A 72,089-nucleotide genomic window follows, 5' to 3' on the forward strand; every position below is an offset into this window, starting at 1 on the left:
AAGCAAATGCTTCCTTTAGAATCCTCGAGGAATTCAACCAGTTGGAAAATAAAACATTTGTTTGCAAAAAATATACTTTATTTGGCTAGCCGTTTTTTATTATAATTCATATTTTAATTTTATTTATTGTTGCAGTTCACATGGTCCTGGTGACTTCTGCTAACTTCCCGCAGGCTGGTAGATAGATGTTTTCCTCATTTCTGAAATCTCCTTTCCTCTGTTTAACTGGTTGTGAATCCACTGGGCTGTGTTGAAGTTCTGTCTTGCCCACATGAACTGCTGCAGGGAATGTGGTCTGGAAAGGAAAAAGACTGCTGGATTTTGGAGGACTATTTAACGTCCTTGATGCTGGAAACAGGTAATGTCCTAGAGAATGGGGTTGAATGCCGATTGCAGGCAGAGGCATGTTTTAAAGTGAGTAAATTTAGTTTTCTCCAGCACTGACATGCATAACAGGAGGTCTGGCTCAAATGCTTAACCAGCTGACTTATTTGGGGCCAGCCTCTCACCTTCTTTAGCTTTTGGTTTCTCATTATAAAGTGAGGGATTTACTGGTTGTCTGTAAGTTCCCTTCCTTCTCCCCCATGCTGGGATTCTATTTTTTTTTTTTTTTTCAGCTGGCCAGTAAAGTGATCTGAACCCTTGACCTTGGTGTCATCAACACTGCGCTCTAACCAACTGAGCTGACCAACCATCATGCTGCCATTCTCCTAAGTTATGTCTGCTCTTAAAAGTTTCTCCACTATTTGGTGAAGGTCATTGGGGGACTTTTGGGTCATTACTGAGGCCCTTATCTAGGTAGTTTCCTTACTGAGATCTCCAGAGTAACAGTAATAACACTTAGTGCAAAGCAAACAAGAAGGACCAGAAAACAAAGAAAGAAGAGAACTGGAAAGCTACAGAGAGTCTCGTTTATTTGCTCCTTGGCCTATGTGATGAAAGGGGCAGGTCATATGGTATGAAAGAAGTTTGTCCTTCCCAGTCGCCCGGCCAAGTCCTGTAAACCACATAGCCCTCCCCACTGGCCAAACACTGAACCATCTTCTACTTGCCATGTGTCACAATGTGTGTGTAGATGATATGAGCAGGGCTTGCTTTGCTCCTGAGGCTCTCACTCAAACAATCTGCTAAGTGGGGTTCTGCTAGGTCTACCGTCTTTCTTCCCCAAGGTTCCTGACAGTGTCAGGGACACAGGCTGGGGTGCATTCACGTGGTCCCCTTCCCTTTCCCCTGTGCTCTCATCATTTCCAAGTTTCCATTGCCTTTTAATGGAAAGCAGTTTAGCATTGTTTTCTGTGGCCCTGTCCTTGTTCATGGTGTGTTGACCCATTGATCATGGCATTTTGCTTACAAAAACAGTTTCCTCTCTGAGAGTATTTCTGGCACCAGGTGTTAAAGTAATGACATATTTATTCTCTGCACACTACTGTCCTATCATACTGAAAGGATGGGAGAGGGGTGCTGCTACAGGAAGAAGATCTTGGGCTTGAATATGAATGTGATTTTGTTTTGAAAGCATAGCTTTTCCGTGAACCAGGTTGTGCATGTCAACAGTGCACATGGTAATAACTGAAGAGTTGATTTTCAGTAACTGAGAGCTATTAGCTCCACTTTCTTCTCTGGCCGTCTTCTTGTGATTGTGAATGCCTTTCCTTTGAAAGTCATGATGAATAACTTTATCCTTTTTCCATATTCTAACATTTTACCCTTTTAATCCAAAGTCAAATAAGCAAAAAGGAGTCTGAGGGTAGATGAGAGCTGAAAGACCATCAAATCCAGCATTAGAAGCCCTTGAATGGAGTCCTGGTTCTCCACGCACTAGACAACTTACCCTGGAGAAGTCACTCAGCAGATCTGGTGCCCCATTTCATGATCTGAAACATGCGTGGTTGTGTAAGACAACCTCTAAAGCTTCTATTAAAATATCACTGAACTCTAAGTAGGTCACTTTTCATAGCCAGTTTTTCCATGTTTCAATTGACCTCAAAAAGACTGCCTTTAAATCTGTGTAAGTCAGTTTTAAAAGAGAGAAAAAGAATATAGGAGAGGAGATGACAAGGCTACTGTTTCCCATTTGTTAGCTTTGAAAATCAGAATTCTTATTAAGCACGAAAAGGGCATTGGGCCTTTCTTCTGTGTATCTCATTGCTTTAATTTTTCATTTCTATTCCATCTGGAATTACAGGAATTTTCTATGTTGTAAATCTTTTTCATGGTTGGGTAAATGTGTGTGAACATTGTGAACACTAATTTACAGGAAATATTGATATTAAAATTGTGTCCTTACTGTTGTGATGTTTTGTCTGCCCTGATAGAAACTGGACAAGTTCTCTCCCATACCTTGAAAACCAGTGAGAAAAGTGATGCTAACAGGAAAGTTCTTTCTTGCAAGAGAAATGCTGACATTCGCAGGTTTTGGTTCAACTTTGTCGTCCTGCTTCTGTGCTGACAGGTACAGTCTCCGTCCATGTGTTTCTTTTCTACTTGCTGTTCTTTAGACTGCATCACTTCAAACTAGCCATTTTTTTAAAAGGAAAAAAGTGCAAACATATGCCCCTATAAGCTCATGGTCTCTGCCCTAAGGTTTTAGGTTGTTAGGGGGAAGTTTGACCTTTAAGAAGATTCTGGTAAAAAACAGATGGGATTACACAATGTTTGCAGCAGTATATAATTCTCCCTAAAAGGTGTTTCTCTCTCTGTGTGTGTGTAGGAGTAAGTGGTGGAGTTAGACATGAATAGAAGGCACCCTGGTAACTAGATCCTGACTCAAAGAAAAACTCAAGCCCGCAGTCCCACAGTGTCTCAATTTTCTCTGGGTTCTTCTTTGGGTGATCATTCTGCAAGGAAAAGGAAAAGAAATGAAATCTTCTTTGATGAGATAGAGAGAAAAAGAGCAGGATGTCACTGCAGAGTGGCTCAGGCAGGGCGTCAGGAACCAGAGGAGGAAGAACTTGTCCTTGCATCTGACAGTGCAGACAGACTTATGCAAACTAGATTATTCGCTGGAAAACAGGAGAAATGACCAGATTAAGCTAAAAAGATAATACCAGTCTGCTTTGACTGGGCTCACATTTGTACATAGACATTTTATTTATTTTAAATTTTGTTCTTTTATGTTGGAATAACTTTAGGCTTACAGAGAAGTTACAGAGACAGCCGGGACAGTCCCTGTGTCCCCTTTGCCCAGCTTTCTCTCATAGGGACAGCTTACATGACCATGGTGCATTTGGCAAACTTGAGAGGGTCATACTGGCGTATTACCATTAACCAAACTCCTGGCTTTGCTTGGATGTCACTTGTTTTCCACTAATGTCCTTTTTCTGTTTGAGGATCCTTCCAGGAGACCACAGTGCATTTGGTCATCAGGTGTCCTTCCTCCCCTCTGGTCTGTGACAGTGTCTCAGTCTTTTCTGTGAGCTTGATAGTTTTAAGGAGTCAAAGCTTTTTAAATTGCTTATCTTTTATTATTTAATTACTCTATTTTCTTTTATAAAAATATTTTTAAAAAGGTGATTATGTTTTTGTTTTTTATTTTTAAAGGGTGGCCCAGTGAGTACTTGGCAAATGACAGTGTCCATCATCACTTGCTGTGATGCAACCCATCTGGCCACTGTCCCAAGATAAACGTGATGGGATGTGCTTCAGATAGGGAGAATGTGTGGCAAGTCACTTTATTTTATCAAGGGTAGGGGCTGCAGGAGCAGAACAGGAGGGGGATGTTTTCCCCCAATGCAGAGTTTTGGCAATCTAACCAAAAAGGGGGTGTCAATTTCTTCAAACCCTGGGTTAAAGGACTTGGGGGAATCCGTGAATCACATTATGAGAAAGTTATTTCCTTTTCAGCACTATCTCGGGTGCTGTGCATGTGGTAGGGGGAAGTCAGTGACAGGAAAAGGTCTGCTTTCAACAGGAAATTTGAGCCACCATGAGGAAGAGAGACAGTGAAGCGCAGGAAGGACAGGAAGGGACGAGGCAGGATGCCCTCTCCCTTGGGTGAGCCGGGCATGTGGGAGCTTCCTAGGAATCCTTTTAAAAAAACAGCATAATTAAGATTTAATTCACGTACCATTTTAAGTGTACAATTTGATGTTTTTTAGTATATTCACCGGACATTGCACATTTAGTATTTATGTGTAAACATCATAACAACCTAATTTTAGAATATTTTCATGTCTCCTGCAGGAAACCCCATGTGTATTAGCAGTCATTGCCCATTTGCCCCCATCTCCAGCCCCTGCAACCACCGATCTAACTTCTGTGTCCACTGATTTGCCTGTCCTGGGCATTCCAAATATGTGGGAATCATATAACGTGAGCTTTTGAGCTTGGCTTCTTTCACTTAGCATGAAGTTTTTGAGATTCACCTGTGTTGTAGCAGGCATCAGTAATTTTTTTTTCTGATCAATGTTCCATTCTATGAATATACCACATTTATTTTTAATGATTGATTCCATGAAAAGGGGAGGAGAAATCTAGCAGAGCTGTCACACAGATGATGGCTGTGGCCTGGGTGAAATGGAAGAGAAGATATAGCTGCCTCTTTGAAAAGACTGGGTTGCCATCAATTGTCAACTTCTTGAAAGCAGAAATCACATCTCTACATATGATTCTCCTGGTGTCTCTCCAGCCCTGGCTGGTCCTCAGCCCCACTGCCTTCCCTGGATTCCCACCTTCTGGCACAGCATTGCTCCATTTTAAGGATCTATTTTCAATTTTGGGGGTGGAGAATGGATTTAAGGAACCCTATCTCACTGTTTCCTAAATAGTATTTTGATGTTCCAGAAGCTAACAGTAGACGATCGGTTCAAGAATAAGAAAGGAATTTTTTTTGTGTGTGATCAAATATGTTTGGGAAATGATTTCTGTTCCCCTTTTAGAGATGTTAAAATGAATCTGAAAATACAAATGCCTCCACAAAAACATCAGCAAAGTATTTGGTGGACTTTGCTTAGGCCGGGGCCATGCAAGATCACCTCTCACTGTCTGTAGCGGCCATGGTGGTCCACCGAAGAGTGGGGAAATCCTTCTTTTGGGAATGCTCTAGGACTTTGCCCCTTACCACTGGCCCAGCCTGACCTTGTTCTCTAGCTGTGATTTCTGGGCTTTTACCCTGATCTCTGGGGCCACGGCCAAATCTCAGCGCTGGAGACTACCTTGTCTTATTCTCAAAGTCATTTTGCTCTTATCAGTGAAGCCCAGAAACCCCAGCCTGCCCTAAATCTCAGCCCAGGGACTGGGGGCTCTGTTACCTCCTGTTCAATTTCTCTGTTGTTCTCTGCATCCTTATCCACTTTGTTGAAAAGGTCTCATCATAGATTGCTTGTCATCCCTTGGGACACTCCAGTTTCTTTCATGTTAGGTGTCCTGACATCATGTTCTGCCTGGATGACCCACAGTGAACTGCCACAACCCCCAGCTTCTGTAGTTGCTGTCCCCTCCATTCTTGTCCTGCCTTAGGTCCTGATCTCAGTCTCCCCGTCTTTCTTGTGCCATGATAGTTTACTGAGCCCAAGGTGTCGTGTCCAAGATATAGCATTGCCTCTCCAGAGTATGTTGCATAGGGTAGATGATCAAGACTCTTTGCTCTTTGCTGAAGTTGTGTCAGGGAAGCATCTGTGTGTCCCCCCTCTCTCAGTGTTTAATTCTCAACCATGTTGTTGCTGAAGGAGCATGAGTTTTAGAGTCAAGCAGACTCAGGTTTTCATCCTGGCCCTGGGTCTTAATGGCTGTGTCACCTGTGGCAGGATATAAATTTCTCTGACCTGCAGTTTCCTCATCTGTAAAATAAAATGAGGTCAATACATTTACTTCTCTCAGCTGTTGTAAGGATCAATTTAGAATTATTTTAGACACCTTCACTGTTAACAAAAATCCTGTGATTCTGTTATGAATAGTATCCAAATATCATTTTGAGAGACATGGGAGTAAATAATAGATACAAAAGCCCTAGCATGGAATTTTTGTATGTTGTGAGTTACTATTTGAAAATCACTTAGAACAAGGCCTGGTATGTAAGGCATGTAAGTGTTTGATTAAAAAAAAAATCCTTTCTTCTTCCTTCTAGATAATAAGGATCTATGAGCCATTGGCTGAGGTTTCAAAGAAAATAAATTGGAAAAACAAATATGAGGTTGCTAGTCTCACCGGGAGTTGGGGGCAATGTCCTACTTTGGTTGGGTTTACCATGGTAACAACAGACCACAAAAGATAGCCAGAACTTCCAAACAGCATGGAAGATTTGATTACCGTGCTAGCTGGGAGGTGAAATTTTATTGTATTTTTAAAGAAATTCTCTCACCAAAGAAAAGAAAAACTAAGTGGATATCCAGCACAGCTCTGATTCTCAAACCAGATAGTTATGCCCGCCCCGCACTTAGAGGAACCACGATCTCAAGTGCTATTGTGAAGATTCCTTGGCAGAGTTGATAGGACCTTTTCGTGTAATGCTTCCTGTTGGAAAGAAAATGGGGGTAGTGAGCTGCTGAAGAAAGAGCCTCTGCCCTGCCTTTGAGGCTGCTGAACCTCATAACCAGCAGAAGCTGCTGTCAGCCTTCTGCAATAGAGCTGTCTTTGCAGATTTAATGTTTAGTGAGGGGCTAGGATCCTACTGCTGAGCTCAGGAAATGGTTACTTACCATATCTTGCACCAGGAGGCCAGTTGGCAGATCTTCAGTTCTGAACTGGTTAAATGCAACCACACCTTTGGTTATTATTTATTTATTTTTCTTTTGTATAAGCATAAATGTTTCAGACTTGGTGCTACACAGTTAAGTCTGCATTTCTGATCTGTATTATCCAGTCTAGCTTATAGCCAGGAAAATTGCTCCCATGCCTATCGGTGCACATGTTCCTGTTTTCCTGGCTAAGAAGCTTTGGGATATAGAATTAGGAAAAAACTGATTCAAGTAAGGAAAAGCATGTGTGTGTCTTGGAGTTGGTGGTGCAGAATGGTTTGGATAAAAAAAAAATCTCTTGACTCAGCAACTAACTAGTTTTAAGACTGATAAAATTCTTGTGTGTTTGATTGACTTGTGTGTTGAGTTGGGTGTGTGGATTCTAAAGTCACTCACAACAGTGAAATCTTACCATGGATTCAAACATTTAGTTCCCCTCCCTCCAAGCCAATTTTACATTTCTAACTTGGAGATCTGAATTGATAAACACAGACAATAGGAGTAAAATGGGCTCACATTCTTCACGTTTCTCAATAGGTTTGGGTTTGCCTTTTGGGAAATTTTTTAAAAAAGAGTACTGATTGGCTCAGGTCCCAGCATCAGGAAACTACCTGCTCTGCCAGGCACAGTGAGGAAAGCTTGAGATAAAGGCCCTGGGAACAGTTTATCAGTTAGATTTTCCAAGGAGGAGTAGTCAAGTAGCACAGGAACAACACAGCATGATTATCTGCATGAGGAAAAAGGAAAGAAAGAAGGAAGTGAAGACTGGGAAAATACCATCCCAAATAATAGGAATCCTGTAATTCTGACCATAGGAAACAACGGAGAGCAATTTGGAGCCCAGTTTGTTACAGAAAAGATTCTGGGAATTTGAGAGTCCTTTGCGTGGTGAGCTCAAGGAAATGAATTGAGAGGAATAAGCACATTTTTTTTTTTTTTTTTCTGTTTTCCAGAGCAAACACATGGATTTGCAGAAGTATTCCAAGGCACTACTGATTCTTCAACTTTTTGCAGGTATGGATTCCATGAAGGCTCTGATGAAAACTGTGGCCTGCCTCCCAAGAACAATACATCTATACACATAGACTCAATATTTTACATACAATTTCTGGGGTTTGGTAAACATCTTGAAGCCCATCCATGGGGTTCCTAGGGATCCAAAATAATTGGTGTTAACAGTCTCTCAGTTCAAAAGTACTGTAGCAAACTGCGGTAAGTGATTAATAATGATGAAGCAAGAATAAAAAGTATTGTAGCAAACTGCAGTAAGTGATTAATTATTACGAAGCAAGAATAGCGAGGAAAGGCGTCATGGAAGACAGTTACCTCTAGCAATGCCATGGAAGACTGGGAAAAGTTAGAAGGCAATGGACAGAAGCAAGGTCACAAGGCTGGAAACCAAAGCAGAACAGATGAAGAAGCTTGCGTTTTGGAAGAAGGTAGGTCTGTACTGAATTTCCAATTCTGCTACAGTCTAGACATGTGAACTTGGGCAAGAGTGCTTACTTACCGTGGCGTTTGGAATCCAGTGATTCTAGTGGAAGCCCCGCCCTTCCCCTTTTATGGCCCATATGGAAGAAGCAGATGATGGAGCAGAAACAGAGTCAACTGTAAAACTGGACTAATCTGGGTTCGAATCCCAGCTTTGATATTACTAGTTGGGTAACCTTGGACAGGTTACTCAATTTTCTAAGTCTCTTATTTCTAAGAGAGGTATAGAAATATGTACCCAAAGAATGATGGCTGTATAAATAAAATGTTACGTAGAGAACTCTCAATAATTAATAGCCTTTATCATGACAAAAGAGAATTTTTTGTTGTTTTTGAAACATAATTGATTATACATATTTGTCGGGTACAGAGTTGAATATCAGTACTTGTGTACAATGTGCAGTGGTCAAATCAGGATAATTAGCATGGTCATCATTCCAAAACATAATCATTCTTTGTGACCGTTAACTAATTTCTTGGAAACACCCCCCACACCCCTTCCTATCTCTAGTAACCATGGTTTAGTTCTGTCCTTCTGAAAGTTCAATGTATTATTGTGATTGTTCATCCTTTTTTCCTTCTTTCCTTATTTATTTTTTAGCTCCCACTTATAAGTGAGGATATGTGGTATTTCTCTTTCTGAGCCTCACTTATTTCACTTAACATAATTTTCTCCAAGCGTATCCATGCTGCTGTAAATGGCAGAATTTCATTCTTTTTTATGGCCGAGTAGTATTCCATTATTGTGTATATATACCACGTTTTCTTATCCAGTCATCTGTCAATGGACATTTAGGTTGGTTCCATATCTTGGCACCAAGATATGGTAGGCACCAAGAACATACACTGGAGAAAGGACAGCCCCTTCAATAAATGGTGTTGGGAAAACTGGATATCCATATGTAAAAGGATGAAACTAGATCCTTATCTCTTACCATATACCAAAATCAAATCAAAATGGACTAAAGACTTGAATTTAAGACCGGAAACTATAAAACTCCTAGAAGGAAACATAGGGGAGACACTTCAGGATGTAGGACTGGCAAAGACTTTATGAATAACACTCCAAAAGCGCAGGCAACAAGGAAAAAATAAACAAATGGGGTTATTTCAAACTAGAAATCTTCTGCACAGCAAAGGAAACAATCAACAGAATGAAAAGACAACCTAAAGAATGGGGGAAAATATTTGCAAACTATGCATCCAACAAGGGATTAATGTCCAGAATATACAAGGAACTCAAACAACTTGACAGTAAAAAGATAAAAATAAAAATAATAATTAAACAATGAGCAAAGGAGCTGAATAGACATTTCTGAAAGGAAGACATACAAATAGCCAACAGGTACCTGAAAAAATGCTCAACATCACTAGTAATCAGGGAAATGCAAATCAAAACCACATTGAGATATTACCTCACCCCAGTTAGACTGTCTATTATCAAAAAGACAGAGAATAATAAATGCTGGTGAGGATGTGGAGACAGACGAAACTCCCACACTGTTGGTGGGACTGTAAATTAGTACAATCACTATGGAAAACAGTATGGAGTTTCCTCAGGCAACTACAGATAGAACTGCCATACGATCCAGCAATCCCACTACAGGGTATGTAACCAAAGAGATGGAAATCATCATGTCAAAAGGATACCTGCACTCTCATGTTCACTGCAGTTCTATTTGCAAAGGAGGTCAATTTAACTTCAGTGGAAGGTACATCTTGAGAGGACGTGGCAGGTTTATGGAGGACCTATGCCCTATTGTAAATATTATAGAGCTCTTAAGCTCTGTCCATTTTTTGGTAAACTTTGCTCGCTTAATATCTTTGCACGTCTTGCTATGTGACTTCCTATTTAAGATGTTCAAATTTCTTTTGGTAGGTAATCAATTAAGAATGGGAGTAATAGGCAAAGGCTGCATTTTAGGGGATTCTTCAGATATTAGAGCAGCAAGACTAATTGGCAGGGCAGGGTATTTGTGGGCTGCTAGGCTCTGCCAATGATTGGTGACAGAACTTTGCATAGGTCACTTAAGCTTTGTGGACTTCAGTTTTCTTATTTATATTTGAGGGGATATAGGAGATAATTAGTTTTTGTATTTTAAGATTTCATGACCCTGAAGTTCTATTATTGCCAGTATAAAGGCCAAGATATTTTGTGGTCTTGGCTTATGTAGTCTTTGTTCAACATGACATTGAAAAAATCGTTTAGACCAAATACAAAAGTCTCAAGAATAAACTTCATTTTACTGTAGAATTTCTTGCAGAGACAGTGCAAGTTTTTTCCATAGTGCATCATTTCGTAGAAGCTTTCAAGCCATTCCCTTTGAACATTTTTTCCTTTCTCTGAAATTTGAAACTTATGGTTACTGGAGGAAAAAAAAAGGAATCCTCTTTACTTCACTCTCCTCAGTAATCCCCCCACCGTCACTCTTTTTCTCATTTACGTTTCCTCAGACCCAGCTCCTGCAAAATGATATCACCTCGGTCAGAAACAGCCCCCAGGGGAAGACAGGCTGGTCTGCCAAACTCTTTTTCTTCCCTGAGGACCAACTGACTAAAACAATGGAGAACATGTTTCTTAAGGTTTTTATCCTATTATTCTTTGATTCTGTAACTGGGGTGAGGAGGACAGTTCACAAAACTACTGTGTTATGCAGACATCGAGTTCTGAGTTCTGAGACCAGGACAGCTGAGGTGGGAGAGGAGGAAATGAGTTGTAGGCAGAAAGTGTAGAAGAATTGGTGACTAATAGACATGGAAAATGTGAGTGGGAGTAATCGAAGGTGACCTGGCCTGGTTCATTCATTTGACCTGCTTTCTTGAACCCCTAAGTACCCCCTGAAAGCTGCTAAACAGGCATGGGTGGGATGGTACAGTTGATTATGTGGGGGTGAAAAACAGAGCCCCAGGGGAGTTCAAAGTAAAGAATTGTTTTATCAAATTATGGGAATTGCCCTGGAAAAGTAGCCTTTGAATTAGACCTTAAATGATAAATAGAGGATGAACATCTAACAACAGTGATGGGCTGGGGTTACTCCAGGAGCAAGGGAAGACACCTGGGGAAAGACCCTTGGATCAATATGAAGATAATGCTGGGTGAGAGAGAAGACCAGGAGGGTTTGTAGGTTTCCCAAATGTTTCTTGGGATGATGGAATTGCACATGGAGGGGCATGGGCAGAGCTCCAGCAAGTGAGGACCCTCCCACCTTTTAGGGTCTTCCCCAAGCCTGTAGATAGGTATGGTGAATGTTGTCCACTCTAGTCGCCTTCACAGAGGTGGGGGTCTTAAGGCCTGACTCCAAGAAGGGTGGGCAATGTCTTCCCACGCTCCTCATGTACAAATCCTCCTTGTGAGTTACAGCACCTTTTCCTCCTGCATCTCGATCACGCCCCTGCTGGACTGTTGGCTCTGAGATGCTCATCTCAAATCCCCATTTGAGCTTCTCTGTGAGCATCGTTCTCATGGCCGTGGATCAGATGGCTCGTGTGTGATCATGTCAAGCCACTGTTAGTCACTCCTGGGAACTGGATTCGGTTCAATTTCCAAAGCACTTACAGGGACACGATGCTGACAGATGACTTTCTGCTCCAAAGTCAAATCTCTTCCGGACATACAGGAAATGGTAAATAGGTCACAAGAAAGGCAAGATTGAAAAGATCAGCAATCACCAGACTGTAAGAGTTGAAGCTGAGGAGGCAGCTGGTGGAGTCCTTGTCAGATCTCTAGGCTAAATGGCACATGTGCTGGGGAAAATTTTGTTGGATGGTGTCATGCACACTGTGGGTGGATTGCAGATTTTTTTGGAATGATCAGAGTGAGGCGTGACTTTTTCTTTTTTTTTTTTCTGAGGCACTGCACACAAGAAATGTCTATAGGCCCCTGGAGGTAATCTTACCACATCTAGGAACTTTCAAAGTTTTGCATCAATATTGAGTGAGAACATTTAACTAATTCACTAACTAATTAATATATTAATTTATGGCATTCTTCCCCCTCCCATTTCTAGACTATATTTTCCCTATGTAGTCAAATAATCCCTAACTCTTGTTTATGCCTTAGACCAATTTTGAGATAATAGTGAGGGAAAAAGTGAACAACTTCATTTCTTCTTTTGTGTAAAATTGTCATGTGTCAGAGTTCCATCCTCCACCACCTTATTTTTTAATAAAATTCACTGAATTCTCTAAGGACAGAGAGTAGTTCTTAAATGTCTCTGTTTCCCTGAGAGGATTCATTAAAACGGGTTTTCAATAGGTTATTGGTTCCCTGAATAATATGTTGTCTTTAAAGCAAAGAGGAAAAAAAAAAAAAGAGGAAGTAGAAAGAAAAGACAAGATATATCTTATATTTTATATGTACAAACCAATGGCTTATTTAAAAGGAATAAGAAAGAGAAAGTGGGAAGGAGAAGGTAGAAAAAAAGAGAAAAAGGAGAGGAAGAAGCTGAGAAAAAATAAACTTCAATCCCCAGAGAAAGTGATATTGAAATAAAATGAGTTGAGAGTAAGAGAAATGAACAAAAAGGGACCTCTGTGAAGGTAACCCATGTGCTACCCAAGCTCAGTGGTGTTTTGAGTTATCTATTCTCCGTATTAATTGTCTTTCTGAAAGTGATTATGAATCTATAAATTAGTAACAAATAGTTGTAGGGTGGGAAAGTCTCCAGTAACTCCCATGGTGACATGCACAGTTTCTTAAAACCGTGTTATAGTTTTTTTTTTTTCTCTCTCACTCTCTTTTATTTTGGCAGGTGGCTGGCACAGAGATTGAACCCTGCATGTTGGTGTTATCAGCACCACACTCTAACCACTTGGCTAACTGGCCAGCCCATATATTATAGCTTTTCTTAACTTTGTGTTCCTCCAATGGTCTTGCTCACCCTTCAGCTTGGGAAAAATCATTGGTTGCACTTGACTCATCTGTGGGAGCAGGTTCTTTCCTGGAAAACTTAGTCTTCTGTATGACACAGATGTTTGAAAGGATTTGACAGTTTTCACGCATGAGTCTTTACCGAGGGAAATCAGTAGTCCTGAGAAAGGGAGAAAACATTTTAGAAGATGCTTACACTCAGTCATCATGTATGGTATATCCTGTTGGTTGATCCTCACAAAATTTTTTGGGTTTGTTCTGGAGATGCTGTGCTGTTTTATACCAGTAGAGATCATGTTTTGTTCTGATCCATCTACCAATACTCGTATAAACCCCTTCACATATGGCAAGGTTGGATTAAGGTCTACTGGACAGAGGCAAGTCAGTGAGTCCATTCAGTAATGTGTTCCAAAGCTTTGACCTTACTAGTGTCATTCCTAAGTTTAGCTCCTTTATTATCCTACCTGGTTCTAATAGGAATTGAAACATCTTTTGAACTGAGCCAATGATTCATTCACTCTTTCTGAACTGGCATATAGACTCTGTGCATATTGGTGACCCTTGGCTTGAGCCGGAGGGCACAGTGGAACATTCCAGCTGCTTATCTGATCCTATCATTAGGTTCACTCCCAATGGGCACCTGTGAGCATTAAACAAGTGTGCCTTAGATGGTAATGTGGAGAGTCAGAAGTGACAAGGTGACTTAGGATTTGCCTAACTTACTCTGAGAGGAAAGACTGACTAAGATGGTGTGATGTCACACAGTCACAAAAAGTAACATGGTTCAGAATGGATGCTTGCTTAGGGTCAGACCATGCTGAAAGACAAGAAAGTGTTTATGAACCCACTAGTTAAACTGGTTTACTACAAGCTAGTTAAAATCATGCGGCTATAATACTGCAAGAGTTTATACTAATTTCTTTGTATTGTGTGGAAATGAAGTTGCTAATTAATAAAATCTATAAAAGAATTATTTTATATAATTAATCATATGCTATTAGTTCCCAAAAAGAATTAAGGGAGCAAGTATTTCTACACTGTTCATTTTCTGATGGAGATGCTAAGACCCAGGGAACACGATAACTTGCCCAATCACACAGTGATTTATTGGTATGGTTAATTAGTCATTCTTTAGCCCTGACTAGACAAAGTAATCTGTGTTTCTAAAACTGTTTTATGAACATCCTAACCTAATATAGCAACTTCTCAATAAAATTCACAAAAAGCTTACTAGCCACATAAACTGTTTCCAATTAGCTTTCACCTATTTTATCCTGTAAATCTCAGTACAAGATGTAATATATTATTGATGTTTTTCTGACAGAGTTATGTCTGTTCTAGGGCCATCCACAAAATTAGGAAGGCAGTGAAAATTTTGCAAGAAAATACTGTAGTATCTTCATGAAAGCCTGGTACGAGGTATTTTTAAGAAATAAGATCCTTCTTTTTCTTTCAGTGGAAATTTTTCCTAGAAAATATTAAAACTATGAATAAAAGTAGCTCTTTGAAATCATTATATCTTTTAAAAATTTTTAATTATACATATTTGTGAGGTACAGTGTGTTGTTTCAATACTTGCATATATTGAACAATGATTCACTGAGGGTAAATAGCATATCTATCTATTACAAATTTATAATTAGCACATTAATAGATATGCTAAGTAAATTAGCATATCAATTACTTAAACATTTTTCTTTGTGGTCATTATAGTCAAGATCCTCTTTTATAGCTATTTGGAAATATATAATATAATATTATTAGCTCTAGTCAGCCTAGAATACCAGAATTTATTCTTTCCAGCTGTCTGTAACTTTGTACCTCTTAATACAGCTTTTTCCCTCTCCCACATTCCTTCCTGGCCTCTGGTAACTAGCATAAAATTATGTTTCTAAGTTCATTTTACTTTATATACTAGGAACTGGGTTCTCTTTATATGTAGTTTTAAAAATAGTTTGTCATTTTATGATTATAAAAGCAATATGTGTTTATTGTAAAAAATGATAAATATAGAAAAAATATAAAAATAAGGGAGGAGAACCTCACACTACCAGAGATAATTTCTGTGTTTATTTTGGTGAATTTCTATCTAGTCTTTTTTTTTCATGCATGACTATAAATATACATAATTTCCCATAATGAGTTAACACACCATTTATGACTTTGTGTCCTACTAGTGTCACTATCATTATGTTATTAGCATTTTGCCCTTGCATAAAATGCTTCAAAATTATTAAATGGCCACATAGGATTCAACCTTATGTATATCCTAAAGTTATTTTAATCACTACTTTATTATTACATTTTTTGGGTATTTTTCATTTTCTTTCCTATTCTGCGTGTGGTTCAATAAAGTTTTGTATGTGATTTTTGCACACATTTCTGATTACAATCTTAGAAGATACAGATTGCCTTAAATAAGTAATTAAGCTTAGACTTCCCTAGAATAACTCTGGAAACATAAAAAATGGATTGCTGAACACTTTTCTACAGAAGCATAGTAAACTTAAACCTACATAAAATTGGAGCACTTCAACATTACACATTAGAACTTGGAGCATGCCAACATGCTAGCCCTTTAGCTAATGCCGCTCGTATGGACCAAATGGGAATTCTTGGCTCTGATTTGAAGCTATGTGATCTAAAGGAACACAGAGCCTCAGTCCCAATCTGTGCCTTGACTGAACTGCATTCCTTAGAAAATTATTCTCCACCTAGCCAGATGATTATTATAGCTGGCACCTTTATGTCAACTTTGAGAAAACATGCAGGGGAATTTTCAAATTTGTAATAGGGAGCTACCAAGATTTCATCATCAAAGCGCTAACTCAGTTGCATATTTAAAACCTTTGATCTGTTACATAAATATGCTAGTACCCAAAGCCTCCTTTGGAAAGTACGGGAGTGATAGGGACTGCCCTGCCAGCTTCCATTGGTTCGTTTCTTCCGGTTCTTCGATTGCCCTGGCAAAATATTTACTTTAAGAGTTCAGGGTGTGGCATATACACTTCACAGGGCATGTTCTGTTGGTGCCAGAAAAAATAAAAAGTCCCCAGTGGTTAGTGAAATAAAGGCTAGGACATATCACAGTAAGCTATAGTGCTTAGGCATTTGTCACATTTTAGACTCATATTTACGAGAAGAAGATGTGATTGCTTCCACAAAGCCCTGTGTAAATTAATCTACTTCTGGACATTGTGAAATGTTTGGGGAAATGGGTTTATCCAATCAGACATTTCTGCAAGGTAGTTCCTCAATCTTGAAAATATTAAATATATACGTATTTTTGACACCCAAATTCCATTCTTTGAGCTTATCTTAAGAAATTAATTAGAAATATATACAAAGATTTATCCATAGATGGCTATTATTTATAATAACTAAAAAATTAGAAATAGCTTAGGTAATTAAATAATGGATAACAACGCAGCAGGAAACTGTACAACTATTTAAAATAATGTCATAGAAAGTGCATTTTTTTGACATGGAAAGATGACTATCCATATCCCTAAATGAAAAGGACAGGTTTTAAAAAAATGTATTCTATGATCCAATTTACATTTAATATATGAATAGAAGTAAGTCTAGAAGTTATCCAAAATTTAACTAATTCTCTAGACAGTGAGTTTATGATTAATCTTCGTGTTCCTTTTATGACTTATTTATTTTTATTCTTTCAACAGAGTATATATTATGGTAATTTTTTTATAAGTATAGAAAGATACTCAAAAATCTGTTTTTATTTATTATGCCTTAAAGATTTTCTTCAACTGTTAGAGGAGAAAAGACACTAGAAGATTTCTGTATTCAGCTTGACATATACACTTTGTCTTTGTGATAAAAGCTTCTTAAAAGGAAAAGACCAAATATTCAACCATGATATTAAAACCATTTAAAAAATTCACAAGCGGATCTAGGTCTACAAATATACTGCCCTCAGGACATCATTCCTCCTGTCTCAAAGCAGCCATTTCTATTTTTTAATAGAATTATATATATATGTACATATATATACACACACACATATAGTAACAGTTGATTGTACATATCTGTGGGGTACAGAGTTGCATATAATTGCCTGTGTGCAACATGTGATGCTCAAATCAGGATAATTAGTATATTCAACATTATACAATGTAATCGTTTTTTGTGTCCCTTTACCAATTCCTCATTTATCCCTTTCCTCCTCACTCTTGCCTACCTCTGGTAACCTCAGTTCTCTTCTCTTCTTTAGAAAGTTCAATGTGTTGTGATTGTTGCATCTTTCTTTTTTTAAAAAATTAATTTGTTTATGATTTAGCTCCTACTTATGATTGAGGACATGTGGCATTTCTCTTTCTGTGCCTGGATTATTTCACTTAATATGATTTTCTCTAAGTTCATTCATGTTGCTGCAAAATGGCAGTATTTAATTCTTTTTTATGGAAGAGTAGTATTCCATGGTGTAAATATACCACATTTTCTGTATCCAGACATTTAGGTTCGGTTCAACTCTTGGCTATTGTAAATAGAGCTTCAGTAAACATGGGGGTGCAGGTATCCCTTTGACATGATGATTTCCATTCTTTTGGGAATATATCCAGAAGTGGGACTGATGGATTGTATGGCAGTTCTATCTGTAGTTGTTTGAGGAACCTCCGTAGTGTTTTCCATAGTGGTCAAAGAAACCATTTCTAATACTTTATGACACTCTTTCCTCAATGTCCTACACTTGGCCTGACAATCCTTCTCAACACAGTATTTCATCAAAGATTGGCATCTGTGTGCCACCTCAGGAAATTATCATACTGAAATTAATTATAAAACTGTTGAAGAATATTTGCTGCATTTTCTGCTGACTGCTGTCATAAGGAAACACTATTAAACCAAGCAGTATAGCATTTCATCAGTGAAAGTTCTTTAAGAAAAATATGATGAATGCTTCATAATATTTAAAGAAAAAACTAAAACCTAATTTTAGTGTAATGAACCTTAAATTAAGTGTTGCAAGTACAGAAAAGCAAGAATATTTTTGAGGTACATCAAATCAATCAGTGTATATGTGTTAACAGTGTACACCTACAAAATTTAACTGTCTTCTCACGGTTGTACCATATTACTTCAGCATGAATACTGAATATTTTGTTATGTTGTACAGTACAAGTATTTATCTTGTTTCTTAGGATTTTTTTTTTTTTTTTTTTGGTGGCTGGCTGGTATGGATTAGGGGAATTTTAATCCCATGATGTTTGGTTTAACATTTTAATTCTCCTTCCGCTTGGATTTTAAGGAACAGTTCTTGGTTGAGCTAGCTGGGGTTGAGGTACTCCAATAGTTATTGAACAAAGAAAAGCAGAATCCGTTTGTTGATATTAATATTTGAAAAGTTCATGCTTTCTAAAAGGCTTGAAGATAAAAAAAAAATCAGTCATGTTAAAGGGATGAAGTTATCTTGGAGTAGATCATTAACAGGGAAATGTCGTCATGGGAAGTTCGCTGGTCTAGTTATGCAAATTATTTTGAAGTGGTAAGGGAGACCAAGTGGCTTCAAAGTTTATAGTGGGAAATTCCACTAAAACCTTTGAGCCCTCATGTACAATGTTAATTAGAATTGTCTTCACCATGAGAAAGTTTCCTTGAAAAGCAGCCAAGACCCCAACTTCCTCATACAATAGAAGCCATAATCTGGAATAACCAGGAATAATCTGTTTTATTTTATACTAGCCAATAACAAACATTTTGATTATAAAACATTAAACCTGCCTGGGCAGCCCATCCCACCACCTGAGCAAGAGGCAAGGGAGCATCCTGTGACCAGGGGCCCAGCTGGAAGCCCTGGGTAGCCCATTCAATGACCTGAGCAGGAGGCAAGGGAGCATCCCAGGAAGCACCACAAACACTATTCCTGCACAGGTGGTCCACCACAACCAGTGCCATAGCTACTGTTAGGAGAGCTCACTGCCACAGCAGCAGCCAGGGCAACTCTCCAGGCAACCAACCTCACACTTGACTGCATTAACAGAAGGAGAGTCACCAGAGGAGCCTGCAAGTAGAGGAGGAAGTCTTTCTCCTCAAAGTCCACTCCAGAGTAGTAGAAAAAACCACTGTTCTACCAGGTAACCAGACATCTATGTAGAGATTCTAGAAGTACAAATGAACAAGAAAATATGACATCACCAAAGGAATACAGCAATTCTCAAGTACTAGACCCCATAGAGCAGGAAACACTTGAAATGTCTGAAAATGAATTTTGAGCAATGATCTTAAGAAAACTCAAAGAGATAAGAGAAGATTCAATGAGAGAACACAACAAAATGAGAAAAAGTATCCAGGTTATGAAGGAGGATATTTACAAAGAGATCAATACCTTAAAAAAAATGTAGCAGAACTCCTGGAACTGAAATTAAAAAAAACCGAGTTTTTAAAAATTTTTGATGAAATAAGAAACACAACTGGGAGCTTAAGCAGCAGGTTAGGAGTGAGCAGAAGAAAACATTTGAGATCTTGAAGATGGTCTTTTTGAAATAACCCAGGCAGACCAAAAAAAAAAAAAAAAAAAAAAATGGAAAAAAAGATTAAAAAATGAAGAAAATCCAAGAGAGCTAGCAGATACTTTAAGCACTCAAACATCAGATAATGCGTATTCCAGAAGGGGAGGAGAAAGGAAAAGGCATAGAAAGCCTATACAAGGAAATAATAATAGAAAACTCTCCAAGAATTTGGAGAGACATGGATCTACAAATCCAGGAAGCCCAAAGAACCCCAAACAGATTCAATCTGAAATGATCTTCTCTGAGACACATTTTAGTAAAACAGGCAAAGCTCAAAGGCAAAGAGACAATTCTAAAAGCAGCAAGAGAAAAGCCTCAAGTCATCTATAAAGGAGTGCCCATCAGACAAACATATTTCTCAACTGAAATTCTACAGACCAGAAGAAAATGGGATGATCTATTCAAAATACTAAAAGAAAAAAATTGCCAGCTAAGAATTCTATATTCAGCAAGTCTGTCCCTCAGAAATGAGGGAGAAATAGCATATTTCCTAGACAAACAAAGACCGTGGGAGTTCACCAACACAAGACCAGCCCTGCAAGAAATTCTCAAGGAAGTCCTGCACCTGGAATTCAACAAATGATAATAACTATCATGAATACACAAGAAAGAACAAAACCAGCCATTAAAAATGCAGACAAGAAAGAAAAAGAAACTAAATCACGCTATCTCAAAAAACCAATGAACATAGAAAATGAATAATGGAAGGAGAAGAAAAGAACAAAAGATATTAAAACATTTAAACAAAAAGCAATGAAATGCCATTAGTAATAAATACCTCTCAGTAACAACCTTAAATATAAATCGATTAAACTCCCCTTTTAGAAGACACAGACTGACAGACTGAATTAAAAATCTAAACCCAACTATATACTGCCTTCAAGAGACTTGCCTCACCTGTAAAGACATACACTGACTAAAAGTAAAAGGAAGGGAAAAGACATACCATGCAAATGGAAACCAAAAATGAGCAGGAGTAGCTATTCTTATATCGTATAAAATAGACTTTAAACCAAAAACCATAAAAAGAGGCAAAGAAGGTCACTATATAATGATAAGGGATCTATCCATCAAGAAGACATAACAATATAAATATGTATGCACCCAAAACAGGAGCACCCAGATATATAAATGAAACAGTGTTAGACATAAAGAAATAGATAGACCCCAATACTATAATAGTAAGGGACCCGAATACCTCTTTCTCAGCATTGGGCAGATCTTCTAGGCAACAAACCAACAGAGAAACACAGGATTTAAACTACACTGTAGACCAATTGGACCTGACAGATACCTACAAAATGTCTTATACAAAAACTACAGAATACACATTCTTCTCATCAGCATATGGAATGTGCTCCAGGATAGACCACTTGTTAGGTCACAAATCTAGTCTCAGCAAATTTTAAAAAATTGAAATCATTTCAAATACCGTTTCAGACCACAATGGATTAAAACTAGAAATCAATAACAAGCAAAACTCTGGAAACTATACAAATATATGGAAACTAAATAACAGGCTCCTGAATGACTTATGGGTCCAAGAAGAAATTAAACAGGAAATCAAAAAATTTCTTGAAACTAACAAAAGTGGTACTAAGAGGGAAGTTTATTGCAATAGCTTACTTCAGAATAATAGAAAACTTCAAATAAACAACCTAAAGCTACACCTCGAAGAACTATATAAACAAGAACATTCCAATTCTAAAAATAGTACATGGAAAGAATTAAGATCAAAGCAGAACTAAGTGAAATAGAGACCTCAAAAAGATACAAAAGATCAATGAAATGAAAAGTTGTTTTTTTGAAAATATAAATAAAGCAAACAAACCATTAGTTAGGTTAACAAAAAAATAGAAGAGAGAAGACCTGAATAACAGAAATGAGAAATGAAAAAGGAGACATTACAACCAATACCACAGAAATACAAAGAATCATTAGAAGCTATTGTAAACAAGTATATGCCAACAAATTTGAGAACCTGGAGGAAATGGATACATTTCTGGACATATATAAACTACCAATATTGTACTAAGAAGAAATAGAAAACCTGAACAGACCAATAACAAGCAATGAGATTGAAGCAGTAATCAGCAGTCTCCTGACAGAGAAAAGTCCAGGACCAGATGGCTTTAGTGCTGAATTCTGTCAAACCTTTAAAGAGAAATTAATACCAATTCTCTTCAAACTACTCCAAAAAATTGACACAGAGGCCACTTTCCCAAACTCATTATATGAGGCCAGCATCACCCTGATACCCAAACCAGACAAAGATACAACATAAAAGAAAACTACAGGCCAATATCTTTGATGAACATAGATGCAAAAATCCTGAACAAAATATGAGCAATCAGAATACAGCAACACATCAAAAAAATTATGCAGCATGATCAATTGGGATTCATCCCAGGGGTGCAAGGATGGTTCAACATACACAAGTCAATAAATGTGACACAACACATCAACAAAATCAAAGAAAAAAATCATATGATTATCTCAATCGACACAGAAAAAGAATTTGGCAAAATTCAACATCCCTTCATGATAAAGGCTCTCAGCAAATTAGGTATAGAAGGAAAGTATCTCAACATAATAAAAGCCATATATGAAAAACTAGTGCCCAGTATCATCCTGAACAGGAACAAGACAAGGATGCCCTCTCTCACCACTCCTATTTAACATAATACTGGAAATACTAGTCAGAGCAATTAGGCAAGAGAAAGAAATAAAAGGCATCCAGATTGGGAAGGATGAAGTCAAACTATGCCTGTTTGCAGATGACATGATCCTATATATAGAAAATCCTAAAGACCATACCAAAAAACTCTTAGAGCTGGTTAATAATTTCAATAAATTATTGAATAATTTATTATTTATTGAATAAATTTATTATTCAATAAATTTCAATTGCAGGATACATAGTCAACACCCCCAAATCAGTAGCATTTTCATACTTGAATAACAAATTAGCAGAAAAAGAAATCAACAAAGCAAGCCCATATACAATGGTCACCAAAAAACACAAACAAACAAACAAACAAAAAACACCTAGGAGTAAATTTAACTGAGGTTAAAGATCTCTACAACAAGAACTACAAAATACTACTGAAAGAAATTAAGGAGGATGCAAAAAGATGGAAAGACATTCCATGCTCTTGGATTGGAAAAATCAACATTGTGAAAATGTCCACACTACCCAAAATGATCTACAGATTTAATGCAATCCCCATCGAAATACCAATGACATTATTCACAGAAACAGAAAAAAAAAAACAATCCTAATATTCATATTGAACAACAAAAGACCACAAATAGCCAAAGCAATCCTGAGCAAATAAATAAATAAAGCCAGAGGCATAACACTACCTGACTTCAAATTATACTACAAAGGTGTTATAACCAACACAGCATAGTACTGGCATAAAAACAGACACTTGGACCAATGCAACAGAATGGAAAACCCAGAAATCAACCCACATATGTACAGCCAATTGATCTTTGAGAAAAGCAACAAGAAGATACATTGGCGAAAAGATTGCCTCTTCAATAAATGGTGCTGAGAAAACTGGATATCCATATGTAGGAGAATGAATCTAGATCTGTACCTCTTGCCATATACCAAATTCGACTCAAAATGGATTAAATACTTAAATAAGACCTGAAAGTATAAAACTCCTAAAAGAAAACCCAGGAGAAACACTTCAAAATGTAGGACAGGGCAAAGACTTTATGAATAAGAAGACCTCAAAAGCACAGGCAACGAAAGAAAAAAAATAATCAAATGGGATATGTCAAACTAAAAAACATCTGCACAGCAAAAGAAACAACTGAGTGAAAAGGTAATCTACAGAATGCAAGAAAATTTTGCAAACTATGTATCTGGCAAAGGGTTAATATTCAGAATATACTAATAACTCAAACAGCTTACCAGTAAGAAAACACACAACCTGATTAAAAAATGGGCAAAGGAACTAAATAGGTGTTTCTTAAAGGAGGATAAGCACATGACCTACAGACTCATGAAAAAATGCTCAACATCACTCAGCATCAGGGAAATGCAAATCAAAACCATGTTGAGATATCATCTTACCCTAGTTAGACTGGCTATTGTCAAAAAGACAGAGAATAACAAATGTTGGTGAGGATGACAGGTGGAGAAAGGGAAACTCTTCTACATTGTTGGTGGGACTGTGAAATAGTACAGCTATTACGGAAAGCAGTATGGAGGTTTCTCAAACAACTATAGATAGCACTGCCATATGATCCAGCAATCCCACTACTGGGTATATACCCAGAGGCATGGAAATCATCATGTGGAATGGATATCTGCACTCCCATGTTCATTGCAGCTCTGTTTATAATAGCCAAAATATGGAACCAACCTAAATGTCCATCAATGGATGACTGAATAAGGAAAATGTGATAAATATACACAATGGAATACTACTCAGCCATAAAAAAGAACGAAATTCTGCTATTTGCAGCAACATGGATGAGCCTGGAGAAAATCATGTTAAGTTAAATAAGCCAGGCAGAGAAAGAGAAATACTGCACATTCTCACTCATAAATGGGTACTAAGAAAGAAGGAAAGAAAGAAAGAAAAGACCATAATACTACACTGAATTTTCAGAAGGAGAGAGCAAATCTATGGTTACTAGTTGTGGGAGAAGGGGAGAGAGAGGTGGTCAAGGAAAGATTGGGTAAGGGGCATAAAGTATAATTGTGATTTGTAATAATGAACATGCTAATGGTATTGATTTGATATTCACGTGTTGTACACAGGTGATGGTAGTCAATGCTGTACCCCCAAAATACGCATAATCGATTATGCTTCAATAAAAAAAATAAAATGAGAAGTTGGGTCCGTTTACACCATATCAAATTCTGAAACAAACAAACCGGAAAAGAAAAAAATATTAAACCTGAAAATCAAAATGAAAATAAAAAAGGTAAAGTTCCATTTAAAAGAATTTTAAAATAATACGGCTTACGCTCACATGTCTAGAAAAAATATTATGTCATATATCTGTACCACTTTTCCCCCAGGGTAGCAGATTCTCTCTATATGATATTTTTTTGGTTTCTATTTCTTGTAAATATGTCATATTTTATTCTTGACATGGAGAAGGAATTAAGCAATGACTCTTATATTGTAGAAAAATTGGGATTTCAAAAAACAGTTTTGAATGATATAAAACAGTTTTTCCTTGAATGTTCGTCGTTTTCTAATTTTTTTTTCTAATCTAAGTAACAAACCGTGTGATACTAACAGTGAAGATTCTGTTATGAAAAAGCATTCTGTTATGAAGATGTGTTAACGAAAAAATACAATGAAACAAAGCCAATCCCCCCTATCCTATCGATGGTCAGGTTTTTGTTAGTTTGATTTTTAGCTGAATTAAATATAGTATAATATTTTTAAAAAATGGCTGAAGTGGTCTCTTGCATGATTTTATATTGGCTTTCAACCAAATATTAGTGGTCCTCAAAATTGTATCTGGTTTCAGCCGTACCTGAGCTATGATGATTGGAATCAAATGGCATCTACGGGAAAAAGAAAGCTCTCCCTTTGGATGTCCATTGGGCGTTATAGGTGCGACATGCCTTACATAGAACCCTCATTTTGCTCTCCCTCCAATAATTGATTCCTTCCCCAATACTCCACATCTGATTAAATAGCACCACCATTCTCTCAGTTATTCAAGCCAAAATATTTGGAGTTATTCCCAAATTTCCTTTTTCTTTCATATCTAATATCCAATTCATGTAGAATAACTGCTCTTTTCAACTTTAAAATATACTCCCAATGCCACTACTTCTGATCATCTCCACCATGTCCCTTGCGATGTAAACGATCCTCCTCATGGCTCTCTGTGCTTCTCTTCTGTTTCCCTCACAGCAGTCAGGGATCCTTTTAAAGTCCCAAAAGAGGGCACATTGCTCCCCTGCACCAATTTGTCCAGTGATATCCCATCCCATCACACTTAGATCAACATGCAAACTCGTCATCAAGGCCAAAGAGCCCCATCTCATCTACCTCTGGGTTAGCTCTTCGGCCTCATTTTCTAACACTCTTCTCCTCTACTGCTTCTACTCCAGCACACCAGCCTTCCTGTCCTTCAAGGCTCCCAAGCACTTCCCCACCTCAAGGAAATTGCACCTGCTGTTCCCTCCGCTTTGGAAGCTTCCCCCCCGCCCCCCGCCCCATGTCTGCATGGTTCACTCCTTTACTTCATTGAGGTCTGTCTGCTCAGTGTCTTCTGCATAGAGATGTTTTCCTGATCATCTCATCTACAAGGACACCTGTGGACACTCTCTTCCCATTATCCTGCTTTATTTTTCCTCATAACACTTTCACTACTTGAAATTAAACTATTTATATGTTAATTAATTTGTTTCTTATCTGTCTCATCTGCTACAATTTCTGTGGCATGAAGGTGTCCTTGGTGCCACCAACATTCTCCAGCACAAATTAGGTGCACAATAAATCTTTGTTGAATGCATGAGTGAATTTCTATCCTTCCTCTTCAGTGAGCAGCAGGGTCCATGTAAATGAATCATTTTGGGGGTGATAATAATCCATATTTTTATCCATTCCCACCTTATTTTGTCCCTTGTGTATGTGTGTGTGTGTTCATATGTGAGTATTTGCACATACATGTTTTAAAATTCAAGATGTACAGAGATTATTTTCCAAAGCAGAAAAGAAGTGGCACTAGCAGTTTTATAAATCAGAGTTGCATTTAAAATTTTATGCGAAATATTACTTTCATCTCATGGCAGCACAGTGGTGAAAAAACTTTTTCTAGATCACTGCAAATAACTTTTCCATTGTCCCAATGTCAAAAATAAGCACCTGTAGTCTCCCTGCTGGGCCCTCCAGAGACTTAGGGACATTATCTGATGTTGGGCCCCTCCTCCATTTCCCCCAGACACAGCTTAAACCTTGAAGAAGGGTTAATGTCCCGGGGGGCAGTCTTCAACTTCTGAGGGACTGAGCCAGCTGACAAATACTGTCTCTCATCCTTCAGGTGGATAATTCTGGAAGACAATTGTTTGTTTCTCAGAAGGTTCTAGTGCAATCATTTCCCCAGTGCCCACGGAAAGACTTTCAAAGTGATTCCTTTACTTTCCCGCCTCACTGCTGCTTCTTGAGATTGTCACAAATGAATTACATGCATCTGAAGTTCTCCTTTCAGAGGAGGCTGAACTAAGATGCCTAAGAAACAAGATGCTTGACTTGTTTTAAGCAGTCATTGTGGGAATGCATATTTTTGCTATCCTCCATTAATCCTTGAACCTAGACTTGCTCAGGATGTCGTACATAATTCATCTCTGTTCACACGTTTCCATCATTGTGATCAATACTTTATCTCAGTACAGCCTCTGGTAAAGTCAAGTCTTTTTTACTACTTGATGGGAAAATGGCTTTTTCGCACCTGACATTGGTGATGGAAGGTAGTTTTCAAATACCTCTGGTGTTCACCTCTGGTAGGAATTTAAGGAGATATTCTCACCATAAGAACTCTTTGTTCTAGGACTGCTCACAGCTACTATATTTCTTCTCTGAAATACACCACGGTTTCTATCATGGTGTGATCACACACACACACACACACACACACACACACACACACACACACTCACACACAGGTTTGGATGTTGCTTAGGGTAGTAGATGTAGGGTATTTGTGTACAAATAAAGAATGGTGTGTGTCAAAAAAATTATGTTTGAGATACTGAACAAGAGAAACTCTGGAGTATTTTCGAAAAAGTATGTGTTTTTTTGGCAGCTGGCCAGTGTGGGGGATCTGAACCTGTGACCTTAGTGGTATAAGGTTGTGCTCTAACCAAATGAACCTAACTGGTCAGCCCTCAAAAAATATGTGCTTGACATGAGTAAAAGAGAACATACATGTGCCCCAGAATATGAATGGTGAAAGAAGCACACCAAGGTACATGCTCAGCAAAAAATAATTTTTTGATAGCACAACAGAAACAACTTAAATGTCATAAATTGATTGGATAAACTGTAGTTTCTCTAAATAATGGCTGTGCAACCATTAAAAATTACATTCTAAAACAGGGGCTGGGAAACTTTTTTGATAAATGTCTAGATAGCAAATATTTTAGGTTTTTCTGGCCACCAGATCTGTTGCAATTATTTAACTCGACCATTGCTGTGCTGAAGCAGCCATAGACAACATGGGAGTAAGAGAGAATGGTTGTGTTCCAATAAAACTTCATTCACAAAACAGGCAGTGGGCTTGATTTGGCTCCTGGGCTGGCTGTAGTTTGTGGACTTCTGATTAAAGAATATTTAATGTGTGATAAAATGCTCACAATATATTGTTAAAAAACAAACAGGGTCTAATTTTTTTTTTTTTTTAAAGAAGCTTTATCTTTGAAAATAATTAGCTAGAAGTGTTAATTGTGATTGTCTTGGGACAGTGGTCAACTGGGGACAATTTTTTCCTCCAGAAGACCTTACACAATGTCTGGAGACATTTTTGTTTGTCACAAGTGGGGGTTGGGGACAGTGGTTGCTAGTGCCATCTAGAGGACAGAGACCAAAAATGCTGCTAAACATCCTACAGTGCACTGGACAGCTCTGACAACAAATAATCATCCGGCACAAAATGTTAATAGTGCCAAGTCTGAGAAGCCCTGGAGTGGGGTGGGATTGGTGGGTATTTTTTTTATTATTCTTTGTTCATTTTTTATTTTCTGCAGCAAATGTATATCTCTCTAGTGATCGGAATATATACTTATATAAAAACAACAGTGTATGTATGAATGACTTCACTCCTGGAGGAGACAAATGATAAACATGGGAGGCCAGATGCTGTAAAAGAGGAAGAAATGATAAAACAACGACACTGGGAGAAGACTGCATTTTCGGAGACAGAAAACAAGTAAATATTGATCAGTGTCATCATTGTTTTAGAGATAGAGAAATAGAAAAACTGTAGATACAATTTGTGAAGTCAAATATGTTTCAGCATTAGTGTAAGTTTATACCCCTTAAGCATAAGCCAGGTTATATGTAATTCTAGCCACATTTATTTTAAAGCAGATGGGGAAAGATTTCAAAAGTACTGGACAACCTATTTTTGTGGGACACATTTTGAAGCTGAAATCAGTTATTTTAAGATCAGTGAAAGGAAATACTGTTTTCTATAGTTAAGAATAAACCTAAGGGATGAGTTAAGCCTGAGACTGAAAAGCAAAGGGGGTAGGAAGGACTAGGAGAATAAGATTTGCTGAAAACCTTCTGTGTGCTGTGAAGTGTTTTAGTATCCCCATTTATGAGAAAAGGATCTGAGATTCAGGTAGAGACAAGATTGGAATCCGAATAAATTCCTATTTTTCACAAGACGCAAGCTGATTATTTTTTATAGAGAAAGAGATGGAAATTTTAAAGTTGGTAGTTCCTTGGTGAGTTAGGAATATTTGAATTTGACATTATGAAGGAAATTCCTAATTACCCTTCAAGTATAAGCTCAGACACTTGTGCACACTGTCCCAGACAAGAGCCTCATCGTTTTTGCTGCTAGAGCTCTTGATTTAGCTCTGATGAAGCATTTTCCAGCTTCCACCGTTGTGTGCTTGTTTATTGAACTGCCTCCCTTCCTGGAATGAGCTCCCCCTGGTAGGAATCAAATATCATGCTTCCCGGCTTTCACAGCACATTTCCTATTAAAATAACTTGCACCTAATGCAGGGAGTTAAGCAACTTTTTTTCCCCTTCTATTCTTTTTTTTGGCAGCTGGCCGATATGGGGATCCAAACCCTTAACCTTGGTGTTACAAGGTGGTGCTCTAACTAACTGAGCTAACCACCCAGTCCTTTAAGCGACTTCTAATGACCACATTTTAACAATTTCTATGAAAATGTTTCATATAATGTGAATATGGCATGTGCCCATTTTGCCTTATTTTATAGATATTTGTGTGTGCATTGACTCTGTTTTAAGTTTTCCTGAGTTCAGGCATCATGTTCTGGTCATCTGTGTACACCATTAAGTAGCTTCCATTTATTAAATCTTTTATGAAAAAAAAAAAAAAGAGCAAGACACTGAAACTCTACTATATGCAGAAATTAGGACTCATTAGGAATGTGTCTGAGATAGTTGAAAAGGATGTCTGGATAATACCTTTCAGTGCAATAAACAGCATTCTAATAAATTAGGTTTGAAATAATTTTATGTTACCTTCTCATAGCACATTCAATGACTGATGAGGAAGAGTTGAGGGCCACCTCTTAGAAAGTTTTTAAGTGACAAATATAAAATGATGCATTTATCAAACTAAGCATAGGTAAATACAATTTCAATCAATATAAAAATACTAAAAAATGAGGTATTTTTTATGGGTACTAACAGGAGAAGAAAAGAGAGATATTATTAAGACATGCCAGAGAGGCAGAAGAGACAGCGGGGATGGAGAAAGGAGAAATGAATACAGATAAGAGCAGTAAAGACAAGAAAAAGATCCACGGGCTGGGTAAGTGTTAGATGTAGACAGATAGAGAGCTACTTTTTCTTATTGTCATTATCAGTTTTATTGAGATATAATTGGCATGCCATAAAATTCACCCTTTTAAAGTGTACAATCAATGTGTTTTAGTATGTTCACAGGATTGTGCAACTGTCATCAGGACCTATTTTTAGATAAAAAATAAAAAGAAACCACTGACCCATTAGCGGTCACCCCCCAGCCCCTTGTCATCCCCCCATGCTGCAGCCCAGCCCTCGACAGTCACTATTCTACTTGTCTCTGTAGATTTGCCAGTTTTGAACATGTCATACAAAATGTGGCTTCTTGTGCTTGGCTTTTTTCATTTACCGTAGTGTTTTCAAGGTTCATCCACTTTGTAGTTTCTATCAGTACTTCATTAATTTTACTGCTGAATAAAGTATTATCCCATTATGCAAGTTATGTTATTCCATATCATATAATATTATATTATTCCATTATACAAACTATATTATTCCACAGAATATAGTATTATATTACTCCATTATACAAATTTGCCACATTTTATTTATCGGTTCATCAGTTGATGACATTTGGGTTGTTTCTACTTTTTGGCTATTATGAATAATGCTGCTATAAACATTTGTGTACATGTTTTTGAGTGGACGTATATTTTCATTTATCTTGGAGGTATACTCAGGAGTAGAATTGCTGGGTCATATGGTAACTCTATGATTAACAATTTGAGGAACTGTTAAGCTGTTTTCCAAAATGACTGTGCCATTTTTCACTTCTATCAACAATGTATGAGGATTCCAATTTGTCTACATCATTGCCAGCAACAATTATTTGCTTTTTTGATTACAGCCATCCCAGTGGGAGTGAAGTGGTATGCCATGGTGTTTTTGATTTACATTTCCCTAATGACTAATAGCATTGAACATCTTTTCATGTGCTTGTTGAATCTATATCTTCTTTGGAGAAACGTCTATTCAGTTATTTTGTCTATTTTTTAATTGGGTCGTTTATCATCTTATCGAGTCGTAAGAGTTCTTTATATATTCTGGATACAAGTAAAACTTACTTATCAGATACATGATTTATAAATATTTCTTTCCATTCTGTGGGTTTCTTTTTCATGTTGTTTATAATATCCTTTGGAGCACAAAAGTTTTTGATATAGTCCAGTTTATTTTTTATTTTGTTGCTTGAGATTTTGGTGTTGCATCTGAAAAGTTATCGCTCAACTCTAAGGCCATATTGACTCCTACATTTTTGTCTAAGAGTTTTATAGTTTTAACTCTTATATTTACATCTATGGTCCATTTTGAATTAATTTTTTTTGTACATTGTGATCTAAGAGTCTAACTTTGTTCTTTTGCATGTGAATGTTTGGTAGTTTTGGCACCATTTGTTGAAAAGACAATTTTCCCACCATTGAGTGGTCTTGTCACTCTAATAAAAAATCAGTTGACCATAGACATCGGGGTTTATTTCCTGACTGTACACCATTGATCTACATATTTACACTTATGCCAATACCACATGTCTTGATTAGTGTAGTTTTGTAGTAAATTTTGGAATTAGGAAGTGTGAGTTCTCCAATTTTAATTCATTTTGTTTTATTTTTGGTGGCTGGACAGTACTGCAATTAGAACCCTTGACCTTGGTGTTATCAACACCATGATCTAACCAAGTCTACTAAGCAGCCATCCCTTCTCCAACTTTATTCTGTCTTTTCAAGATTGTTTTGGCTATTCGGGGTGCAATTCCATATGAATTTGAGTATTGACTTCTCTCTCTCTACCTAGAAGCCAGCTGGGAATTTAATTGAAATTGTAGACCAATTTGGAGAATATTGCCATCTTAACAATATTAAGTCTTCTAGTCCATTAACATGGGATATGTTTCCTTTTATTTAGGCCTTTTAAAATTTTTTTCACAACGTTTTGTAGTTTTCAGTTACATTTTTACTTCTTCTGTTAAATTTGTACCTAGATGTTTTATTTTTGATGCCATTTTAAAATTAATTGTTTTATTAATTTTATTTTCAGGGTGTTCATTGATAGTGTTTAGAAATACAGTTGCTTTTGTATATGAATCTGGAATCTTGCTAAACTTGTTTATTAGTTCTAATGGTTTTTTAGTGGATTTATTAGGATTTTCTATACAGGAGATTATGCCATCTACAAATTAAGTATGTTTATATAGGAGATTATGTCATCTGTAAATTAGGATTTTCTATGTAGGAGATTGTCATTTACAAATTAGGACATACTACGACTTCCTTTCCAATCTGGATGCCCTTTTCCTCCCATGTTTCTTGAGAAATTGCTTTTGCTAGAACCTTCAGTACAATGTTGAATAGAAGTGGTAAGAGCAGACATCTCGTCTAGTTCTTGATCTCAGGGGGGAAAACATTAAGTTTTTCAACATTAAGTGTGAAATTATCTGTGAGGTTTTCATAGATGACCTTTATCAGGTTTAGGAATTCACTACTATTCCTAGTTTACTGGGTGTTTTTATCATGAGAAGGTGTTGGATTTTGTCAAATGTTTTTCATATGGTTTTCATTTTTTATTCTATTAATATGTAGCATTGCATTTCCTGGAATCAATTGCACTTGGTTGTGGTATATAATCATTTTTATATGCTGTTGGATGAAGCTTGCTAGCATTTTGTTAAGAATTTTTATATCTGTATTCATAAGGGATATTGGTCTGTAGTTTTCTTTTCTTGTGATATTTTTATCTGTATCAATATAATACTGTCCTCATAGAATGAGTTGGAAAGTGTCCTCTTCTCTTCTGTTTTTTGGAAAATCTTGTGAAGGATTGGTATTAATTCTTTGAATGCTTGGTAGTATTTACTAGTGAAGCAAGCTGGTGCTGAGATTTTCTTGGTGGAAAAATTTTTTGCTTGTCAATTTGATATCTTTACTTGTCATAGATCTGTTCAAATTTTTAATCTTCTTGAGTCAGTTTCAATAATTCGTCTTTCTTTTTTTTTTTTCTGGAAGCTGTTGGGAGCGAGGATTGAAACTTGGACTTTGGTATTATCAGCACCGTGCCCTAACCAATTGAACCAGCAGCCCTAGTTTGACTTTCATCTAGATTATGTAACTTATGGACATACAGTTGTTCATAGCATTTATTATTTCTTTATGCTCAGTAGTGATATCCTCTTTCATTTCTGAATTTAGCAACTTATTTTCCTTTTTTTTGGAGGGGTTGGCTTTTTTTCTTGGTTAATCTAATGAAAGCTTGTTAATTTTATTGATCTTTTAAAGAACTAACTTTTGGTTCGATCGATTTCCTCTATTGTTTTGCTATTATCTATTTCGTTGACACCTGCTCTCATCTTTACAATTTCCTTTCTTCTACATGCTTTGGGTTTAGCTTACTCTATGTTTTCTAGTTTCTCTAAAGCAGAAGGTTAGGTTATTGATTTGAGATTTTTCTTATTTTTTAATGTAGTTGTTTACAGCTATATGTTTCCCTCTGAGCAGTGCTTTTGCTATATCCCAGCAAAGGTTTTGGGATGTTCTGCCTTGTTTTCATTTATCTCAAAATATTTTCTACTTTTCCTAGTGATCTCTTCTTTAGCACGTTAGTTATTTAGAAATGTGTTATTTAATTTCCACATATCTGTGAATTTCTCAAATTTCCTTCTGTTGCTGATTTCTGATTTAATTCCACTGTAGTTTAAGAACATACTTTATATGATTCCTATTATTTTAAATTTATTGAGACTTGGACTATATTTTCCTGGTAGATCGATCCTTTATCATTATGAAAGTCTCTATCTCTGATAACTTTGTTTTGTTTTGTTTTAAAATATATTTTGTCTGATATAAACATGGAAGTTCCAGTTCTCTTTTGTTTACTATTTCATGGCATCTCCTTTTTGATCCTTTTACTTGCACCCTACTTGTGTCTAGGGGATAGTTCTTATTATACCTCCTTAAGTTAGGGATTCATATTACATTATTGTCATTATCACTATTATTTGACATTTATTTTGCTGGCTAACCTTTGAAGGTAGGTTTTTTTCCTTCAACTCTTCTGAGGTTCTGTATTGAGTTATGCAAATACATCACCATGAAGAATTAAAGGCAGGCGGGGATTATTTTCTGGGCTACAATATTGATTAGAGCTGTTTAAATGTATAAGATTTTTAGAAGAGTTGACAAATCAAGATGACACTAAGACTTGAGTCTCACTTAAAGGCTGATATTTTCACCATAACTGAAACACTACTACGGCATTGTTACATTATCTGCTCTGAATGCTACTCTAGAAATTCGGGCTCTTCTTTGTGACCTCTGAGCATCAATCATGCACTTGTAAATGCATACCTGAGTATGCCTGGCATCCCTCTTTATCATAACTCCCCTTCTCTGTCTGGCTCTGCAAGGCAAACAGGGTATAACAATAGGAGTGCTGGAATGTTCCTGTATGGGGCTGACCTTTGTATCACTGTTAATCCTCTATTTTCAGAGGCAAGAGAGATTAAATTAAAACTGAACTGAAGCCTTTTCTTGGCCATAGGCTGACCTGCTTTTCCTCTTTGCAAATCCAAACGATTTAGCAAGATTCTCCTCTTCTCAACCCCCAACAAACCTTCCACCCTGAACTTCACACCTTCCCAACGTTAGGGAAAGGCAGGAAGTTTTCCCTGTGGGTTTTCTTTGTGACGACATGATGGGGCAGGTCGATCAGTGGGGAAAACCCCATGTGAGAACACGCCTTCTGTGTACATTCCCAATATTTGGTATAAATAAGGCCATCTAGGCTGCTATCAGAGCATAACAGCACTCCCAAGGCACTGGGTATGCAAGACTGAGCATATCTATTCCTTGAGCTGAAAATGATGTGCAGAAGCAAGAGTTTGCTGCTGGCTGCTTTGATGTCAGTACTGCTCCTCCACCTCTGCAGCGAGTCAGAAGGTAAGTGCCTCTCTTTCTGTTAGCGCGGGAGGAAGAACTGTTTTCATTTTCCTCTAAGCCATGTACTCATCTGGGGTTCTAAGGGATGGAATCCTTGTGGAAAGTCTGCAAGGAGAAGTAATGGGAATTGTTATCTCATAGGTGCGTGGTGGAGGGAAGGGTTGGAGCTGCCAATGTGGCTTTCCTCTCTGCTATCAATCCCTGCAGAGTTTGGGAGTGGCAGGCTCTTAGAGACGCCTGAACTTCAGGACAAAGAAAAAGTGCTGTTTCTGGGAGTGCTGTAAATTGTGTAACATTACCAGTAAATGGGTCCCTCTGAAATGTAGATAACAATGCCACTTTTTGGACTGAATTTTCTCACCTCTCAACTAAATAGCTTTAGTAAAGCTTAAAATTCATCCTTTCGTGGCAGGTTATGGTACCTGACTTCATCATACCCACAAGGCCTTGGAGACATTGTTTGTCAACTATGAAATAACATTTATCTCTTACCTTATGACAGGTTGGAATTTAACTCAGGGGAGTGGCCAGGAATTGCTTTATTACTGTACATCACTTTTAGCAACAGGTGCATTCCTGAAAATGCACATGTTGAACCTAAAAGTCAATTTTCTTTTGTAACCTCACTTACTTATACTCAGTGCCTAGATAATAGATTAAATCTGCCAGTGTATTCATTTTCTGAATCTGGAAAGTTATCTATAGGGATTTCTTCAAGTGATGATGCTGGTGGGAAGATTCTGGAGTGATTGTAGTGAACTGAAATGACACATTGTCAATTTGTGTACTCCACTTATGCAAAGTTATGTGTCTCCAAACTGTATTATTGAACCAAAACTTTCTAGCACAGACACTATTTTTTAAGAGAACTGGGAGCTGAATCTCAAAGTTTAAGTTGAATCTCAAAAACCCCATATAGGTTTCGACAACATGAAACTCTTCCACTAAATAGTTTATTTACCAAATAAGTCAGAGCCACTAGACTTTACACAACTTCAGACAGTTCCATAATACTAATCGTAAGATAAGTGCATTTAAGCGCACTCAATACTGTTCATTTCTCTTTTAGCAGCAAGTAACTTTGACTGCTGCCTCCGATATACAGAACATGTTCTTCATCCCAAATTTATTGTGGGTTTCACACAGCAGCTGGCCAACGAAGCTTGTGACATCGATGCTATCATGTAAGTTATTAGTTATTTCAGTTCAATTGTATCAGGAATACATGGGAATTTCAGGTATAAAAATTTTTGCCTCTTTGGAGTTCATTGAGAAATTACTGACATGGCAAAGATAGCTTTGTTTTAGTAGGAGCTCTCTACTTCAAAGTTTACTGTAAATAGTACAGGAATATGGAAAAAGCTTAGTTTTTTCTTGTAAAAAGAAACAGTATAGGGCAAAAATCACTTTCTGAGATAAACTTATAGGCTATTAAAATACTATCTCAGGAAACTATGGGAGATGTATATTTTGAAATGAGCATCTTTCACTAGAAAATGGTTGGAGCTACCAGCAAAATCTCAGACTAATTACACTCTCACATACGATATTCTTGATTCATAGAGAATATTCCATTTTGGAATGATGTAAATTATTTATCAGATATATACATACTACATGTAACCACCAGCTGCAAAATTAAATGACAATTCTGGGACTATGTCTTCTGCCATTGTATAATCGCTTGTTACATTGTGGAGAAAATCAGGGAGAATCACTTAGATTTCTTGTCAGGCTTTCTCAGGAGCATTTTTTTTTTTTTTGCATTTTATTTCGCCTCTGTAGCTGAAGTGTTTGTTGTTTAGAGCAATCAGGTGGAATATAAAATTTCCATTGCATGTTCTGTGAAAAAAAAAAAAAAAAACCCAAAACATTTAAAATCTCATTAAACACAAATCAAATTTTCTGATTTTGCAGCTTTCATACCAAGAAGAAGTTCGCTATATGTGCAGATCCAAAGAAGAATTGGGTGAAACAAGCTGTGCATATCCTCAGGTATGGAATATTGATGACCAATTAGCCTCTCTTCAAATGTTTGGGGAAAGAACATGCAAAGGGGTGGACCACAGGCTTGCTGGGATTCTGTAGCCTAAGCGCTGTGAAATTTTTAAAAGGGAAATTTGAGTTAAATCATGAAAAGAAAGAATTCATTTTTTCCACTTATAGATCCACCATCATCACTATTATTTTAATTTAGTGATTTTTCACAGGATGTATTAGATTCCTCTATGCACTTAATAGTCACTAGCTCCTTGATTCTTGTTGCAAAGGTGCCTCCTATTTATATAATTTACAGACTACTTAACTTTTGGTTGTTTGTTAAAAACTGAAAAATAAATGTTAGTTAAAAAGAGATCAATGGTTCTTATCTACGTTGATAGTAGTAGAGAGCACCATTTTATCAATGGACAGAAGGCACCTAACACCAGTGTGTCATGGACACTAAACTTGGAGACAGAAGACAGTTGTTCATATCCTGTTTCTGTCATTGACTAGCTGAATTATATAGTAGGCAAGGCCCATCCTTTCTAAACCTCGATTTCCTCATATGGGCTCTGAGCTGCTTGTCATTGCAACATGACATTAAGGGCATGTGAATCAACCTTCAGGTACTTTGGTTACACTTTCTTTGCTTACGCTTTTCTTCTTTTTTCTCCACAGTCTAAGAGTCAAGAAAATGTAAAAACTAATGCTCTTCTGGAATGGAATTGGACACAGCCCAAGAATAAAAAGAACCTAGTTGGTGGTTTTACTGGCACAACGTTGAGGGTTTAGTAATTACCTGATCTGTGCCTCCTTGGACTTGTCCAGTTAATGAAGTTGATACATATTGCATCTTAGTTTGCTTTCTTTAAGCATCATGTTGGAGTTAAACTCTTCTATGTTAAGTTATTTATAGCTGTAGGTTTTCTGTGTTGAGCTATTTAATATTAATTTCCCATAAGCTATTTGTTTAGTGCAAGGTATAAAATTATGTTTTGGGGGACTAAGATTATATGGGTATTCTTGCAAGCAACAAGCTATTTTTTTAAAAAACTATTTAACATTCTTCTGTTTATATAGTTTTATCTCCTATAATAAAAGAGCAAATGTTAATGAGAAGGGTAAATATTGAAAATAAAAAAAGAACCAAAAAGTTGTTTGTTGATCAAATATCATTTATTAATATCATTCATTCAAATGTATATTGAAAACATTTAAAGGCACAGTAAATATGAAAATTTTTTGAAAAATTGTATTCCCCACTTACTTCTGCTTGGATGTTCCCTTTATTTCTGTCCCTCATGGTCCTGGACTTAATTCTTTATAAATTATAATATAAAGGTTGTTCTTTTTTTATTCAAAGTCATCCAAACCAAAAATTAGAAAGATCCTGTATCTGAGATCCACAGCCCAGTGTCTATCCATATAAAACTTTTTTTAAAATAAAAAAGAGTACCTTTATACTGTGTGACTCCGGGGATACAACAACCATTTAGAAAATACCTTGAGAAATCACTCAGTTCATCTTTCTGTCATCAGCCAGGATCCTAGGAATGATCATCGCAGCATAGGGACATTTCTCCAAAGTCCTTCTGAGTGATCTTTAAGCAGTTTCAAAAAGGAAAATGACTGCTCACAGGGTTCTTAGAAACTGACTGCCTCATTAACCAGAGGGGAGACTTCAAATACGTGAAGGCTAGCAAAAACCCAGCAATAAGATGAAAGGACCTTGACCCACATAGTTGCTGTCACAAAAGTTCATGGAATGACTCAACACAGTACTCCAGACGGTCTGCCTCAGATTCTAAAGGACACGAAAGATCACTGGAGGCAGGCATGCTGATGATATGATGCAAAGTCCAGATGCAAAATCCATAAAGTAGGGCAGTGGTGGGTCATTTGATGTAGAGCCAAAAAAAGTAAGTGGCTCAGTATGCCTCAAAGGCATCTCTGTGCCCAGGAATAGTAACACTGAGTCATCAGGGAAAGTATGCTCAACATCCTGTTTGTTTATTCATCAAACACAGGTTTAGTACCTATTATGTGCCAGGCACTGTGCCAAGTGTTGGAGACATAAAGCGATTTAAGACTTGGTAACTGCTCCTATTTAATTAGGGCTGAGCAATGTGGTGTGAGGGAAGAGTGACAAGTAAACCAGGTATTACAACACATGGCACAAGCATTTTAATAAAGAAAGTCACTGGATGCTATTGGGCATCATTAGTGAAAACTCCCAGAAGAAAAGAATATTCAGTTGAACCATATGAAAGAGCTGATATTAATGCTGTTGACTTACGAAGAAGACAATCTTGTATGGTTCAGCCCAACACTTGAGATGAAGTATGAAAGACCAGTAGGAGGTCACCAGATGGAAAAGAGGCAGCAGGAAATGTTTGGAAATATCTGTTTTAGTTGTTACAATGTCTGAGGGTGGAGTACTTCAGGCATTCAGTGGGCAGGAGCCAGGATGCTAAACCTACTGGTTGCACAGGAGAGTCGTGCACAATGAAGAATTGTCCCGCCCCAAATGTCAGTCATTATGCCATTGAGCAATATTGGATAAAGCAGAATGAATGCACATGTGTGCATGGTGGTGGTGGGGGGGAGTAGGCGTGAAGCAGCGGCAGATTAAGTGAAACTGGTAACTCAGCTAAATATAGTGGTTTGAATTTGAACATGGAAGCATGGGAACCATTAAAAGAGTCAAAGCAAGTGGGGCCTGGGCACAGCAGTGGGAGGTGGGGGGTGGGTGAGGGGGTATCTAGACCCATCTGTTCTGCACCTTCCCTTTGCCATGGCTTTAACTAAGGTTTCACCACTTCTCATTTACACATCCTAGAAACCCCTCCCATCTACCTCACCAGTCACCCTTTCTTGGAACAGCACAGCCAAAGAGAGGCATCGTCAGAGGAGATTTGGCTGACCACTGGGAGGCCTCATAAGATTTTGTACAGTCTTCCTAAGAACATAGGTATCCACCACTAATTGATAATCAGGGTCTAGTCCTGTTTCCCGGAATTACTCTCTGACCACCTGAATGTGAATGTTTCTGAGGTTTTTGGTCACATACTTCCCAAGTCTCTTGTGTGAGACTGACAGCGTCTGCCCATAGCACAGCCCACATACACAGTACGGGTTTATGACTTGCTGTATTCTCAGGGTTTTCTCCACGTTCTTCAGGGGCTCCCCAGTGCTTCCCATTAGTGTTAGCTGTCATTATGAGGTCAAATGACATAAGGATGGGATAATGTCTTAACTCTGGCAATTTGTAGCTCATTGGTAAATGCAGGTCATCGATGACGATTTTAGGAGTATGTTCATGAGGTAGCAGGGGAGAGAATTCTGATGATAGTGGGGTGAAAAATGAATGATGACAAGTAGTTTGGCAATGAAGTTCAGAGGAAATAAAAGCTGAAGGGGAACTTTTATTTTTTTTAAGATGGAAAAGTATTAAATGAGCCATGAGAGGGAGAAGGGAGGGGGTGGGGGGAGGAGGGGAGAGAGAGAGAGAGAGAGAGAGAGAGGGAGAGAGGATACTATAAAGAGTTGAAAATTCTGAGAGGAGGATAAATGGATTCAAACTTCTGCAAAAAGTGGGAGAAGTGGTTTCCAGAACACAAGTCAACCAAGGTATCTCTTCCTTTGGAATAAAATGCACTGAGGAAAGAGTGGGAGTAGATGGAGATAACTTTACATTTGAGGTGGAGGCCATTGATGGAGTCTGCATCTTGTGGTCTTGCTCTTCCTGGTGAAACACTTGTCTTTTGAGAGTGGTGAGTGAATGGACAGGGTTGGGGTTTTGAGATGAAAGGGCAGGCTTTGAGATAGTGACACACTGAGAGCTCATTCAGTGTTGGGTTTCACTGGAGCTGGAGATGATTAAGCTGCTTGGCTCCAGTTGGCAGGCACCATGTGTAAGAATAGAGAACAGTGACTGGTTGGGCTAGTTCAGGCTTAGGCTTTGCCCGTAGATGCAGTGGGAGGACAAGAGGGCAAGAGAGTCCACGAGGGGGGCACAGAGAGGGTGGAAGTGCTGAACCATGGGGTCTAGACAAGAGACAGGAGATGAAATCCCAGCCCCCAACCCCTCTTTCCTTTTTCTTTGCAATTCGTGTTGGAGGAACCAGGATGTTTGTTCTACACTTTCCCGCCTTCCAGGTTTTGTCAATTACATTCCTGTGGTGTCCTGTAGTGTATTCTCTGACCACTATTTAGAAGTAGAGGCTGGGTCAGATTGAAGTTTGATTAGAGAGGGGGACAATGCCACTGTATAAATGGTGTTGTGCCACATGGATACAAATTTGCTTAAATTTGTCAGCCACAGGAATGAAAGGTGAGACTGTGAGCCTGTGCCAAAGTCCTCAAGGGATGTGCAGAACTGATGAGCACCTTCAAGTGACAGCTAGAGGGAGGGGACGTAGATGGTGTAGTGGCATTCCTGCGCTTCAAGGAAAGTGATGGGGAAAGCGCGTAGGCTTGACAAAGCGCCATCATGGAAGCACGGGGGTGCTAGTCTCACTCCTGGCCCTGTGGTGAAAGAGGAGTGGGAGAGGAACCCCTTCCTATTGAGAAGACTGCGGGGGAAGTAGTATTCTTGCCACAAACCAAGGTTCTAACCAAGCCAAGGAGATGGGAGAGGGAAGGGTGGAAGGACAGAGAAGCTGCTTTACCATGAAAAAGAATTAGGGGGAGGGGAGTTGGGGAGAGGTTGAGAGGGGGGCACGGGGAATCATTGCAATTTGCGATGGAGGGCGTGCTGATGGTATTGATGCGACATCACATCTTGTGCACAGGTTCAGCTGATGGTCAGCTCGGTGCCCCATGAATATGTACAATTAATAAAAGTAAACAAACAAACAAACATAAATAAATAAAAGAATTGCTAGAAAAGGTCAGAGGTGGACGTCGTGGAGTTGAGTTGGAGGCAAAACAGAGAATTTGGATGAAAGAATGAGAATTATGACAAAGGAAAGATGAATGTAAGGACTTGGGTAGTAATCACGTCATCAGTAATATCTAGACTATTAAGGATTTATGTGCTAATCGCACTTGCTGAGATCACTAATGTACCTCATTCAAACATGAGGTAGGTTCTCTAGTTTTATGCCCATTTTGGGGTGGGGGCGAATAAAGAAGCCGATGCTTAGGGGAATCACAACACTTGCTCAAGGTCACATGGTCTTGAGAGATACAATGGAGGGAGTTGGTCTCAAGGTTCCAACCAGGCCTCTGGCATAAAGGTGTTTCTGTGCCAAGGGACAGCAGACAGCTGGTGCCCGACGCTCCCTGATGCCAGTTCTTTGTAGTCTTCAAGGTCATCTGTGTGCTCTGCTGTTTTAGAAGTTATCAAAGTGTTAGGACATCTTAGACTTTTTTTGGTATCAAAAAGTCTTCCTTTAAAAAAAAAGTTTGTTTCTTCAAGCATTAAGCTTCAACTGTGATGTGGACACATTTTTCCCCAGCAGTGCTGCACACATGTCACACTGTTGTGCTTTTCTTTCTTGTTACATTTCTTCATTGTTTTTTTTTTCCCCATAGCTGGTCAGTATGGGGATCCAAATTCAAACCCTTGACCTTGGTGTTACAAGGCTACGCTCTTACCAACTGAGCAAAACAGCCACCCCCCACCTCTTCACTGTGTTGAATAAAAGTTGTGTTTTCCATTCATTCACTCACTTATTCATTCGATCAAGAGAGATTTATGGAGAGCCTGCTATGTGTCATGCACTGTTCTGGTCACTGGGGTGAGCTGGACAAAGTTGCTGCTTTCATGTGGCTTATAGTCTAGAGGGGAGGAGAGACAACACACAGTAACCAAATAAACTTGTAACATAAAAGAAAAATAAAGTCAGGTAAAGGGACAGAAAGTGCAATGTGAATGGGAAACTTCTCTATATCTGTGTCCAGCCCATGACAATTTACTCTCTTTTTCTCAGAAGCATTGCCTTTGTTTTCCCCTTGGCTAAGAAAGGAACCTAGATAAGTAAGGAAGTCAGACCTGAGTAAACCTAAGAGTGTAGTCTTACTTTTCTTTCTTTTCTCTTTTGGTGGCTGCCCAGTATGGGAAGCTGAATCTTTGACCTTGGAGCTGTCAGCACCACACTGTACAGAGTAAGCTAACCAGCCATCCCGTTGTCTTAATTTTCTGAGATAACGTAAGGTCTGCAGAAGACTGTTGCCCTAGGCCTTGGTTTACCCTGACTGAAAGGGCAGGTCATGAGTTAGAATCCCTAAATAATAAAATATTCTTCACTGGGTTGACTTTTTACCAAGTGTCAAGACAGCAGGTGGTGCTAACTCAAGTTACAAAACTGAAGTATGTATCCAGCTGTGATTTGGTGATTTAATGAGCACGAAGTGATGTTGACATCCACTGAGTTTGGTGATTTTGCACATCTGTGTTCTTTCTATGGCTCTGACTCAATGGAAACAGTTAAACAATGTTTATGAGTAAATCGGGCACAATATATGGGCATAGAAAATGCTGCCTGTGTTCCAGAATGATACAACATATTCTCCATTCCTTTGATAATCAGTATCAGGACATTTTTAGCTGGGAATGGCCAAAAGTTTGAAAGCCTAGAGTGGAAAACTTTGTTTTTCTTGTTTCTGCTCCCTTCCCCTCCACCTGAATGACAGGAGTCTTAACAGAGATATTTTAAGATCAAATTTCCCTAAATTCCAGGAGATGAGAAAAGTGCTGGATTTATTTATTTACTTACTTATTATTTTTTTTACAAGGATAACACGCATTTATTTTCTAATATACAAGCAATGAAAAATGGATTAAAGACTTGAATATAAGATCTGAAACCATAAAATTACTAAAAGAAAACACAGGAGAAACACTCCGAGAAGTAGACTGAGCAAAGACTTTATGAATAAGATCCCCAAAGCGCAAGCAATAAAATAAAAAATAAACAAATGGAATTACATAAAACTAAAAAGTGCTGGATTTAGATTCATTCAGACTCAGTCCTTCATGAGTTTAGTGCTCAGAGGCCCAAATCTGGGGTACGAAAGAACTACACTCTTTCCTGAGTGTAGAAACTCAGAGGTGGGCCCAGGTGGGTGTAGGACTCAAAGGCTAATGGGCCAAGAAGAGCACACGGAGACTGATCCTGGGTCCTTTGGGATTGATCACGTGGACTCATAAATTCCCTTCTGCCATTGTCCACCAAAACCATGTTTTAATGTTAACACCTTCAATTCCTCATGTGAATTCTTCTGCCATAGTCATTTTTTCCACATCTATCTTAGCCCTGCTTGGGGGGTGGAACTGGAAAAACATCTTAATGAACGATTGTCCCATATCACCTGAATTATTTGGTAGCAATTAATTTGCATCTCAAGGCAGAAGCCAATGTACATGGTTCTCCCCTCAAAACATCAAGAGTGACAGCAGAGGCAATGTGCTCTTATTTAGGTTTCATGGTACCCCCAGGGCCTAGCCTTGGCATTTTGTGGAACACATATAGGTCAGAGGTTCCAAACAGCAAGGTCACGTGGCGTCTGTCTTCTTCACTAAAATCTGCTATGAGGCAATTGCAGCCGGCGTCTCCTCCCTTCTTCCTCATCCTGTTCGGTGGCTGCCTGGATTTAGCGCCTTGGGTGCAGTCTCATCTGGCCCACACCTCGCGTTTCATCTGTTGAAAGGATTCCATTTCCTCAGTTTCCACCCCGAAGGCTCCAGGGACGGGGCTTGTCCTCACCACCTGCCTCTTTTTGCTGCCACCACCCTGCTCAGCTCAGCTCTGACCTTGTCTGGGCCTGACGGGTCTTGCCCCTCCTCCTGCCTTACTATAAAAGTCAGCTCCACTTTCTCTAGAGGGTGAAACTTCTCTGCAAATGAATCAGTCTGGGTGGAAATTTCAGTTTGAATAAAGGGGGGTTTTCTGTTTTACAACAAAGGTGGGAAAAATATTGTCCCCCAAAACAAAACAGAAAAAAAACCACCCCAACAACAAAAAAACTAAATCCCACATTTTAACCTATAATTGAGAAAGAGGAAGAGACTTATTTATTTATTTATTTTTTCATAACTCACAAAAGCACTGTCTGTGATACAAATGCTATAGAGTTAAGGAAAAGGCTGTGAGTTCTACCTGGAGCTTGCAGAAGGCTTCCAAGAAACACGAGGAACTGAGCATGTAAGGATACCTTTCAAGTTGTCAGGTGGTTTTTAGGGTATATATTAAAAACCTTAAAAATGTGTATACATTTCCTGGGAATTTATCCTAAGGAAATAATTACATAAGAGCAGATGCTCAAGACAGTATTGCTTGTTGGTAATAGTTTTTTAAAAAAGAACAGTCAAGGGCCAGCCCATGGCTCACACGGGACAGTGCGGTGCTGATAACACCAAGGCCACGGGTTCGGATCCTATATAGGGATGGCTGGTTAGTTCACTGGGTGAGCGTGGTGCTGACAACACCAAGTCAAAGGTTAAGATCCCCTGACCAGTCATCTTTAAAAAAAAAAAAAAAAGAACAGTCAAAATGTCTAACCAGGAGGGATAATTTTAATACATTATGTCTGTACAGTAGTCCCCCACAACCTGCGGTTTTGGGTTCCATGTTTTCAGTTACCCATGGTCAATTGCCATCCAAAAATATTACAGTATTTTGCAAGAGAGAGAGAGAGAGAGAGAGGGAGAGAGAGAGAGAGAGAGGCAGAGACAGAGAGAGAAAAACCCCATTCATATAACTTTTATTACAGTATATTGTTATATAATTTTCTATTTTATTATTAGTTGTTAATCTTTTACTGTGCCCAAGTTATAAATTAAACTTTATCATGGGTTATCTAGGTATGAAAAAAAGCAGAGTATATGTAGGGTTTGGTACTATCTGAGCTTTCAGGCATCCACTAGGAGTCTTGGCACACATCCGCCGAGGATAAGGCGGGACTGCTGTGGAACCATTTATACCCAGTGAATCCATGGATTTTTTTTTAGCTAGTGTAGCCTATGATTGTTAAAATTCTCAGAATATTTCTCTGCTGATAAGTAAAGTTATACTTCCTTGAACCTCCAGTCTCCATCCAACGTCTTCCCCATAACATCCAGAATTCTCCACAATCCAGAAACTCAAGAGGGCATGCCTCACACAGCAGGATTCTGTGCATAGCAGGGAGTGTCTCTCTTATCCATGGTTTTGCACTGCTCGGTTTTTATGCTGCTACCCGCTTCATGTCCTCTAAATTACAGCTGTGACAAAATATCATCTCTGCAGAGAGGACTTTTCTGGCTACCTGGCCTCAATTGGTCTTCCCAGTTATTTATGTCATAGTTAGACATATCGGTAAGCAATTTGTTCCTCTGTGTCTGCATTTAAAAAATGGGGGTGATTCTAGTACTGGTCTTGGAGGGTTGTTATGAGGATTAAATGAGTTTATACTTGGAACCATTCCTGTCCCCTCGCAGGCACACAGATGCGGTCATTCCTGGCATTTTCTCTAACTAATTATTTTATTCATTTATGTATCCGTTAGCTGGTCTCTTAACCATCGCCCACTATTGTAATGTAAGTTCACGAAGACAAACATCTCTTTCTACTTTCTCATCATTGTATCCCCAATGCCTAAAACTGTCTACACATAGAAGATACTCAATAAATAATAGATAAAGGAAATTATTTCTGTAAAATACTAATCAAGCATGTGTTCAGAATATATGCACACATATACAGAAAAAAATCTATAAGCAAAAAACCCAGAATTTATAGCATAATCTTAAATATATTAGAAAAAAACATACACGCAGGAAAAAAATGAAAAGGGAAACATCAATGAAATAATTTTTCTTAATTGTCGTCTTTGAGGTAATGGGCAAATTTTGTTTTCTTTTTAGAATGTTTTTCTTTATGCAAAATTCTGTACCATGTTTAAATATTAATTTCATAACCAGAAAAGAAAGCTTTAAAAAATGCTATCTAAAATTGCAATGAAATATCTAATCTTAGTAAAATTCTGGGATGCTTAGAGAAATATGAATATTTCTCTAGATACTTGCAAAATCTTTGTGAATCTAAGTGGACAGAAATGTTCCAATTACAGAGAAAACTCAGGCACCAAGGACAGTTTTAACAAGGTATTGTATGTCACCCTTCTGTCTTCATATCATTTAATTATTTGAAAGAAAAAAAAAAAGAATTTTTAGGGCAATATGGTGGCATTAAAATAGATGATTACCTTTTCTATTAGCACGTTGGGAGAAAAATTCCTCATGTGGTTAGCAAGCCGTCTGGTTTCATCTCTTAATTAGATTTCATCCAGGGCTGTATGATACTGAAATACTGTTTCTCCACATTGCTTCTTAAAAATAGAAATCCCTGGACATTCTGACTTAGTATGTCTTGAGTAGGGTCCAAGAATCAGTTCTTCTACCAGCACCCAGCTAATTCCATGGTTAGGTGAGTCTGGTTTCTGGTCAAAGTTTGTGGGAGAGGTGACTGGCCTGTTCCTCTCTGTGGAAGTCAGGATCAGCTGAAAGAGATTGTACCTAGATAGGGCCTCTAGGCTGGAGAGTTGATTAAGAGGGAATTTGCAAGAGAATTTTTTTTACCCCCTAAGGACTGGCCTTCCTCATCTAAAGGACAGGGATGAGCTTTCTCTTCCTACATCATGGGATCATGTCATTTCTTACTACAAGGTGGTGCTATGTTAGTGGACATGGGCACTCTGGGGACGAGAAGAAGAAGAGAGATGCAAGGGGACAAGCATCTGGATTATATATTTAGCAAGAGTTGAGTCTGAGAATCAAGCCCAGGCCAGCTTGGCCCCCAAGCCCACGCCTTGAGAGCTTCTGAGTAGCATGAGATTATCAGACCATTGGCAGTGCATGTAACATGCCTGGAATGTAAGCTCCAGAATAACAAGACCCTGTTCAAAACTCTCTCCTAGGCTGGACAGACTGCTGGTGATGTGCTAGGTACCCAGTAAATATCCACTAATTTTTTTTCCTCCTTTCTCTGGTTCATGCTTTATTTAAACTTTATGTCAAAAAAAAAAAAAAAAAGAGTGATAGTCAAATTCTAATTAACAGATGTAGTTTAGACATCTAATATTAAATTAAATCACACAAGAAAATCATAAATCATTTACACAAAAGGTTAAAACCTATATTTAAACTTTTTGAAACTTTATATTATATAAAAACAAAATGAAAATAATACATGTTAACCAACTTCATTCACAGGTATTAGTCAAAAAATACGCATTTAAAAAGAAACAAAAAACAAGTTCTTTTTTGTAAAATGTGTTTCATCATAATTTGCACATGAGTTGCAGTTGATCTAAAAACTAAGCTAATTGGGGAGGGAACTCCAAAACACATTAAAATGGTTTTAGCTGGGGGAGAAACACTAGCAGAAAATGAGAGACATCTGTCAAAACTATTCTGTGCTTTTTTGGTTATTATTGCTTTGTAATATAGTTTAAAGTCAGGAAGTATTATGACTCCAGCTTTTTTTTTTTTTGCTCAGGATTGCTTTGGCTAGGTGTAGTCTTTTGTTATTCCATATAAATGTCTGGATAATTTTTTCCACTTCTGAGAAAAATGTCATTGGAATTTTGATGGGGATTGAATTGAATCTGTGGATAACTTTGGGTAATATGGACATTTTCACAATGTTAATTCTTCCGATCCAAGAGCATGGGGTATCATTCCATCTTCTTGTGTCCTCTTTAATTTCTCTCAACAGTGATTTGTAGTTCTCTTCATAGGTATTTTTCACGTTCTTGGTTAACTTTATTCCAAAATATTTTATTTTTTTGGTGGCTATTGTAAATGGGCTAGCTTTCTTGATTACTTTTTCTGCGTGTTCACTGTTGGAGTATAGAAATGCTACTGATTTTTGTGTGTTGATTGTGTATCCTGCAACTTTGCTGAAATCATTTATCAACTCTAAGAGTTTTTTTGTAGAGACTTTAGGCTGTTCAATATATAGGATCATATCATCCACAAACAGGGACAGTTTGACTTCATCTTTTCCAATCTGGATGCCCTTTATTTCCTTCTCTTCTCTGATTGCTCTGGCTAGTACTTCCAACACTATGTTGAATAGGAGTGGTGAGAGTGGACATCCTTGTCTAGTTCCTGTTCTTAAGGGAAAAGCTTTCAGCTTTTCCACATTCAGGATGATATTAGCAGTGGTCTTATCATATATGGCTTTAATTGTGTTGAGATACTTTCCATGTGTACCTAAGTTGTGGAGAGTCTTTATCATGAACAAATGTTGAATTTTGTCAAATGCTTTTTCCAGTATCTATAGAGATGATCATATGGTTTTTGTCTTTGCTTTTATTGATGTGATATGTCACACTTATTGATTTGCATATGTTGAACCAAACTTGCATCCCTGGGATGAATCTCACTTGATCATGGTAGATAACTTTGTGTATGTATTGCTGTATTCTGTTAGCTAGTATTTTATTAAAGATTTTTGCATCTATGGTACTGGCATAAAAACAGGCACACGGATCAATGGAATGGAATAGAGAACCCCCAAATTAACCCATACACCTACAGCCATCTGACAAAGTCACTAAGTCTACATACTGGGGAAGAGACTGCCTCTTCAGCAAATGGTACTGGGAAAATTGGATAATCATATGTAGGAGAATAAAACTAGACCTGTACTTCTCACCATATACCAAAATCAACTCAAAATGGCTTAAAAAATTAAATATACATCCTGAAACAATAAAACTCCTTAAAGAAAACATAGGGGAAACACTCTAGGAAGCAGGAGTGGGTACAGATTTCATGAATATGACCCCAAAAGCACAGGCAACCGAAGGAAAAATAAACAAATGGGATTATATATCAAACTAAAAAGCTTCCACACCACAAAAGAAACAACCAACAGAGTGAAAAGACAACCAACAGAGTGGGAGAAAATATTTGCAAAATATACTTCTGACAAAGGGTTAATATCCAGAATATATAAGCAACTCAAACGACTTTACAGCAAAATAAATAAATAAATAAATAAATAAATAAATAACCCAATTAAAAAATGGGCAAAGGAGCTGAAAAGGCATTTCTCAAAGGGAGATATATGAATGGCCAACAGACACATGAAAAAATGCTCAACATTACTCAGCATCTGGGAAATGCAAATCAAGACCACTTTGAGATACCATCACATTCCAGTTAGGATGGCTGATACCCAAAAGACTGAGAATGATAAGTGCTGGACAGGTTGCAGAGAAAAAGGAACTCTCATACACTGTTGGTGGGACTGCAAAATGTGCTTCCTTTATGGAAAATGGTATGGAGATTCCTCAAACAATTGCAAATAGATCTACCATATAACCCAGCTATTCTACTGCTGGGAATTTACCCAGAGGAATGGAAATCATCAAGTCGAAGGGTTACCTGTACTTCCATGTTTATTGCAGCACTGTTTGCAACAGCCAAGAGTTGGAACCAGCCTAAATGTCCATCATCAGATGAGTGGATAAGGAAACTGTGGCACATCTACACAATGGAATTCTACTCTGCTGTAAAAAAGAATGAAATACTACCATTCGCAACAACATGGACAGACTTAAAAGAAAATTATATTAAGTGAAACAAGTCAGACACAGAAAGAGAAATACCACATGTTCTCACTTATTTGTGGGAGCTAAGAATAAATAAACACACAAACAAATAAAGGGGGGGGATGAAGACACAACAATCACAACAATTCCTTGAACTTGTTAAGACAAGTGAACAGATATGATTTGGGGGGAGAGGGAGGGAGTGGGGAAGAGGAACGAGTAAATGATCACAAAAGTCAACTACAATGTATATTGAGAAGTTAAAATAAAAAAAATAAAAAAAGTATTCTGTGGTTTTTTCAGTTTTGCTGAATAATAAATATATAATTAGCACTGACAAAAAATCTGAAATTGTGGATTGTATTTGAGTCTAAAACTGACTCAAGTTTAGGGAAATGAAATTACATTTTTCAAGACTTAGTGTTTTCACTGACATACACATTTGCAATCTTAAGGGGAAAATAATATCTGCTAATTTAATACATGATCTTCAGTTCACCTGTTCAACTATGACACAATAAATATGTGATTTTCTTTATGTGTTTTGAACAATTAAGTTCTTTATTTTCTCCTGCAAGTTCCCTAGTCCTTATTGGCACTCAATATTCTAGAAAGCAGATGACAGTTTCTACCCTAAATTCTGAGATCCTGACACCCTATTTAACTGATGTAGAATCTATATGAAGTTATTAACTGTGAACTTGCTTCTAAACAGACCCAGATGGGTTTTAAAATGTGTATCCTGTTTATTTATTTACTATTATAAATTCTCTACCCTAAAAGTCAGGTCAGACTATTCCTGTGATATTTAACTAACACTTAGCCATTCAGTCTTTCAATTTTCAAGGAGCTCAAAGTAGTTGATACCCAGAAGAGAGAGATGAGAAATGAAGAGGAATTTGGGCACAGCTGTGATTTACCTCTGTAACCAACAGAAAACAACACCCAACATTTTACTTTCAGAGTCAGAATATTGGAAGTGGATAGTCTTCCATTCTCAATATTTCTCAGGCTCTCACAGGTGATGCTGGAAGAAACTTAATGCCTCTACCTTCATTTTCTGATTTACCTACGTTGTACTCATTCCCATAATTACTTGTCTCTTTCAAAATTACAGATTTTGTTTCTTTTTTGTTACTTTGTCTTACTTTCTTTTCTTGTTCAGCTCTCCAACTGTCTGTGTTTGTTAGAGTGGGATCCACAGAAGGGGCTAGGTTAACAAACAACTCCAGGTAAGATTTCAGTGAAAATTAAAGAAAAATTAAGTAGGGGAGTAAACACATATTGGCATTTATTTGAAAAGAGCCCCAAATGTCCTGTTAAGCACATTGCTCTTTGCTCAATCAGCAACTGAATAAAAGACCAAGGTAAGGGGTTCTGAATTCACACTTTTCCCTCATTGTCTTTATCTTCAAATTGTGCCTTCCACTAAAGGTTTCTGTTGTAAGATAATTATCTTTAAAAAAATTTTTTTTAATTTTTATTTTTATTGTAACAAAGTCGATTGTACATATCTGTGGGGTACAGAGTTGGGTATCAATACCTGTGTGCAATATGTGATGCTCAAATCAGCATAATTAGTATGTTCAATATTATACAATGTTGTTTTTCACAGCCCTGTACCAATTCCTACCTTCATTTTACTCTCCCCTTTTCTACCTCTGGTAACTCAGTTCTCCTTTTGAAAGTTCAATGTCTTATTATGATTGTTTTATCTTTCTTTCTTTCCTTTTTTCAATTTATATGTCTATTTTTTTTAGCTCCCACTTATAAGTGAGGACATGCAATATTTCTCTTTCTGTGCCTGGCTTGTTTCACTCAACATGATTTTTCTCTAAGTTCATCCATGTTGCTGTGAATGGCAGAATTTCATTCTTTTTTAGGGGAGAGTAGTATTCCATTCTGTATATATGCCCCATTTCCTTATCCAGTCATCCAGCAATGGACATTTTTACCAAGTTTCCATGATATACCACTTTGAGATCTTGTTTTAGAGTATTAACAATATCTGAAACATGCTTTGAGCAATAAAAATATCTTTAAAGAGCTTAATTGTGTATCACATACTATGATAAGTTTAAAATGTATTTTGTAAAGTAAAATGTAAATTTTTTAGTCACAGTTTCACTTGGGCATTTACTGCAAAGTTTTGAAAGAAGTGATTTCATTCTTTCTGTGAAGGTGCTTTTCTTGGTGGAGAGTTCCTATTAGGTTGATAAATTACTGCAGACAGTAATTTGTAATCTATAGGAAAAAAGATAAGAAAATGTCAGCATTGAGATTCTTTCATCAGGTGGTAGGTTGGGTTTCATGACATCTGTGGGCCTTCACACCTTAAAATCTTACTCACCAGCCCCCTAGGCATCACAACTATGCATCATAATCACCTGGGGATTTAAAAAATGTAAAAGGCTCCACCTCGAGAGATTCTTATCCTGTACGTCTAGGGTGTAGTCAAGTAATCTATTTTTTTTTTCTCGTGTCCAAGGTGGTTTGATGTTCCAGTGTTTGGAATGCCTGCCCAGGTGTAAGTTCCTGTTATTTCAAAATACCTGTTATTATTATTATTTTTTAAGATACTCATTTCTTAGATTCACAAATTTTTATGTCAGAGTTCAATATGGGAAATGAAATCCACTCTGGGTATTTTAATCAAGAAAGGATCTGATGCAGAAAATTAGGTCTTAGAAAACTACTAGAAGGGCTGAAGAAATGAGGTCAAAGTTGGGCTTTTAGAAATAATTCTAGAATCATAAAGAACTGACCCACCATGGGAGCTATGCTGGAATTAAGAATATTAAATTGGAATCACCAATTTCTGTTGTAGCACTGTTACTACCATTTCAGCCACCTCTAGACTACCAAGAAACAGGAAAATAGACACCCAGAGCTGCAATCCAGGGATTAGAAAGCCTCATCAAAAAGACCCAAGAGCTCTTTACCCATAAAGCTGGAGATGGATATAGAATGCTGGCAGGAAAACCTTATGTTCCATTGCCAGACAGCAAAAACCAGAAAAACAGGGGATGTATAACTGACCCTGTCTCATTTCTACATGCCAAATCTTGAACTAGTTCATCTAATAAACAGACCCTAATTTACATCCAGCACTCTAGTTGAAAGGCAGTTCGTAAAATGTTGCTTTTAGCTTTCCGGCCTCTCCAGCTGGAAGAAGGGAGGCAGAATGGAGGTCGAGTAAGCCAATCTGCAGTATCCATCACACTGAGCATTTTTATGTAGAGCAAAGTCACTTGTCTGACTGTTGTGGGAATGTGAATAAGAGCATGTCAGGAAATATTCAAAGGAAGCTGGGATTTGATCCTAAACCACTGAGAGATGAATAACATGATCTGACCTTTTTCTGAAAAATCATTTTGACTGCATGGCTTAGGGTGGATTAGAGGATACCAGGACTAGAAGGCAAGTACACTGTGTTACTCACTGTAATGGAACCAAGGTTTTGTTTAGCACATTCGAATAATTTTATTTTAAATACATTTTAGTTTGATACCATCTTATTTTTAAATCACATTCTCTGAGTTTACAAAAGACTTTATTCGTTACTATTTATTCTTTTTGTTAAAACTTTTTATTATACAAATGTTAAAACATGCAGAAAACATACAGGCTAGTACGATGAACACCATGTACCCAACTAGTTTCAACACATGAAAACATTTAGCCAGTTGTTTTCAGTTTTACTCTCTCGGTCTGAATTATTTAGCTGAATTATTCAAAGTAATTTGCAGACATGATGTTACCTTACCCCTAAGAATTTAGCATGTCTCCTAAAGACAGTGAAATTCTCCTCTATAAACAGTATGTTAATATCACACCCAATAAAATCAACAATCGTTCTCTAATGTATCTAGTGTCTAATCCATACTACACTTCTCCAAACTGTGCTCCACATATCTTTTTCTGGCTGTTTTTTTTTTTTTCACTTTCAAGTTAGGTTTCAACAAAGGTTTACATATTGCACTTGTTGGTTATATCTCTTTTAATCTAAAAATTGTGCCAGACATTCCTAATTATTATTTTTTTTTTTTTACATCACATTGACTTTTTGAAGCGTTGTTTGTTTTATTGAATTTCACTTTCTGCATTTGATGATTGTTTCTTTTAGTTTAACTTTTTCTCTGTCTCCCATATTTCCTTGGAACTGGAAGTTAAGTCTGATTCAGGTAAAACTTTCTGACATAATTTCACAGGTGAGGTTTGCATCATACGCTTTGCTTCACGAAACACATAAGGCCAGTTTGCCCCATAACGAGTGATGCTAATTTGATCATTTGGGTGAGATGATGACAGCTGGATTTTTCCATTGTAAGGGAGGTTCTTTTCTTTTTAGTAAGTGATGCGTGGGTGACACTTTGCCATCATGCCAATATCCTGTTCCCTATTGTGATTTTATCTGCTAGCTTTGTATCCATGGATGCTCCTCACCTGAATCAATGATCTCCTTGGTGGTTAAAGTTTCTTATTATTCCTTCTATGTGTATTAGCTAGAATTCTTCTATAAAAAAGAGTTTTCCCTCAGCCCCTGAGAGTAATCTATAGCTATAAAAATGTTAGCATTTTTGGTTCATAATAACAACATCCTTGCTTTATCTTATGTATCCTCTGGTATATATAAAAGTTTCAAAATAGCAGTAGCAATATTACTACTAAAAGTAAAACCATTAAATATAGCTTATCATTTCTTTTTAGATTTATTTGTTCTCATGATATATCCCAGTAAGTTTTTAAAAATTACTGTGTTAAAAATCACTTGAAATAATTTTTCTCTGTTATAGTATCAACTTTACAAGTAATTAGTTTCCTCTATTTTCTTTTCCTTTTTATTTTTGATTTCTTTCTCTATCATTTTATTATAAAAATTTCAAACATCTAGAAATGCAGAAATGTTGTACAGTGAACACTCATACACCCATCAGGTAGATACTATGAATAATATATATAATTCCATTTGCTTCATCTCCTTAATCCGTCCATTCATCAATCCAACATATTTTTTGATGAATTTCAAAATAAGTTGCAGACTTTAGTGCACTCTACCTCTAGCCATTTCAACCTACATATCATTAACTATGGTTGAATGTTTGTTTACCGTGCTTATGTTCTTTTTAAAGGTAATCGACATAAAATGTAATGCACAAATCTTAAGCGTATCTTTTCTTGAATTTTGACAAATGTATGCACCTGTTTGTAATCCAAACCCTAAAGATATATAACATTATTCTCTCCCTAGAAAGTTATGTCATAGCTCTTTCTCTTTAACACTTACCATCAATCCCAGAGGCAAATATTGTTATTATTTTTTTCATCGTGGATTAGTTTTATCATTCTAAAACTTTACATAAAGGGAGTAATACAGTATGTTCTCCTTTGTGACAGATTCTTTTACTCAACATAGTGTTATTGAGATTCATTTACGTTGTAGCAAGCATTAAGAGTTAATTTATTTTTTAATTGGTGAGTAGTATTCCATTGTATAGATATTTTTACCTATTCATCTGTTGGTGGACATCCAAGCTATTTCCAGTTTTGGATTATTATGAACAAAGCTGCTATTAACATTCATTTTTAAAAAATAATCAATGATGTTATTTCTTTATTTATGTTTTTGGTAGCTGGCCAGGATGGGGATCAGAACCCTTGACTTTGGTGTTATTAGCACCATGCTCTAACCAAGTGAGCTAACCGGCCAGCCCCAATGATGTTATTTTTAATTTTTAATTTTAATTTTAATTTTTTGTTTTATAGTTTTATTTTTTTTTCTTCCCTTCCCCTATAGTTTTAGATTTATGTAAAATTTGTGAAGATGGGGCAGAGATTTCCCATATACTCCACACTCAGTTTCTCCTATTATAAACATCTTACATTAGTATGGCACAAATGAACTGATATTAATACATTATTATTCATTAAAGTCTATACCTTATTCATATTTCCCTATTTTTGCCCAATGTCTTTTTCTGTCCCAGGATCCCACCTGTGACACCACATTACATTTGGTCATCATGTCTCCTTAAGCTCCTCTTGACTGTGACAGTTTTTCAGACTCTCCTTGACAGTTTTGAGGAGCCCTGGTCAGGAATTTTGTAGAATGTCCCTTAGTTGGAGTTGTGTGGTATTTTTTTCATGATTATACTGGAGTTATGGTTTTTTGGGGGGGAAGACCAGAAAGTAAAGGCTATTTTCATTACATCAGATCAAAGGTACTACCAGCAACATGACTAATCACTTTTGGTATTGACTTGGCTGGGGTAGTGTTTGTCAGTTTCATAAAAAGTGTTTTATTTATTTATTTATTTATTTTGACCGGTAAGGGGATCGCAACCCTCAGCATGGTGTGGTCCCCATCATGCTCAGCCAGTGAGCACACCGGCCATCCCTATATAGGATCCAAACCCATGGCCTTGGTGCTCCCTGTGCTGCACTCACCTGAGTGAGCCCCATAAAAAGTGTTTTAAAAGAAAAACCTTTCCCACAAATAAGTGTAATCAATTATGTTTAAAAAAAACCCCAAAACCCCAAAACTTTGATGAAATAGAAAAGGTGTGTTCTTTCGTGATGTAAGTCTGATTCAATCATGACGTTTATCTTAAGAGATACCCATGAAACCTACAGCTTTCATTTTTTATGAATGAAATGGAAACTCAAAGGTAACCTAGGTAACAAGTGGAATCTATTTGAACTGTACAGAGAGCTGAGAGGATTGATAGATATTGGAAATAACAGTGGCTCCTTCAACAACCTTGTTTCTAGATTTGACAGCTTCACAGCAGGGCTGCTGGTAGAGCCTGGATAATTCTGGAAGGCCACAGAGATGCGAGTGGAAGTGAGTTATTCCCTTGCAAGTTCCTGACTGCTTCATAAGAGTGTGAATAATGTATCTCTGAAATTAATAAGATACAACTAGACACACCAGGAAAAACTTTAGGACAAAGAGTATTCCAAGTTATATACGTGTGCTCAAGTTTAAAATCCAGCAATGAATGTAAACCTCCTCTAGTACTGATAGTCTTTAAAGTGTTCTGCTATAGATTTCAAACTTCTATTTAAAGCATAGTCTTCTCAAATATTCTGGGTTAATATTTCCAAATAATTTGTAGCAGAACTGAAGAAAGACCAAGCATTTAAAAAATGTTTTTTTTTTTTCTCTCCTAGGAGAATATTCTCATATTAAAATCCGCAATAGTGGCCAAGAATTTGATTGTTAAAAGAGCAAAAACTTGCCTTAAAATGTTATTCTTCTCTTGATATTTTTTAACCATTCAAAAATCTAAAAACCCTCCTTAGTTCAAGGGCCACAGAAAACAGGCAGTGGGCCAGATTTGGCTTGCGGGCTATAGTTTGTAGACTCCTGAGTATGTGAATCTGGAGCCCAGAGGCTAGTCCTGACTTGAACTATAATTTCCCATACAGATGCAGGAAACATCAACATAAATGTGGTGTTTAATTCACATAACCGCTCTTCAATTATGATAATTTATAACTATTTTAATTGTGTATGTTTGATCTTTCTGACCCCTAGAATGAAAGCTGCATATAAGCAGGCACCTGATAGGTTTGTTGAACAAATGAACAAATGAATGAATAAGTAAATGAGGTAGACAATCAGTTGCCCCCAGTATGGTAACTGCTTACCAGAAGTACTGTATGTCCAGGGAATAGAACACTGTCGAGGAGGAAATGACCAGCTTGGCCTAGGATGGAGACAGGGAGAAGTGGCCTGGAGCAGAGTCCCCAGGACAAGAGGATGCTGAGAAGCCAGGCAAGGTGGGAGGAGAGCAACCCGGGGGCATCCCATGGCAGGGCTTGTTTGGGATGACTGAGAATTGCTGGGGGGCTGGGGTGGGGGGAAGACTGGAGGCAGGGCTGGAGAGACAGAAGGGCACTGGAACCAGGGCACCTCATCTCCCAGGCCAAGGAGGAGAGACCGGTGAGAGGGCCACAGTCAGGTTTAGGTTTTATCACTTACAAGATTCTTGCCTTGGTCCAGGTGAGAGATGATGGGGGTGTGAACTCAGGTTACAAAGAACAAGAGAGATGTGAAGACTGACCTGTAAGGACTTGGAGCCCCGTTGCACCTCTGGGGAAGAGGAGGAGGCTTTGAGGCCCCCACATCCCTAGCCAGGAGGACTGGGTGAATTCACTCGGATGGTGGATCTCACTGCTGTCCTCCTGAAATGTCTAGTCCCCTCAGGCACACAGCGGAGTCGCACCTCCCTGCTCCTTGAAGCTAGTGGTGGAGAGGGCACTGCTTCTGCCACTGCAATGTAGGAGGGAGTGCAGCACTCCGCGGGATGACTTCAGAGCCAGTGTGTGGTTTGCTTTCCCTCTGCCATGATGACAGGCACCTCCTGGATGTCAGACAGGCTCCCGGAGTGAAGACTGCATGGAATCAGACGGCAGTTCCTTCACCTTCGATGGACATGAAGGACTAGCAAGAAATTAACCTTCAGTGTCTTCATCCACTGAGCATTGGGGTCGTTTGTAACCACAGCATGACCTGGCCTGTCCTAGTTGATGGGAACTAGAGGAGGAGGGGGTTTTGTGGGCAGCTGCTGCATTTGGGGTTATGGGTCTGCACTCAGGAGAAGGTCTGAGCTGGAGATAGAAATTTGGGGTCACAAGCACAGAAGGGCTTTCAGAACCTTGGGAATGAACAAGAGCACCAGAGAGAGCCTGCAAAGTGGGGGAGGACTCTGAGGGGATACCCCAGCCTGGACAGGGTGGGCAGACTTGGCTATGCTGCAGAGGTCTTGGCAGCATGCAGGGGTGGTGGGGGGTGTTAGTCTCCTAGGGCTGCCATAACAGAGGACCACCAACTGGGTGGCTTAAGACAGAAAATAAACAGAAATTTATTTTCTCACCATTCTGGAGCTAGAAGTCTGAAATGAAGGTGTCAGCAAGGGCCTGCTCTCTCTGAAGGCTCTAGGGGAGGACCTTTTCCATGCCTTTCTCTTACTTCTGGTGTCCCTGGCAATCCTGGGTGTTCCTTGGCTTGTAAACACATCTCTCTGCTATGAACATTCTTACACTAATCTTTTTGTGGACTTATGTTTTCATTCCTCTTGGATAAATAAGCAGGAGTAGAATTGCTGTATCAGAGGGTAAATGTATGTTTAGTTTTATAAGAAAGTGATAGATCTCTTTTCTAAATGGTTAGAACATTTTAAACTCCCACCAAGAATGTATGAGAGTTCCACTTGCTCTGCATACTTGCCAATGGTTAGTGTTGTCATTGTTTTAAAGTTTTTAGCCATTTTGGTACATGCAGTGGGTTTTTGCTTAGCTTTATCTTTTGCATATGTAAAACATCATGATCTTTCCCTGATTTAAAAAAAAAAGTTTTACTTTCTCATTATTTCTGGGCCTTATGTCAATCAATCACATAAATCAAAGCCTGCGTGTGATTTTGGATAGTATCAAATTTCAGTCATTTTACAGGTGAAGAAGTTGGGGCTCAGGGAGCTTATTCAAATACACACCGAGAAGGCTTCAGATGTGAACCGTCAGAGCCCCAGCGCAATGCTCTTCCTTCTCTACAAAGTTTCTGCTGTTTGATTATGTGTTTTCCTTCTTATTAATAACATCCTTTTCCTGCAAAAAGTCTCTGAATCCTAATTTAAAAAAATAATGTGGCTGATGAGGAGGGCAGATGTGATCATTTTGAATGAAGTTTTAATTCCTATTTTGTTCTGTTGATTCATAACTGAAATTCACTAACAAGGATTCATCTACCAATCAGAAAAGAATTTGATGAAGTTTGCAGGAACTGATAATTGAAAGGGATGAAACCTAAAGTTTCTTTCTTTTTGCGTCCCTTGAACATTGATTTTTCAGAGTGTTAGGACAATTTACAAACATTTTCTAATGACAAATTTTCTCTTTTCCTATCCACTTGTGAGAAAAGTACTTTTAAAGAGAAATAATTTTTCTGATAGGCATGTATTTACCTAACATTCAATTTGAAGAACCCTTTGAAATGTACATTGTTTTATGGAGGAAATATTAAAAGTGAAAGAGATTTAAAGATGGGAACTTTTAACTAACTTACCACAGAGACCCTAAATAAAAGGCATTTAAAAAAATTATAGAGCAATATCTCATACATTCAATTGACATCTGAATTAAAGAAGAAACAAATGTTGGTGGGGAAAATTTTTTTTCAGCAGTACTTCACTGCCACTTAAAAAAGAATTCTTGACCACGTGTTTACAATGTTCAGCTCTTCGGTGCATGATAACTTCACGCCTTCTCATTGCCGCTATCACTCTAGTAAATGATCTCCAGGGAAGTATGAAGATGCAGAGTTAGGTCTGTCCCAAAGTGTCTCTTTTCACATCTTTTATTAAAAATCAATACCTAAAGACTTGTAATTTTAGAAAATTTACTGTGGGGCATCTATGTATTTATTCACTAGGGGTGAGGGTTTAAGGAGAGGCTCTATAGGTAGGGGTGTACTTTCCCGCTTGCATCCTGCCTCCATAGGCAGCAGAACTCCACAGAAATCCCTGAAAATCTCTTGAATCCAGAACTGCTTTGTGAGGCTGAGGTGGAAAAGTTCCTCCTGAGCTTAAGAATATGGAAACCCCGTGGGTGCCCTCCATCCTTTTGTCCTAGGGCTGTGTAATGGACTGCAGTCACTTCCACCCTGCTCTGTTCAAAGGCTAAGACAAACTTTGCGACTTCTATCAGCACGAGTGGAGCAAGTCTTTTACAGGTTAATGAAAAAGAAAATCTTCAGAGTAGGTTTTGTCCTTACACACTTGACCACAAGTCCTCCTAAGATAGATCCTGGAAAATTTCAAACATGGAATATGTCTATAACGATTCATAAACATAAGGGAATTCTATGAATAAACAAATGAATAAAAGTACCTTTTATATGCCAGCCGATTTGGCAGCTCTAGGCATACAGAGATAAAGACACCATCCTTGCCCCTCCCAAACACCATCCCAAAAGCCAGCAAAGATTTTGGCAAGGCTATGGAGCAAAAGAAATTCCCATACACTTGCTCATGGGAATGCAAATGGTAACCACCCCTTCGGAAGGCAGTTTAGCATTTTCTCCTAAAGCTGAATACGTGTATACTCCGTGACTCAGCAATCCTTTCTTGCACATGCCTTTGGGAACTGTGTGTGTACATGTGCCAGGGTTCTGGTAAAAGAATGTTTTCAGTGGCAATGTTTGTAATAGCTTCAAACTGGTCCATCAGCTTTAGAATGGATAAATAAATTGTGGGATAGCTCACACAATGGAAATCTAGACAGAAGAGAAAATAAACAAACTATAGCTAAATGCAGCAACCTTCTGGAATCTCAAACATGGCACTGAGTGAAAGAAAGACAACGAAAGAGGATATTCACAGGATGACCTAATTTCTTTCTTTTTTGGTAGTTATTGGGTTTAACTTATCTCCTTTTTTTCTGTAGTCCCCACCCCACCACCTGCACTCCATGTTTTAAAAAATTTAGTGTAAATTTTAAAATTTTATTTTATAGGGTGATCTAATTTCTATAAAATTCAAAACCAGGCAAAATTAAACTCTATTGTTTAAGCAAACATACGAAAGTCATAAAACTGTAAAGAAAAGTGAGCAAGTGGTTACTGTAAAGGCAAGGACAGTAGTTATTTTCAGGAGCAGTGAACAGGTTATGAGTCAAGTGGAGTATGTAAGGTTTTGGGGAGTGCTGATTTGCATGGAGTTTCCATGAATTAAAAAAAAAAATCATTCAGTATACTGCATGTTTGTTTTATGTATTCTTCCATATGTTGCTATATCTGGAAAAAATTTTTAAAGGTTAAATTTATAGTCTCACCTTGAATTTAGATTGATAAGGAGGTTGAATCCACAGGGTGATAGAAACGTAGATGAGATATGACTAATCAGGCTAGGAAGGTTAAGTAGATGACACCTGGACAGGTCTTGGAGGAAAAAACAGGAGATACACAGAGAAAAGGGGGAAAGCATTTGAGGTAGAGACAAGACTCACTCCATGAGAGTAAGTGAGAAAGTGTAACGTGCCCAGCCGTCCAGGTCTGCGGGTGAAGATATAAGAACTGGACTGATAAGGAGGGTCAGAGCCGGACTATGTCCTGTTTGTGTTTAGGGGATTTATAAGAGACTCTGTGTGTGGATGGGTGTGTGTGTTGTGTATGTGAATTAAGGTCACTTTTTGGTAACATTTTTTAATTTCACATGCTTATGGGATACAGTGAGATATTTCAATTCAGGTATACATTATATAATGATCAAATCAGGGTGGTCAGCACAGCCATCACCAAAACATTTATCATTACTTTGTGGTGATCACATTCAAAATCCTCTTTCTAGCTACCTTGAAATGAGAACTTTTTTAAAACCAGGAAGAATATAACAATTCCCTACAACATCTTTCAGAAGACAGCAACAGAGGAAATGCTTCCTAACTCATTCTATGAAGCCAGCATCACATTAATATCCAAAACAGAAAAAGACCTGACAAAAAAAGAAAACTATAGATCAATATCTCTCATGAGAAAAGATGTGGAAATTCGTAATAAAATCTTAAAAAAAGAAACCTTGTAAAACCAAGGACATTTTTGTTATGAAGTAAAAAGAGGAAGACCCAAAATATCCATCCTTCTTTCTTAAAAAAAGCAAGCAAGCAAACAAACAAAAAACCCAACAAGATGTAAGGAAAAGAAGAAAAAAACTAAAGGAAACTTAGAAGGGAAAATTGAGGTATAAAACAAAGAAGAAGGGAGAGTAGGGAATGAGGCAGGAGAGAGACTGAGAGAAAAGATATTAGAGATATAAAAAGAAAAAGTATGTGGAAGAATTGCAGTTAAGGTCATTTCCCCCTCAGGTGAAGAAAGGAAAAAGAGGAGTGAAAAACAACGTTTTAGCAGAGAAAAAGAGAAATTGATCAGAAATGTTTAATAGAAACACGAAAATGAAAAGTTCATGGGGCAAGAATAAAAGGATGCTTATTTTTATTTCTCATTTTTATAAGAACAAACATTTACAGGAAATCAAAAGGGCTCAAATTTCAAAGATCAGCAAAAACAAGTAATGGAAAAACCTTTAGAAGAGAAATGGGAAGGGTATAAGGGGAAAGTCCTAATTGCTCGGTCATTTAATGATGCTAAGGTAAATAATCAAGGGAAAGGCCCAAGAAATATTGAAGAGTTACGATGCAGGAGAAAATAAAGAAGAAGAAAAAAAATATAAAACTGTTATTCTAAATTTCAAGTCTTCTTGCAACTTATTCTGGTAAAAATTTTTAAAAAAACAGGGGAAGCAAAAAAAGGTAAAAAAAACACCAAGAAGCCACTCCAAGTTTTTGGGTCACTCCAAGTTATTAAAAAAAAGGGAAAAACCCACTGTTGCAGGAAGGAACAGTGAACCTGGTAAAAGTTGGGAGTAGGATGGAAAAAAGTGAGCAGAGGTTGTTAGTCATGAGCTCTTTCCTCGCCCCCTCGGCACGACACTGACTCCACTGGAAAGGCAAGTTCCACTCCAGCACAGGGAGCAGCTAGGAAGTGACTTCACAAAAATCTTCCTCTGCTCTAGGGTAATTTGTGCCTTTGGTGATTAACTCAGTCTGCCACATCTTGACCTAGTTGAAAACTGGGTCAGACTTTTTTTCTTTTTTTAAACGGAAGCTGAAAAACCACCCTCCCTTAAACAAATTTGTATTTTGCTCTATTTTCTATATTTAATTTCTCTTCTTTTTTTTTGTAGATGCTAACAAAAACTGCTGGCTCCAGCCAGTTGAAGACCCTGGACTCTGCATCCTTAGAGAATAGGAAAGTAATGGGGGATTTCACAGGAAGCCAAGAAGACTTGCTTGCAGACTCCCTTTTTGCATAGCCCTGGATGTTAACTTAAGTGACATTCAGCTCATTTTAGTGGTGACTGTTCTCTCTCACTGAGGCACAGAAAACTCTATTTTGGTTCGAAGGTTTCTATGAGGGCCAGAAGAAAAACAGGGTGGCAGGAGTTGGGACAGTGAGGGCAGTGAGTACTATGTGAGACTGCAGAACTAGGATAGGGACAGGGACCCTCAGGACTCATTAAGGAGTTTGGGAGGATGATAAAAAGGGTGGCAATATGATCAGCTTTGCATCTTGAAGCAGATTAGAAGGGACTAGAGTAGGCTGGTGATGTGATGGGAGAGAAACTTGCCGGAGTGTAGAGCCAGCACGGGAAGGGGCTGGCTGATGAGCTAACACCCTGACCTGGACTATCGTGACCCCCTAGAGCACGATTCGCACACTCTTTTCCCCACCTGGCTGGTTGGAACGGTTTAATCCCCAGGGAAGGCTGCCAGATAAAATAAAATAGAGGATGCCCAGTTAACTTTGAATTTCAGACAAACAACATAATTTTTTAGCCTAATTCTGCCCCATGCAATATTTGGAGCTCACTTATTTTCTTTAAAAAAAGTGCTGCTTATCTGAAATTCAAAGTTAACATGAAGTCTTGTATTTTTATTTGCTAAATCTGGCAACCGTCTTCCTATGGCAATTCTAGGTGTGCGAGTAGAAGGAGGAAGGGCTAAAAGAAGCAAGGAGACTGGGTCTCTGAATCAGAGATGCATGAGAACCGCACAAGAAGGCTGTCTGGATTTTAGATTTCTGGCTTCCAAAACTGTAAGAGAATAAATTTGTGCTGGGTTAAGCAAATCAGGTTGTGATTTGTTACAGTGACAACAGGAAACTAATACATAACCGAACACCACTTCTTCCTTTTCCTCTTTCTTTGTCTACCCCATAGACACAGAGAATGCTACAGCTGGAAAGAACATTGGAGATAATCAGACCATGTCATTCATTTTCAGAAGAGAAAATGTGATCGCCATTTAATTCCCTTGTAGAGTAACTCTCAGCATTCTTTCCGTGGTGCTATCTACACTCTCTTTCATATTTATCTCCCTCTTCCTCCTCCTCTTTATCTAAACACCTTCCTCTTCCCAATACCTTCTAGTCTTCCTGTTTCCATCCTCCATCATTTTCTTCATCAGTTACCCAACCATCATCATCCATACATCTGTCTATCCATCCATCTATCCACCTATCCATCCAATATCCTCTTCCCTGCTTTGTTTTCATTATTACAAAAGAGCACTTTTCAAATTCAGTAGTCCCCACTTCCTCAAAATACTTGAAACATTTTATCTTTCCTCTCATTATAGTGTGTCACTATAATGAAATAGTTATAGCGTGTCTCTATAATGTTATAGATTCATTTGAGTAAAGCAACTTCCCTTTAAAAAATGCAACACCTCTAGTTTGTTTGTCAGATTTCTGTATGCATCTGGGGCACTTGTTAAAATACCAGTATTTTGGAGACACTCATTCAGTTGGTGAGAGTGGGGCTCAGTATTCGTACATTGGTTAAGCACTTTGCAGAGACCACTTGTTTCCAAGACTCTGGGATTTTGCAGAATGATTTTAAGAACGTTGTGGGGGATGACTAACAGAAGGGGTTTGACTAATGAAGAGTTGCTAGTTCTTTATTTTTCATAGCAAAGTCATTAAAAACAAATGAACAAGCAAATATGCCATCATTTCATTAAAGAAAGAATTTTTAACCTCATAAATATGGGAAGAACCACTTTAGAATAATTGAAAGCTCATCTTAAAAAAGAGGAAGTAAACATGTTGATATATACATGCCTTTATTTAAAAAAAGAGAAAATATTAAATAATTCAGATAGATAAAAATAAATAACAGCACTACAGTTTATTCTACTTGAGTGTATTTTTTCCTTTATGCAAACTTGCCAATTTGCATATCTGTATTTGTTACAGTATGAAATGAAATGACAATACTCTATTTCTTCCTGGATTTCATTTTTTGTTTTATGGATTTCATTTTTTATCAGTTATTATTGAAAATCTGTTTTCATATGCATATGTTGATAGAAATAGACTAAACAGACTTTCTTAAGGCTATTTCACTCAGTCTACAATATTTTGGATAAAGATAAGAGGCTCAGGGCTCCAGCCATTTCTTTTGCTTATTCTCACTCTCAGTGAAGAGGACAGCTGCTCTGGTTGGTAATTCACCTGATTGGGAAGGAAAAGGGCCGGGGCCCTGGGGTTCCCTTCTTTCCTGGGAGCCACTTTCACCAGGGCTGGGCTCTGGGGAGCGTAGGGCTGAGCATCAGGGTCCAGATGACTTCTTTTTGGAAGCCAGTCTTTTTCATCACTTTTCAAAATGTGGTGAAACTGTGCCAGCCAGTGGTACTCCAGAGCACAGAATCACCTACATAGCTCCAGAAACATAGTTACAGAGTCCAACTTTGCACCTATGGGATCAGAGTTCCTGTGAGGGTTGCCTTGGCATATGTATTTTTTTCTTTTAAACCACAGAAGTGATCTGATGTTCACCTTCATTAAGAACCTTGCTATGTGTCAGTGGTTTTCCCCCCGACTGCTCATCAAAATTATTTGAGGGGCAATGCCTGGGTCTACCCAGGAGTACTTATGTTAGAATATCCACAGAGACGGGGAGGAGCCTGGGTTTCAGTAGTTTGTAAAAGTTATTCATATGATTCTGGTGTGCAACCAGGGTAGAGAATTTCAGGGAGAAAATGCTTGTATCTGCATAATTTTGCATATCATTTCAGGAGCCCCAAATCCTGCACATGATACTTTGGAGCCAGTAGTCAGCCACCCCTTAGTGGGACTCTATAAATCATGGGGTCCCCTTAAAAGGCAGAGCCTGGGTAAGTGTCATAATAGTAGCTAATGCTTCCTGAGCATCTACTGAGTCTCTGACCCTGTTCAAAGGGTTTACACTTATTGCTGTATCTCCCAGGGACTTAAGGAAGTCAGCATTAGTATTATGCTCATTTTATGGGAGCAGGAAGAGAGGTTACACCAATTGCCTGCATTCATGCAGCTGAGTCATGATGTGACCTGGCTCAGGACTCGCCCTCTTAACCTGGAAGGAAGAAGAAAGTTTGGTTGGGAAAGGGTTTGGAGGAGGAGTATTAAAGATGGCAGTTAGTGGTTCCGGTCAAGATGGTGGAATAGACAGTCCCCAGTGTCACTCTCTCCCACAAATCAACCAATTTATAACTATAAAAATGTAACCACAGCCAAGCTGGGGCTGCTGGAGCTCAGGGGAAGATGAGGAGAAACCTATGGAGTTCATAAAGGGGGAGAAGCCTTGGTGAGAGAAAGACAAAACTGCTTGGAGTGTTTCAGGCTGTAGCCGCTTTAAGACTGGAACTGCTGAGGGCATGGAGCAGGAGTTGCAGAAACCACAGCTGTGCCCTTTGGATGGAGTTGCTTGGAGACAGCAAGGGAGAAGAGGGCCTTGGTGGCCCCCAGGACAGCAAGACAAATAATAGGGTTCCCGTGGACCCAACCAGGAGCAAGGAGCCAGAACAGCTGAAAAAGGGGAGCCATTCAGAGGCCAGTGAGTTATCGCAAGGGACCAGCATAGGGCCCATCCCATGGCAAGTGTTTGGAGCATGGGCAGTGGAGGAGATGGGCTCACCGGCAGAACACTGGGGCACAGCAAGGAGAGCTGATCTGCCCCCCAATCAGCACAGGATCACTCAAAGGAGACTGGTTGGGAATGCAGAATTGCATGGGGTGTAGTTTGATGAAAAGATTCAGGCCCAGATCAGAGTTTCCACACAACCAGGTGCACCAGGTCTCTGGAGAGCCAGAAGTACCTATAAAGTCAACCATTAAACTCAGAGCTGCACAAAAAGTCTTCCCTAGGAAAACAGCAGCAAAGAAGCAATTTAGCTCAACAACACAGCTCAAGTACTTGTTCCTACAGGAAGTTTCCCCACTTTAGAAGTAAGCAAAGGACAAAAAAATTAGTTCCAGCCCAGGCACATCACCAGTGCCTCGGGGCCTGCCAGGGGACCTGAGGTATGGAGCTAGGGACTGAACTACCTGCCCACAACCACAAACACCACTAGCTCCTTGGGGCCTGCCTGAGGACCTGAGGCTTGGTTCCAGGGAATGGACACCACTCCCATATCCAGGCATGCTGCCAGCACCTCAGGGCCCTGCCTGGGGGCCTGAGGCTTGGTTCTGGGGACTGGACTCCCCCCCCCTGCCCACAACCAGGCACACTGCCAGTGCCTCTGGGCCTATCCGGGGAGCTGGGGTATGGTGCTGGGGACTGGACCCTCCCACAACCAGGCACACTGGTTGTTTGAGCATGCCCAAAACATCACTTCCATGTGGGTGGCCCACCACAGCCACCATAGTAACCTCGGCTGCCACAAAAAGCGGCTAGATGTCACAACCACCATGCAGATGGTCTGCCAGCCACTGAAGTGCATTGACACAAGAAGAGTCACCAGCAGAGACCAAAGCAAAGAAGAGGATGTCTCTCTCCTCAAAGCCCATTCCAGAGTGACAGAAGATGCATCTGATCTGTGATAATATTGGGGGACCTGATCACACCTTTCAACATTAGACAGATCATCTAGGCAACAAATCAATAGAGTAACCATTACTCTTTCAAAAGGAGAGAAGAAATCTAGGGTTATCAGTGGTGGGAGGGGGGAGGAAAAGGGGGATGGGAGAGATTGGACAAGGGGCATAAAGAATAAGTACAATTTATAACAATATACATAGTAATAATATTGATTTGATCAACATATGTCGACCCTGAATCCCCAAAATATGTATAATCAATTATGATTCAATAAAAAAAAATAAATAAATAAAGAGGGCATTTAGTGTAGAGGCTCGGTAAGGGTGAGTCTAGGGAGAGCCTTGCTAAATGCACAGCTGAACGAATGTCCCCAGTGGGAAGGAGAGTTGGTGAGTGAAGTTTGAGCAAAGACAAACTTCCCTGTCCTGGTTCAACAATTCCCCAGAGCTCTGTTCCCGGAGGAGGAACAGAAACCATTTTTTAATGAGGCTTGTAAACTGTTAAGTGCTCTTCAGTGGTGAATTTTCTTGTTACTGTGTGGCTGTCCAAAGAAAAGTCATTTGAATTGAAAATACACTATGAGACTTGCAGTTTTTAGAACAGGGGAGATAATGATTTCTTTCCTTCGTGTGGTTCACACCACTCCAAGAGAATGAGCCATGCTTTGACAAGAAGAGAAGAGAAGAGGAGGAAAGCGCATTCAGAGGACAACATTGTAACGCTAAGAGCACTGGACACTGTGGAGAGAGGGACCAGGGAGTTTCAAGGTGACCTTGAAGGGCACATTCTTCTGCTGAGCTGTCCTATAGAAGAGGGATTAGATTTTCTGGGTACAGTCCCAAAGGCTAAACTAGTGGTAGGTATAGGTGGGAGGATTTATACTCTAAGAAGAAGGCTGTCTCCTACTGCCTTGAGAAGTGTAGCCTCCATCATTGTAAAGAACGAAGAGAGCTGCACAATGACCGAAGGGAGGGTGTACGTACCTCTCCAGGTCTTCGTAACTGACATTCTGTGGCTCTGTGATGATTCCTTGGTTTATCGGCCTTGTGATAAGCCTGTGCAATACACTGGTAAATGCAGAGTTGGCAAGTAGAGAAAACAGAGAAAGAAACAGCTTCACTCCTTCATTCCTCCCTAGACCTAGACTTTGAATTCAGATTATTTGACACTGTTTCCTATTTATATTTTAGAGTTAATCTCTCTCTCCCTATATTTTTCACTTTTCTCTCCTTCTTTTTCTAGTTTTAATGTCTTGATTTCCTCCTCTTTAACCATCTGTCTCTTATTTTTTTCTTTTATCCCCTATTCTTCCATTTATCTCCTTTCTATTATCCATAAATATATAAATGGAATTAATACATTTATTAAATACTATCTAAGTACTGTACTTATGTATGTATATACCTAAATATCTGTTCATTGTTTCTATATTCCTGGGTACAATAGAAAAATCAAATTAGTATAGTCTGCAAATATTTGAGTATCACACATAACTTTTATCAGGCCATGACATATTTCAATAAAAGAGAAAATAGGTTTCTTTTCTTCTCCAAACTAATTCTCAAAAGGGGAAGTTCCTCCACCTTCAGCATGGGAAGAACTAAGCAGTTTATACGAGCAAATATATCACACATTGTATATTTTGTTACAGATGATGAATAGCTTTCTTTTTCTGCCCAGGGTGATCAAGGGCCAAACGTTTCTAGAACAATAGCCTCAGTGGGCCAGCCAACCCTGACGGCTAACTTCATTTCATTGTTTAAAATGTGGTGGTTTCCACTGTGAAGAAATTTTTATTCGTTTTGAATTTGGAGGTTAAATTCATGGGTAAAATTTGAGAACAAGCATTTCAGGTACTTCTGCTTTAGCATGAAATGGAGAGCATGTAACAACATATTTTAGGAACTTTCACTTGGAAAGTACTAAAAGAAAGATTGCTGTAGGCAATTGCATTGTATTAAACAGCACTTTCTGCTCCAAGAGAGAAATAAATCAAGATGATAGAAGAAACAGCGGGGTGCATATGGACACAGTTCTATCACCTGTAAACTATGGGTGGATTCTTAATTAACATACCTGTTCAAGCAGTGATATAGTCCAGTAGTTATAATGTGATATTGGCCCTGTATTCTAAAGGTTTTCTTTATGTGTGTGTCCCGATAGCTTTCTTCCTCCAAAGTGAAATCAGACCCTAGTTAGGGTAAGATTTCCCCTGGCTTTGTGCCCTGTTAGATAATATCGTAAACCCTTTTCTTATCGTTCCTGTAATGTTGCACATTTTTTATGCATTATGACCCTGGAAAAGACATGGGCAGTTGTCTGACTGCCAAACAAATCCTTCAATTGTTAAGGGATAGGGAACCAACATCGCATGATTTGTGCCAGGTACTATACTAGGTGGTTTACGCTTATTTCTTGTGATAATTTTTACAGGAATGGGTTGTCATTTTACACATAGGATACTGAGGCTCAGCTCTCAGAAGGTCAGTAAATTCCCACATTCTCATAGGATTTAGTAGCAGAGGAGGGATTCAAACTCCCATCTGTTTGACCTGAATACCCCTGAACTTTTCATTACAGCTAAGAAAATAACCCAAATCTGGGTTTAAACATCCTTCACCCATTCTTTTGCACAGCTCAGAGAGGGCTTGGGTGACAAGGTCATCTGGAAAACCTGAGCTAGAAGGATGTCTGGGAAATGTAGTCTTTGGTTTCTCAGCCTCCAGCTTGCAGTAAGGTCAGGAACAAGGGGTTGGAATGAACTTGACAGAACCAATATCCAATTCTTGTCACAGAGTACAACTTCGGCTGCTTGACCCCATGCTTATCCTATTCCCACTCTTAAACTTTTAAACCACAACAACAGCAATAAAAAAATGCTCTCATGATTGTAATTAAACTATCCCTCATGCAAATGAGGGTGCTTTCAACTTTTCCCCCAAAGCAGAAACTCCCCATGTCATTAGTTGCAGCATTTGTCTCTGGGTTTTTGTCCTTCCTCCTTCAGTTTAATCACACTCTGGTACTGTTATACTATAACCTATGGACAAAATTATGAAATTAACACCTACCAGCAAGCACTCTGTACAATAACAGGGAGAACGGAGAGAGAAAAATATGTGCCATGGCACGGAGAGAAGACATATGTTA

The 72,089-nt window shown here is 38.3% G+C and overlaps 1 protein-coding gene across 2 annotated transcripts; it reads left to right on the plus strand.

The window, feature by feature from the left end:
* Nucleotides 1–34,884: 34,884 nt before the first annotated feature.
* Nucleotides 34,885–38,070, plus strand: CCL20 (C-C motif chemokine ligand 20). Of its 2 annotated transcripts, none has more exons than XM_063077575.1 (4): nt 34,885–34,992; nt 36,062–36,176; nt 36,910–36,987; nt 37,654–38,070. In XM_063077575.1, exons 1-4 carry the CDS (start codon nt 34,914–34,916, stop codon nt 37,673–37,675), a joined length of 294 nt encoding a protein of 97 aa, XP_062933645.1. In that variant the 5' UTR covers nt 34,885–34,913; the 3' UTR covers nt 37,676–38,070. The 2 variants fall into 2 exon arrangements, with proteins under 2 accessions (XP_062933645.1, XP_062933652.1); XM_063077582.1 differs by having other exon boundaries at nt 36,065–36,176.
* Nucleotides 38,071–72,089: the final 34,019 nt, after the last annotated feature.

This window comes from Cynocephalus volans, chromosome 1 (assembly GCF_027409185.1).
Source record: "Cynocephalus volans isolate mCynVol1 chromosome 1, mCynVol1.pri, whole genome shotgun sequence".
In the NCBI taxonomy this organism is placed as follows: Eukaryota; Metazoa; Chordata; class Mammalia; order Dermoptera; family Cynocephalidae; genus Cynocephalus; species Cynocephalus volans.

What these genes read in the sequence shown, in the direction of transcription:
- CCL20 (XM_063077575.1), top strand. Translation starts at nt 34,914, where the DNA reads ATGATGTGCAGAAGCAAGAGTTTGCTGCTGGCTGCTTTGATGTCAGTA. An exon ending in CCTCTGCAGCGAGTCAGAAG is followed by an intron (nt 34,993 to 36,061) that starts GTAAGTGCCTCT and finishes TTTCTCTTTTAG; the next exon opens with CAGCAAGTAACTTTGACTGC. An exon ending in CAAGCTGTGCATATCCTCAG is followed by an intron (nt 36,988 to 37,653) that starts GTATGGAATATT and finishes TTTTCTCCACAG; the next exon opens with TCTAAGAGTCAAGAAAATGT.